This window comes from Micromys minutus (assembly GCF_963924665.1).
Source record: "Micromys minutus genome assembly, chromosome: 5".
NCBI lineage: Eukaryota > Metazoa > Chordata > Mammalia > Rodentia > Muridae > Micromys > Micromys minutus.
Window position 1 is genome coordinate 10181311 of NC_137974.1, and position 72089 is coordinate 10253399.

Genomic DNA, 72089 nt, shown 5'->3' on the forward strand with positions numbered 1-72089 from the left:
CACAGGATTGGTCCTCAGTTCTACAGCTTCAGTCACATTAACTCCTGATTCTCACCCAGGGACAGTGCCCACAGGGGTGACCACAGGGACAGTGGGGATTTAGGACAGAAGCTGTACCACTCTCCAAGGGATACATGTAATTCCAGGAGTTAGTGATTCGGACTGCACAGGAGAAATAAAGACCGTATTGCAGCTGCCCACAGAAACAGTACAGATTTATGCGGGACAGAGGTTTCTGCAAATGTTGTTACCAATATGTGTTAGGGTTCAGTCAATACAAAATCAGGCCTTATGTTTTCAGTGGTAGAAGTAAGGAAAATCCAGCCCATTAAGGTGATAATGATAAATGGTGAAGTTATCAAGGGTCTTTTGGATACCGGAGCAGATGTTTCTTCCATTGCTGCTAAAGATGGGCCTACAAATTGGCCCACTAAATCTTCTCTCTCCACACTCAATGATGTGGGACATGCCCCCAGTGTGGCTCAAGGCATGGTCATTTGTACACTGGGAGAAACTTTCCATCCTTATGTGATACCTCCCTACTCTTCACATTATGGGGAAGAGACATGCTCAGTTAAATCGGAACTTTTCTGCTGACTCCTTCAGATCCTGTCTTGCAGCAGATGTTAAAGATGGGCTTGGAATCTCACAGAGGCTTTTGCAAAAGGCAACAGGTGTGCTAATGCCTGTTGAGCCATAACAAAGAAAAGACAGGAAACGACCTAAGGCCCAGCCAAGCAATGTGCCACTAAGCACTTCTACCTTCTTTCTTCCTGTCCGCAGGAGCCATCTCAAGCAGAGCATGGGTAGCTGTCAGCATGGATCCACGGTTTAACTTCCTGTCGTTGGTTTAACTGCTTGCAAACATTGCTTTTCTCAGAACTCCTCTCCAAGTCGAGGCTGCTCCTTTGCAAAATAGCCCTCATCATATTCCTTAAGCTGTCACACTCATAATTAATTGTATATGAAAATATTAATTATGAACAATTGGCTTGGGCTGGAGAGATTGCTCAATGGCTGGTCTTTCAGAGGTCATGAGTTCAAATCCCAGAACCACATGATGGCTCACAACCATCTGTAATGAGATCCGATGCCCTCTTCTAGTGTGTCTGAAGACAGCTACAGTATACTCATATATAATAAGTAACTCTTTTAAAAAGAGAACAGTCGACTTACATTCCATATGCTTTGAGATGATCACAGACCTCTACAGATGATTGAACCATTTATGATACGGTTCCTTATTCCATTGCTATTAAAAGACTCACACTTACATTTGGTGTGTTTTGACTTAGTGATCACTTGTTGGAGTTAGAAAGCAAAATTGTTTTCATCAGTTTTACATTTCACTTCTTGAGCCTTCAAATGATTTCAAGAAGAATCTTGTAATAGGATTTGGGTTCAGAAATAGTGAAGGCCTGAAATCATTACAGTTCAGAGAGAGACCTCTATTTTCCAGAAGGTGGAGTCACATTGATGAAGCATAAGGAACCAGGTATATCATTTACATACAGGTTGTACAGTTTTCTAAAAATATAATATATAATGTATTATGTGGAGCCACTCATGAAACCAGCCAAATTCTATCCATAAAAAACCTTTTAAACATTGCAGGATATGCCAGCGTAAGCTGCTCTAAACTGATAGTCCCCCTCACCTTTACCTGAAGTAGAAACAGCCAATCTTAGTATCCCCATCACAAACTTACGAGACACGTCTGTGTCTGTGCAGTTACCCAATGTCCCTATGGTATTAAGAAAAGAGATATTGTTTCATTTTGTTTATTGTGTTAGGATTAGCAAACAGATTAAAAACCTTTTTAAAGAGTTTAGAAACATTTTATGAATTTTGACCCAATTTCAGATTTATGTTACATTTTATTGTTATTTAACTTAGTATAAAATATGATATTCCCCCATTGGTACATATTATTTTTAAACATTTAATGTAAAATGAAAACCACTTCAGACTTTAGAAAATTATGACAAGGATAAGATAGGGAAACAGAAAGAAATAATTAATATGCAATTATTTCACAATCTGGAATATCAGATAACCTTCCAAAATGCCCCTCAGATGTCTCATGCTTGCAAATAAAATGACTATCAAGCATGCTTTATTGATTGACTACACGGCATACAGAACAAGTAAGTATATAAACCTCAACACATGTCTAAAATTTCCTCGCTGTTAAACAAAGAATATCAACTGCAAAAGTTCTTACCTGCAAATCAGTGTAAACAGAGAAATTCTGTAGAAATACTTACTGTATAGAGGGCCTAGGGGAGCAGAAGCTATAGAATATATATTCAACTGAAATTCGTTAGAGAGGCTGACATGATGAGATGCAGTTCGTTCAGGAGTGGTTACCAAGTGTCCGGGGGCTGCTCTGTCCAGGAAGCTGTATATCTCTATATTCCTAATATGGTGCTGAAGACCTACAGGATCACTGGCAATTTTATGGTCAGTAGTAGATGTGGAATGTTTGAATAGACCACCTCTAACAGCAGTGGAAAAAAGCAGCAGCAGGAGGGGATTCTCTCTTTAAGGACATTCTGGCTTACACAGAAATACCCGGACTAGCCTGCCTTATGTATGAAAACCTTGTTTAAAGGCATACTAAATTTTCAATTTTATTTCATTTATTTTTTCATCCCACAATCCTAATCTTATTATGTAGGAACTATTTTATGCTCATTTAAATGTAAAGAATGTCCTTTATACTTTTCATCCTTAATTGAAAAGAGATGCATGGCCATTAGTTTTGTCTTGATCGTAGGAAGGACTCATCAAGCTTCTGGTATCCTGTCAGCCATTACAGGCTCATATGTCATCCATCTTTGTCCTGGTTGCCAGGAAGGCTTAGAATATCTGGCAATTTCAGCCTGAGCAGTCTGAGCAGGCCATAAAAGTAAATTACCAAGCAGCTTTACCTGCATGATGCCTGCCTCGAAATTCATGCCCTGACTATCCTCACTTGTGAACTGTGATCGGTACATGAAAGTCAAATGAGGGTTTTTCTCCAAATGCTGGTTTTAGTCATAGTGTTTTTTTGTAGAACATCAAAGTGGCTCTGAACATAGCAAATATTGGTAAGCTAATAAAATAAAATAAGCTAAGCCAAACACACAGTTGATTTTAAAAGATAATAAAGCATTATGAAATAAAGGCAGGGTAAAATTCCTAGTCCAAAGTTTTCACAGTTCACTCGAGGTCACCTTCCTTAAAGCACTGTAGAAATTTATGAGATATTAATTGTATTTGGTTGCAGTTTTATCTTTACTCATAAAAAAGTAGTTAAAATAAAAGTTTATGTAATTCATTTTAATATATAGATATTTAAGCATCTTCTACAAGGAAAAGGAAACAAATTATAAGATTCCCTCCACCCTATTAAATTTAACCTAAAGGCATAAACTCTCCATTTAGATAATTTTGCGTACCAACCTCAGGCACATTCTTGGGATTTCAAATTTCTACCCAGGCCTTAATATTATGAAATTAATTGCAAAGTTGGATTTAGCATGAAGAAAATAAATCATACAGGTTTGGGTCTCTGCTTGAACCTTCTCTAGGGATTTTAAATTCTGCTCCTTGGGGATTTATCTATTTGGTTCTTCAAAATCTAGGCTCTCCACTGAGGACAGTAGGTATGTGATGTTATGACTTCAGAACAAAGATTGGACTGTTAATTAATGCAGCTGTGTCCAAACCTCACTGGTCTCCATATATGTTTGGTTCATCTGGTCTGAAATACACTGACTGTGGCTTAGGTCATTTTTCTAAGCTCTCTCTTTAGAGACAGAAGAAGGAATGATATGAATCTATACTGATCATTTACTTTTAGTCTCCAAGGAGCTCTGCTCAGACATGCTAGCTTTTAACCCATTCCTTTTGATTGTTTTCACTATTATTCTTCCTCTGTCCAGTGGAGGTAATTTGTATGTCAAAGCAGGCCTTGAGGAAACATGATGAAAGTGACTTTAGACTCAGTCACAACTCCAGCTCACTCAAGTTCAATCATTCCTGCTGGATCAGAAATGAATGCACTCGGAAGATGAGTAGCACTGTTCATTGTTCCCCAGTATGCCCTTTGAAGTGTGCTGGCAAGGTTTTCAAAGGGATCTCCTTCCAACATTCTAAATCTGAAGAGGCGCTGAAGTCCTTCTGCATGACTGTCTTCTCTTCTCTCCTCTTGCAACCTGTCACTCAAAAGAATGAACTTGGACCACTACTCATCACCTGTGATTCCATCAATCCCAATGTTCTCCAGTGCTTTAACCTACAGGCATTGTCTCTCATTCCATTAGAACTTTCAACCATTTCTACAGGAATGTCCATAAAATGCATGCATGTGTGGATCAATATGAATATTGGTGAAGTAAGCAGTCTTGTTGTAATTTATGTTTAAACCCATATTATTATTCTTTGCCACAGTGCCTTGTAAAAATGTTAGTTTTAATCTGAGAACAAGTCTGGTCTGCTGATGTCTTCCACACAGAGGCTGGAAGAACAAGTCTGGTTTGCTGATGTCTTCCACACAGAGGCTGGAATTTCTCCTACTAGAGTAAGATGTCAAGTTTATAAAATGGTCAGTTACAAGAAACTGCATGAGATCAATGACATGAGGCTTGCACATTATGTAAGGCCTAAGCATAATTTTTAGTACTTTTTTTTAACTGTCATTTGGTTGCCTCCTCCCAGTCATCCTTCCCATAGTTCCTCATCCCATCCTTCTTCCCCACAACCCCCATCTCCAAGAAGATGTTCCTTCACCTCTCCACTCTCTGGGGCCTCAAGTCTCTCAAGGGTTAGGCACCTCTTCTCCTACTGAGGCTAGACCAGGCAGTTCTCAGTTATGAGCTCCTTTGTGCTTCCTGGTTGGTGGCTCAGTGTCTGAGAGATCTCAGGAGTCCTGTTAATTGAGACTGCTAGTCTTCCCTTGGGGTTGCCCTTCTTGGTTTCTTCCAGCCTTTCCCTAATTCAACACAGACCAATACTTGGGTGTAAGTATCTGTATCTGTCTCAGACAGCTGCTTGTTGGGCCTCTCAGAGGCCAGCCACAGTAGTCTCCCATCTCTGAACATACCATATCATCAGTAATAGTGTTAGGCCTTGGAGCCCCCCTTGAGCTGGATCCCACTTAGGGCCTGTCACTGAACTGCCTTTCCCTCAGGCTCTTCTCGACTTTCATTCTTGAAGTTCTTTTAGACAGGAACAATTCTGGGTCAGAACTTTTATTATGGGAATCAATATAGACAATAAGGATTAAGCATATTTTTAAAAAGCAATGTTTTGAAAAAAACTAAATATTTACCTTTGATAGAAATCAACTAATGAGAAACAATTGTGACCCCAACATTGAGACTTAATGTTTACCCTGTCTGAGGGGCTACAGGCTTTTACATTAAGATTCAGAGAGTAAATATTTTGATTTAACCTGTAATAACAATTTTGTTGTAAATCCACATCCCTTCCTCTGTTGTCCATAGACAATATAAGCAATAATGACTGTGACCCTCCTCTAATATTAATTATAGTTTATGAAAACTGAAAATAGTTTATCATCCTTGTCTCATATTAAAAATACTTCTTGTTTTTTTTATAACACATATTTTAGGAGAGTTTACATATTCACACATGTATCTATTTAATGACAATATAGTCCTTACTGTGTTTCTGTTTGTTTTGGTTTGTTTTCATTCCAACCACAGTGCCTTCAACACAATGAATGCCTGTTATTAACTTTCTAAACAACAAAAAGAATAACATGTTGGTAATCAAGGCAAGTTTATTGATTTTCTACAATAGAGCAAACCCTCTACACAGAACTGTACCAGGGATTCTGATCAAGAATCAGAGAAAGAGGTGACCTGGAATGGGTAGCTTTTTTTTTTTCTTTCATTGGTTTTTATTTTACATTAGTTACAGTGTCACCAAATTTTGTAAGAATAATAAATAAAATGCCTACCAATCATTGACCCTACCTATGTAACTGTGTCAACTTGTGTTCCTGTAGAACAATATTAAAACTATAAATTGATATTGAAAACATCTACATATTTATCTCATTTTTACAGTATAGGTTCATTTATATACAGTATAGGTTTCCTCATATATAGACCTCATGTGAACCCAATAATAATAAAGATACAAGTAGTTTTATTACCGCATATATCTACCATTGCCCTACAGTCACTCTTCTCAATCACTTATAATTTGTTCTCCATCTCCACTTGGAGATTTTTTTATCATACAGTATAGTACAGCACAGACTTTTTTCAGAACAGTTTTCTTTGTGCCTGAAATGAGTCAGGTAACCCAATCACAAGAGGTCAGACATAAAGAACATACAAACAAAGATACAATTCATAGGCCACGTGAAGCTCAAGAAGAAGGAAGATCAAAGTGTGGGTGCTTCAGTCCTTCTTAGAAGAGGAATAAAATACTCACAGGGGGAAATACGGAGACAAAGTGTGCTTCAGAGATCGAAGGAAAGGACATCCAGGGACTGTACCAACTGGGGACCCATCTCATATACAGTCACAAACTTAGACAATATTGAGGATGCCAAAAAGTGCTTGCTGGCAGGAGCCTGATATAGTTGTCTGCTGAAAGGCTCTGCCAGAGCTTGACAAATACAGAGGCAGATGCTTGCAGCCAACCATTGGACTGAGAATAGGGTCCCCAATGGAGGAGTTAGAGAAGGGACTGAAGGAGCTGAAAGTGTTTATAACCCCTTAGGAAGAACAATAGCACACAAACAGACCCCTCCTGACAGAGCTCTCAGAGACTAAACTGCAGCACGCTCCTCGACCAGCAAGGAAACACAACCACCACCAGAGGATTCTTCTCAAATCATGCTTTATTGTGGGAGCCTCTTGATTGAAGGGGAGAGCAGGAAGCGAGAGGGGCCTGAACTACCCTAGCTGTCCGCTTATATAGGGAGAAGCGCATACGGGCTTGCCATGATTGGTTGTCACCAGTCTGCTGACACCAGAGGCCTCGGGATTGGCCGGAGACAGGTTATGTACTGCGCATGTGCAGGGTGCAGCGCCTTAGCTGACAAGAGCATTACTATATATAGAGATGTTTACCTCAAACCGTGTGGGAGCCATCGCCATCTTGTAATCGTGTCTGCATTCGGCTCCCCACACTAAACCACCAACCAAAGTGTGTACATGGCTCTAGCTGCATAGGTAGCAGAGAATGGCCTTATCTGTCATCAACTGGAGGAGAGGCCCTTGGTTTTGTAAAGGCTTTATTCTCTAATGTAGTGTAATGCCAAGGCATGGAGGCAGGAGGGAGTAGGTGGGTGGTTGGGGGAGCGCTCTCATAGAGGCATTGGGAGGGGGTATGGGATAGTAGGATTCTGAAGGGAAAACCAGTAATAAGGATAACATTTGAAATGTAAATAAAAATATATATACAATAAAAAATTAAATTAAAAAAAAAGAAATACCCTTAAAATTCATTTGGGCCTTTTGGTAAACTAATAGCTCATTTTATTGTTTTTAGTAAGTGACCATTTTATGTAACATTAGTCCATGAAACATTTTTTTAATAATAAAAAAGATGTACACCAACACAGTGATTTTCAGGAGGCAAAATGTAGTATACGCTGAGTTAAATGGATATGTTTTTCCATTTCTGAGTGATAACATGTTTTAGAGAAAATTTCTAAGTTGTTTTCATTATTGACTGAATCAATCCTGTGGTCATTTGTAAGAGATCCCAGTTTACCACTTTCTAACTGGCATTTGCTCTTATAATTATTTCCTATTGTAACAAATTGAATGGACACATCATAGGATCTTAGCACTGCTTCTCTTTCATGTACAAAGTGATTAACAATGCTGAGTATCTTCACTGAAGTATTAGGAGATGCCATTATATTAATTGAATATAATTGCCGTTATTTTGACAAATTTCTAACGTTGGACTGGAAATTTTGGGACATAGATTAGAATATTGATAAGGAAAATAGTTAACAGTTCTGAATTTCAGGGAAAAGACGTTTTTAGAACAAATGGTTATTAATGATGCCTTCGGTATAATGAAGAAGGTACACTACTTTCTTTTAATGCAATAAAAATTTGATTCCAAAAGGTTCGAAATAGAGACACATTACTATGTTTATAACAGCTAGCAATTGAATAAATGGATAACTAATTGCCAATTATTTTGAAGTTTCAATTATTCTCTGTACACAATAATCTGGCATGATGTTAGTATTCTAAAATTGCTTGCAAATCACCCGAATTCAAAACTAAAATAGTAAATAATGTAGATGCATCCTCAGAATATCTTTATAGAGCCAAAAATAAATCAGCAACTGAGTCTTTCTACTTTGAATCAGCAAAATTTAGGAAACCGTTGTTGTTACCATTATCTGTGCAAATTTAAATGATCTCAGACCAAAGAATAGGGAACCATGAAATGGTTCCAAGTCATAATGGTGTCCTTTCAAATACTTACTTTGCCATTTAGTAGCTGTTTAGTCATGGGTACTTTTTTAAGCAGCAGTACTATTATACTTCTGCATAATAAACTGAAAATTCATTCCATCGACATAATAAATATTAAATGGCATAATATAAAGATATTATTTTTTTGAAAGTGCTGTAACTTTATAAATGTATTGGCCCTAACAGCCTTCAGCCTGACTACAAGCTAAGGGAAATGCAACAGTTAATGTGCTTGGTGTACTTGAAGTATTGCATTTTAAATAGAGTTTTCTGGAATTTGGGGTGAAGAACAGGGCTCGGCCCATCTGCCACCTGGACCAGCAGTTCCCAAAGGCTTAAAGACTGGCAAGTAGGAGATCTGGGCAGCCAGGGAGCAGAGAGATCTCGGTGGAGTGCCCACAGAAAGCGCAACCCTGCCCTGCCTGATCCAGGGACCAGGAAGACAGCATTGGAACTTCTGCTTCCACCCGGCGACTTTGGGGCACAGAATAGGGCTCAGCCCATCTGCTACCTGGACCAGCAGTTCCTAATGTTTTAGAGACTGGTGAGTAGGAGATCTGGGCAGCCAGGGAGGAGAGAGATCTCTGCTGAGTGCGCAGAAAAAGAACACCCCAGGCCTGCCTGATCCAGGGACCAGGAACACAGCATTGGAACCTCTGTTTCTACCCAGCGAATTTGGGGCACAGAACAAGGCTCAGCCGATCTCCCACCTGAACCAGTGGAGATCCAGTGACACAGACCAGATACAGGAGAAAGGCAAAAACATATCACTGACAACAAGATGGCCAAAAGAAAGAAAAAGAGTATATCCCAAGAAAACCAGGACAACCTGGTAACACCAGAAGCCAGCTCTCCCATAAGAGCAAACATTGGAATGACAAACACTCCAGAAAAAGAAACTGGCAGACCTGAAATCATACCTCAAGAGGCTGATAGAGATACTTAAACAAGAACGGGAGGAAAAGCAAAAAGAATCAGAACCTTTTAAAGAGGAAACAAGAAAAAACTCAAAGAACTCAAAAAACTACAGAAAAACAGAACCAATGAGATGAAGAAATGGAAGAGGGAATTTAAAACAGAAATTGACACAATAAAGAAAACATTAAAGAGATAAACCAGGAGGTAGAACACCTAAAAAAGAAATCAGAAGTCAAAGAAGCAAGCATTTCCAATAGACTACAAGAGATGGAAGAGAGAATCTCTGGGGCAGAAGACAACATTGTAAACATAGACAAAACAGCCAGAGAAGATGCAAAAAACAAAAAGCTCCTAACCCAAATGTCCATGAGATCCAGTACACAATGTGAAGACCAAACCTAAGTATAATAGGCATAGAAGAGGGAGAAGAGTATCAACTAAGGGGCACAGTAAATATCTTCAACAAAATCGTAGAAGAAAACTTCCCTACCCTCAAGAATGAGATGACCACGAGCATAAAAGAAGCCTTCAGAACTCCAAATACATTGGAACAGAAAAGAAATATCTCCCGACACATAATAGTCAAAATACTAAGTGCCCAAAGCAAAGAAAGAATACTAAAAGGGGTAAGGAAGAAAGGTCAGGCAACATATAAAGACAGACCAATCAGAATCACACCCAATTTCTCAACAGAGACTATGAAAGCTAGAAGAGCCTGGAAAGACATCATGCACAACCTAAAAGAACACAAGTGCCAGCCCAAGCTGCTATACCCAGCAAAACTATCAATCACCAAAGATGGAGATATGAAGATATTTCAAGACAAATCAAAATTTACACAATATCTGACCACAAACCCAGCACTACAACAAATTATAGGTGGAAAACAAAACACAAAAAGGGGAAATATCTCCTAGTAAAAATAAGAAAACTCCTAAGCAAAAAAACCAAAAGAAGAAAAAGACACAGACACAACTAAACCCACAAAAGCAATAATAGCGGGAAACAGAGACAACTATTCCTTGATATCAATTAACATAAATGGACTCAACTCCCCAATAAAGAGACCTAGGCTATCAGACTCAATACATAAACAAAATCCAGCATTTTGCTGCATACAGAAAACTCATCTCAGAGACAAAGACAGACACTATCTCAGAGTAAAAGGGTGGGAAAAAAAACTTCCAAGCAAACAGCCCCAAGAAGCAAGCTGGAGTGGCTATTCTAATATCGAATAAAGTAAATTTCCAACCAAAAGTTATCAAAAAGATAAGGAGGGACACTTTTTACTCATTACCAGGGAAATCTGTCAGGAGGAACTCATAGTCCTTAACATATATGCTCCAAATAAAAAAGCACCCACATTTATAAAAGAAACCCTACTAAAGCTCAAAAAATACAATTCAACCCACAGAATAATAGTGGGAGACTTTAATACCCCACTCTCTCCAATGGACACATCATGGAAACAGAAACTGAACAAAGACACTGCAAAACTAGCAGAGACTTGCCCAAATACACATAAAAACTAAACAACGCTCTGTTAAACGATAGCAGGGTCAAAGAAGAAATAAAGAAAGAAATTAAAGATTATCTAGAAATCAACGAAAACGAAAACACAACATACCCAATCCAATGGGATGCAATGAAAGCAGTACTGAGAGAAAAACTCATAGCCCTAAGTGCCTCCAAAAAGAAACTGGAGAGAGCATACATAAGCAACTTGACAGCACAGCTAAAAGCCCTAGAACAAAAGGAAGCAGATACACCCAAGAAGAGTAGATGGCAAGAAATAATGAAAATTAGGGCAGAAATAGACCAAATAGAATCAAAAAGAACCATTTAAAAAATCAACAAAACCAAGAGCTGTTTCTTCGAGATAATCAACAAGATTGATAAAGTCCTAGCCAGACTAACTAGAGGGCAAAGAGAGAGTATACAAATTAAAAAATCAGAAAGGAAAGTGGAGACATGACAACTGAAACTGAGGAATTCAAGAAATTATCAGATCCTACTACAAAAATCTATACTCCACAAAGTTGAAAAATCTGGAGGAAATGAACAAATTCCTAGCCAGATACTAAATCCTAAAGTTAAACCAGGACCAAGTAAACCATCTAAATGATCCCATAGCACCTAAACAAAAAGAAGAAATCATAAAAACTCTCCCAACCAAAAGAAGCCCAGGTCCAGATGGGTTCAGTGCAGAATTTTATCAGACATTTATTGCAGACATAACACCAATACTCTCTAAACTATTCCACAAGATAAAATCAGATGGAATACTACCTAACTCATTTTTTGAGGCTGCAATAACCCTCATTTCTAAACCACACAAAGACCCTACAAGGAAAGAGAACTTCAGATCAATCTCACTTATGAACATTGAGGCAAAAATACTCGACAAAATCCTTGCAAACCGAATCCAGGAACACATCAAAATAATCATTCACCATGACCAAGTAGGCTTCATCCCAGGGATTCAGGGAAGCTTTAATATAAGGAAATCCATCAATGTAATCCAAAATATAAACAAACTCAAAGAAGAAAATCACATGGTCATCTCATTTGATGCTGAGAAAGCATTTGACAAAATTCAATATCCCTTCAGGTTAAAAGTCCTGGAAAGAACAGGAATCCAAGGTCCATAGCTAAACTTAATAAAAGCAATATACAGTAAACCAACAGTCAACATCAAACTTAAGGGTAGAAAACTTAAAGCAATCCCACTAAAATCAGAGACTCGACAAGGCTGCCCACTCTCCCCCTACCTATTCAACATAGTACTGGAAATTCTGGCTGGAGCAATTAGACAGCAAAAGAGATAAATGTGATATAAATCGGAAAGGAGGAGGTAAAAACATCATTCTTTGCAGATGACATGATTGTGTACTTAAGTGACCCCTAAAATTTACCAGAGAATTCTTACAGCTGATAAACAAGTTCAGCAAAGTGGCTGGATACAAAATTAACACAAACAAATCTGTAGCATTCCTATATTCAAAGGACAAACATGTGGAGAAAGAAATTAGGGAAAAGATACCCTTCACAATCGTCACAAAAACTATGAAATACCTTGGTGTGACTCTAACTAAGCAAGTGAAGGACCTGTATTACAAGAACTTCAAACCTCTAAAGAAGGAAATTCAGGAAGATCTCAGAAAATGAAAAGATCTCTTATGCTCATGGATTGGAAGGATCAACATTTGAAAAATGGCCATCCTACCAAAAGCAATCTACAGATTCAATGCAATCCCCATCAAAATTCCAACCCAGTTCTTCATCGAGTTGGAAAGATCAATGTGCAATTTCATATGGAATAACAAAAGACCTAGAATAGCAAAATCCATCCTCAACAACAAAAAAAATCTGCGGGAATCACTATGCCGGACCTCAAGCTATATTACAAGGCAATTGTGCTGAAAACTGCATGGTACTGGTACAGAAATAGGCAGGTGGATCAATGGAATAGAATAGAAGATCCAGAAATGAGCCCTCATGTATATTGTCACCTGATTTTTGACAATGTAGCCGTAAACTTTCAATGGAAAAAAGGGCAGCCTATTCAACAAATGGTGCTGGACCAACTGGCACTCAGCATGCAAAAGAATGAAAATAGACCCTTTCTTATCGCCTTGTACAAAGCTCAAGTGTAAGTGGATCAAAGATCTCCACATTAAACCAGATACATTTAGACTATTAGATGAGAAAGTAGGGAAAACCTTAGAACACATAGGCACAGAAGAAAATTTTCTGAACAAAACACCAATGGCTCAAGCTTTAAGGTCAAAGATTAATATATGGGACTTAATGAGATTGCAAAGCTTCTGTAAGGCTAAGGACATTGTCAAGAAAACAAAACGGCAGCCAACAGAATGGGAAAAGATCTTTACCAACTCCACATCAGATAGAGTCCTAATATCCAAGGTATACAAAGAATTCAAAAAGCTAGACACCAGAGAATCAAACAACCCTATTAAATAATGGGGTACAAAGTTAAACTAAATGGTCTCAATTGAGGAATATCGAATGGATGAGAAACATCTGAGGAAGTGCTGGACATCCTTAGCCATCAGGGAAATGCAAATCAAAACAACCCTGAGATTCCACCTTGCACCAGTCAGATTGGCCAAGATCCAAAACTCAGATGACAGCAGATGCTGGCGAGGCTGCTGAGAAAGAGGAACACTTCTCCACTGTTGGTGGGGTTGCAAACTAATACAACCACTCTAGAATTCAGTCTGGCGATACCTCAGAAAATTGGACATAATACTACCTGAAGACTATTCCACTTCTGGGCATATACCCCAGAGACACCTTAGTACACAACAAAGATATATGCACCACAATGTTCACAGCAGCTCTATTTATAATAGTCAGAAGCCGGAAAAACCCAGATGTCCTTCAGTAGATGAATGGATACAAAAATTGTGGTACATTTACACAATGGAATACTACTCAGCCACCAGAAACAATGACTTAACCAAATTCTTAAGAAAATGGCTGCATCTAGAGAATATCATCCTGAGTGAGTTAACCCAGTCACAAAAGAACAGACATAATCTGTAGTCACTGATTGTGGGATGCTTACCCCAGAGGCTCGCACTGCCCCAGAAATAACTCACAGACTGTGTGAAGTCCAAGAAAAAAAGGAAACCACAAAAAAGAAAAAAAAAGTTGAATTAGTAAACCTATAATAATTTTGGTAATATGTAAAAAAATAAAATAAAATAAAATAAAATGTTTGAATCTTGCCACTTTCCTTAGACTAGGCCAATAGAAACATACATTCACACATACAATTTAGATGTATATGATTACTATATTTATTGTACTAAAATAGAAGGGAAGTGTCCAACCATCCTGATGCTAAAGGGTGCTCCCACTCCATTTGCCCAGCCTTGGATTTCAGCCAATTTCATAACCAATGTTATGAGTAACACAGTCAATAACTCAGAATTCTAGGGATGTGGGTGAGCAGTAGAGTACAGGTCGGACATTGCTGCAATATCCAGGACCACTGAGGGAGCCAGGGGAGATGGTTAATATTGAAGATAAATTCAAATAAATTTGAGTAGACTTTAAGAAATCCTTATTGCTCAGAATCATAGAAAATTGTTTAAGGGAAGAGATGGAGGCTTGAGGGACACCTTCAGTTTTAGAGCTGACATACAGAAGACAAGCCTAAGTTCCCATGTTTCAATGATGATCATACCGTCCTCCAGCGTTGCTCTCTGGAAGTGTCCAGCAAGCTAACCAAAAGGGACCGGATCACAGTTTTTTGAGGTTGTTTCCTAACATTACATTTATACAAGACATTTTAGCCTAAAGAGAATATATAACAAAAATACATATTAAAAATGATCTTCTAAAATTTTAAATGTGATCATTTGAATAAAAGGACTGGACTTGTTCTGCTGGACACTAAGGGGCATAAAAGAGTTTAAAATATAATAGTCAAGAATAGAGATTTCAGAGAAAGGTAGTAGAAACATGCTAATAGAACAGTGGTTCTCAACCTTTTCTAATGCCGAGACCCTTTAATACAGCTCTTCATGGGTAGTGGTCCCCAACAATAAAATTACTTTTCTTGCTACTTCATACCTGTAATTTTGCTACTGTAAAATTACAGGTAATTAATTGCAATGTAAATATTTTTAGAGATAAAAGGCAAAAAAAAAAAAGGCTGCCAAACAGATTGTGACCTATAGGTTGAGAACTACTGCAATAGACTAATCCAAAGAGAAAATGGCTGTTCTCACAGTGAGCCATTCATCACTGGGAGTCTCCAAGAATAGATTAATGGCCAGTTGTCATGTTGAATAAGAGACTCGGTCTGATTGAGGTTTACATGATTGCTGCATATAAAATCACTTGAAGAAGTAAATAAATAAATAAATAAATAAATAAATAAATAAATAGAGTTTTCCTGAAGATTGTTCAAGACTTTCAGCAGGTATCTTCAGCTGTGAAACTTTAAATTCCATAATGCAATTACGGACAGTAACATACTCCCTCATCAAGCTAAATTCAAAAATGAAAAGACACCTAAAATGATGCAAACAACTCTATGCACGCAGCGAACATGCTGTCATTTTTAACTTAGTCCATTTGTCAGAAAGATCTCTAAAATTAATAAAGTTGATTTTAGTTAGTGCATTGCCCTTATGAGATGGGGACTCACACAGTCAAGGCTGACTCCAAGGTAGCTGTGTGAACGAAGACAACTCTAAACTTGTGATCCTCGTGTGTTCGCCTATCAGTGTTAGCTTCACAGGTATGTTCTTAACAGCTTAATGAATAGCATTGCTATTTTTATTGGTGTATTGCTAGAAACAACTGGTAGTTCTCTGGTTTCACTCCTTTTTCTTAATTAATTACTTTTTCACACAACCACACATATGCTTTTTACAAATGGCTAAGTACAGAGATTTTTGAAAGTAATAAAGTAAGGTAAGGAGAACTTCCCTATGACCTCAAAAAAGCAGTCTTTTAATCCATGATTTTAAAGTAAGCATATAAAAAGAAAGAAAAAGCAGAACTCAAACCATCACAAGAAAAACATTGTTCTTTCATTTTTTGTTGTCTCATGTTAGAGCTAAGACCAAGACTCCAGAAATAAAGTTTGAGTGTACTCTTGAATATACCTAGAAAGTAATATTGTACTAGATACATTTCTTTTATTAGGTTAAAATAAATTTCACTCCTTTTCTTTCCTTAAATCATTTTCTTTTTTTTGTATGTACACTTGTAATAATGAGTGTTATCCCAAAATCAGTGATTTTATTTTATTAGAGTTTTGAATATTTACTCATGAAATGACCTAAAACAAAAATGAGGTGATCAATTGAAAAGAAATATCTTTCTGTGATTAGTGTTAAAATTTTAAATTGGCGTATTGTGAAGTAATAAAGAGCAGTGATCATCTAAGATGACTAATTTGCATTTTTTACACCTTCAATGATAATTTTTGATCAGATTACCCAGTAGCAGGGAGAATATAATTACTTAAATATATCATCCTGTATTTTTCTTCAGTCATTAATCCAGCTCTCCCAAAAAGAATACTAAAATAAACTAATATCATTTTGCTTTTGATTATTTGCTTTTGATATGAGCAAATAAGAACACAAACCTAAGTGATACACCCACCTGTGTCAACTTTATTATTACTTATTTAATATATTGGGCAATTGTGGACACAAAGGTTGAATAAATATTTGTATATTTTATTAAATGACATTTTGTCTGTGCGTGTGTGTGTGTGTGTGTTGTGTGTGTGTGTGTGTGTGTGTGTGTGTGTGTGCATGCAGGTGCGCGCACATATATACATGTGCAATAAAGCACATATGTGGAGGTCAAAGAAAAACTAGTTCAAGTAGATTCTCTTCAACCATAACATGGGTCCTCAAGCTAAAATCCAGGCTTAGCGGGAAACACTATTATCCACTTGCTAATCTCACATACCATGTTGTATATTGTTAATTACATATAATCAGAAAATAATATCATAAAACAAGCAAAGAATTTATTTAATAAACTTTTTCATTCCTTATATAACCTCTGTTTGCTTTAAAAATGACTGTAATGAAATTTTGCTTGAATGATACAGCAGGATAGCATTTTCTTCTGTCTCTCTGTCTCTCTTTCATACACCTACACATACACACACAACACACATCATATGCCTATACATATAGTTTACCATAGTTTCACTGTAGTATACTAGACTAAATCGTAGATTAAAACTAAAGCTAAGGACATTACATTTGGATTATCATGTTGACAAATGCATGTCCATTCTCTTCACTTGGGTAAGAAGCTTTTCTATCATATCATTTGACATAAAATTTTATAAGACTAAAAATAATTTAAATTTTTGTTTCAAGATGTACTTGTATTTGAAAGAACTTAAAGGTTGAAACACTTTAGCATTTGTAATATTTCCCAATTTTTAATCATAGTGTTCTTCAGTGATTTATTTTTTTGGGACACTAAAGAAATAAAAAGATAATGTATTGTCTTTTTAATTACTAAAAGTTGATTTATAAATTTATTTTAATTTATTAAAAATGTAGCTAGATATACACAAGCATGATTTCTACTGGTTCATCTTTTGAAGGCATCTGGATAAAACTTACCCCTTATTAGAATAAAATTTCCATATTCATAAAGCTTGTCTCACATATAACTATGCTCTACAAATAGTCAAAATCTACAGCAAAACTCAAGACTCTAAGCCATATGAATTGCTCTTTACAAAAAGTGTGAATATTATCAAAACCTGAAATATCAGATAATTTTTCTATTTAATTCTATTATTGACTCTATTGTTGAAATCTAATAAATCCATACCTGTTCATTCTTTAATGTATCATAGCTTATTATTTTTCAGAAACAAACACAAGAAACATTGGGTTATGTAAGTATCAAGTATAAAATAGAACACTATCAATATTATGTCTAAAACAATTCAATATATGGTATGTAAATGGACGCAGATTTAACTAGAGTAATAGATCTTTTATTCCCTGTCTGTGTCATTAGATTTTAATATTTCAAAACAAGTAATGATGTTGTTGAGTGAGACACTGATTAATCTTGTAGTTTATGGTGAAGGCTTCTTGTTAATTGCAAATTGTTAGAATCAATTGCAATGACTGTTCCTAGTTGCCTACTTGACTATATCTAGAATGAACTACAATCCAGAAGAGCAACCTTTTTTAAAATGAATCTGATACCATCTTTCCAAGAACCATTTTAAAAATCTTTATTGATCAAATATAGCTTCCCATTTTGAGTCCCTAGTGATTAGACATACCTTGCCAACTTTAAGTCTCTGTTGATCTGTTCCTCAGAACAATAATATAAGCAAGACACTGCTTTACAAAACTGGCACAAGCTTATTCACTGTGGCTGAAGCTATTGCAGTAGCAGTATGCTTAACGTCCAAAAACCACCAGGATTAATGGTCACATCTGGAGGATCAATAGAGGCAGAAAGAGGAGAGGAGGGTTTTATACCTCAAATTAGTATTAAGAAAAACATGTAGCTTTCAGACTACAAAATCCTGGCCTTGCCTGGGACTAGCACAGTGAAACTAAATTTTCTTTGAGTATAGACAAAAGCAAAACCAAAAACAGTTTGTAGCAAACATGATCTCAGTAATAAGCACACAGCCTCCCAAATTTATCACAGGCCCTTACCAAGTGAGAAGGGCTCTCCATGGGCCTTAACACAGTAAGTAGATCCCATCAGTGAAGCATCCATATGCCATTCCTAGAGATGCTACATGACCACAGACATGCATTTGATTCTTCTTGTTCTAGAGCTTTCAGAAGTGCTATGAAGTTGCTAGTCTATGTTCTCTCCAGTTTCTTTTTGGAGGCACTCAGAGCTATGAGTTTTCCTCTTAGTACTGCTTTCATTGTGTCCCATAAGTTTGGGTATGTTATGCCTTTGTGGTGTTTTGTTTGTTAGTTTTTATTTGTTTGTTTGTTTTTACATTCTAAAATGCTTTCAATTTTTCTTTCTTTCTTTCTTTCTTTCTTTTTTTTCTTTCTTTCTTTCTTTCTTCACTGATCAAATAACCATTGAGTATATTGTTGTTTAGCATTCTCTCTCTCTCTCTCTCTCTCTCTCTCTCTCTCTCTCTCTCTCTCTCTCTCTCTCTCTCTCTCTCTCATTTGTTTTGTTATGGAAGACCTGCCTTAGCTCACTGTGATCTGATAGGATGCATGAATTTATTCTATTCTTCTTATACCTGTGGAAACCTATTTTGTGATTGATTATATGGCCAATTTTGGAGAAGGTATCATGAGGTGCTAAGAAGTAAGTATATTATTTTGTTTTAGGATGAAATGTTCTATAGGTATCTGTTATATTTATTTGGTTCATGATTTTTGTAATTTTTACTGTGTCTTTGTGTCTTTATTTTGTTTCTGTTTCCATGATCTGTCCATTAGTGAGTATAGGGTGTTGAAGTTTCCCACTATAATCGTGTGAGGTACAATGTGTGCTTTGAGCTTTAGTAATGTTTTATGCTGTGAGTGTCATATTTGGAGCACAGATGTACAGAATTGAGAGTTCAACTTGGTAGACTTTTTCCTTTGATGAGTATGAGTTTCTTGGAACCATTTGTTTGGAAAAAAATATTCCACCCTTTTACTCTGAGGTAGTGTCTGTCATTGTCCTGTATGCAGCAAAATGTTGGGTCCTGTTTACATATCCAGTCAATTATTCTATGTCTTTTTGTTGGGGAATTGAGTCCACTGATGTTTAGAGACATTAAGAAAATTTGATTATTGCTTCCTGTTATTTTTGTTGTTTGAGGTAGAATTATGTTTGTGTTGCTATCTTCTTTAAATTTGTTGAAAAAATATTAATTTATTGTTTTTTCTAGGGTTTAGTTTTCCTCCTAATTTTGGAGTTATTATCCTTTATAGAACTGGATTTGTGAAAGATATTGTATAGATTTGTTTTTGTCACAGAACATTGTAGTGGCTGGTTTTGTGTCAACTTGAAACAAGCTGGAGGTATCACAGAAAGAGGAGCCTCAGTTAAGGAAATGCCTCCATGAGATTTAGCTGTAAGGCACTTTCTCAACTAGTGATCAAGGAGGAAGGGCCCAGCCCATTGTGGATGGTATCATCTCTGGACTGGTAGACCTGGGTTCTATAAGAAAGCAGGCTGAGCAAGCCAAGAGGAGCAAGCCAGCAAGTAACATTCCTCAATGACCTCTGAATGAGCTCCGGCTTCCTGACCTGCTTGAGTTCCAATCCTGACTTCTTGGTGAAAAAAAAAAAAAAACGTGGAAAGTGTAAGCTGAATAAACCCTTTCCTCCCCAACTTGCTTCTTGGTCATGATGTTTTGTGCAGGAATAGAAACCCTGACTAAGACAAATATCTTGGTTTCTCTATCTATAGCAACTGTGAGTTTTGCTAGGTATAGTAGCCCAGGCTAGCATCTGTGTTCTCCTTGGACTGTATGAGATCTGCCCATGATCTTCTGGCTTTTAGAGTCTCTGATGAGAAGTCTGGTGTAAGTTTTATAGGTCTGCCTTTATATGTTACTTAACCCTAAAGGCATGTGCATTCTGACATTGGACTCCTTAGGCTACTAAATGCCACAGAGAAATCTATGAGGGAGTCTCATTTCTGTTTTTTGCTCATAGATTATGACTCCCATGTCTGAGAACATCAAAATACAGAGCCCAGAATTTGCCAGTTTTTCTGTTTGCCATATAATTTTCCAAAATTCCAGACTTCTTCAGATAACACAACTAATAATAAAAATTATTGCATACAAAAACTTATAAAATTCTGCTTCATATACTGATGTTTTTTATTCAATCAATCACTTTTCCTTTACTGGTTATTTTCTTTACTTACATTAGGAATGTTATTCCCTTTACTTGTTTTTCCTCTAAAATCTCTCTATCTACCCCCTTCCTGCCTCTGTGAGAGTGTTCTCTCACCCACCCACCTACTGTCTCCCAACTCTCTAGCCTGGCAATGCCCTACACTGAGGAATCAAGAGTTATTGATGGGCCACCAGAACAGCAGAGATCCAGGGATGTAAGCTTGGTGAGACTGCACTGCAAAAAGCCAGGGCGCAGAGAGGTCTGGGCCAAGCGTGTGGAAAGAGCACCTCACCCCCCCAATTGGTTCAGGGGAGCAGGCACTCTGCTGTAGGGACTCAGTTTCCACCCAGAAGGCACTTGTGTGCAGAACAAACGCTCAGGCTATTTGCCACAGGGAACTGCAGAGATCCAGAAACGCAGGCCTGGTGAACTGTGCCACAAGTAGACAGGGAGCTGAGAGGGCTAGACCTGGCGTGCAGAAAGAGCGGCCCCTCATTAGTTCAGGGAAGCAGGAACTCAGCCATAGAGACTCCGGTCCACCGGGAAGGCCCTTGCTTGCAGACCAAATGCTGAAACCATTTGCCACCTAAAAGAGCAGAGATCCAAGAACACAGGCTAGGTACACTGGAGAAACGGGAACCAATCACTGACAACAAGACCACATATAATCATAGAAAACATGATGGCAAGAAGAAAGCAAAAGAACTTACCCAGTGGAAACCAAGACAACCTGGGAATATTAGAACCCAGATCTTCCATCACAGCAAACAGTGGAATGCCAAACACTCCAGAAAAAGAAGACTCAGACCTGAAACCATAGCTCAAGATGATGATTGAGATCTTTAAACAAAAATGAGAGGAAAAGCATAAAGAAGTAGAAGCTTTTAAAAAGGAAACACAAAAATCACTGAAAAAAATCAAAGAACTAGAGGAAAACAGAACCAAAAAGATAAAGGAATTGAAGAAAGTATTTTAAATGGAAATGGAAACAATAAAGAAAACACGAAAAGAGACAACCCAGGAGCTAGAAAACCTAAAAAAGAAATCAGGAGTCACAGATGCAAGCATCTCCAACAGACTACAAGAGATGGAAGAGATCTCAGGGGCTAAATAAAACATTGAAAACATAGGCAAAACAGTCAGAGAAGATGCAAAAGCCAAAAAGCTCATTACCCAATATGTCCAGGAGATCCAGGACAAAATGAGAAAACTAAACCTAAGGATAATTAGGAATAGAAGAGGGCGAAGAATATTAACTAAGAGACACAGTAAATATCTTCAACAAAATTGTAGAAGAAAACTTCCCTACCAAGAACAAGATGACCATGAGCATAAAAGAAGCCTACAGAAGTCCAAATAGAGGGGACCAGAAAAGAAATTCTTTCCGACTCATAATAGACAAACTGAAAAGTACCCAAAGCAAAGAAAGAATACTAAAAGCAGTAAGGGAAAAAGATCATATAACATATAAAGGCAGACCAATCAGAATCACACCTGACTTCTCAACAAAGACAATGAAAGCTGGAAGACCCTGGACAGACATCATGCAGATCCTAAGAGAACACAAGTGTCAACCCAAGCTGCTGTACCCAGCAAAACTCTCAATCACCATTAATGGAGAGACCAAAATATTCCAGGACAAAACTAAATTTACACAATATCTGACAACAAAGACAGCACTACAGCAAATTATAGGTGGAAAACCCAACGAAAGGAGGGAAACTATATTCTAGTAAAAACAAGAAAATACCTAAGCTAGAAAACCAAAAGAAGATAGACACACAGGCATAAATCAACCTCTAAAAGCAAAAATTGCAGGAAACAGCAACAACTATTCCTTAATATCTGTTATCATAAATGGACTCAATTCTCCAATAAAAAGATATAGGCTATCAGACTGGATACATAAACAAAACCCAGCATTTTGCTGCATTGAGAAAACTCGTCTCAGAGACAAAGACAGACAACTATTACAGAGTAAAAGGTTGGAAAAATACATTCAAGCAAACAACCCAAAACAAGCTGGAGTAGCTATTCTAATGTCAAATAAAGTAGATTTTCAACCAAAAATTAGCAAAAACGATAAGGAAGGACAGCTTTTACTCATTACACAGAAATTTCAGGAGGAACTCTGAATCTTTAAGATATATGCTTCAAATACAAGAGCACCCATATTCATAAAAGAAACCTTACTAAGGCTCAAAAAATACATTGCACCCCAAACAATAATAGTTAGAGACCTCAACACCACACTCTCATCAATGGACAGATCATGGAAACAGAAACTGTACAAGGACACACTGAAACTAGCAGAGGTTATGAAGGAAATGAAGTTAATAGACATCTACAAAACATTTCATCCTAAAATAAAAGAATACACCTTCTTCTCATCACCTCATGGTACCTTCTCCAAAACTGACCATATAATTGATCAAAGAACAAGCCTCAATATGTATAAGAAGATTTAAATACACCCATGCATCCTATCATATAGCCATGGACTAAGGCTGGTCTTTAATAACAACAAACACAACATAAAGCTCATATGAACATGGAAACTAAACAGTGTTGTATTAAACAATAGCAGGAACAAAGAAAAAATAAAGAAAGAAATTAAAGATTTTCTAGAATTTAATGAAAATGAAAACACATCATACCCAACCTATAGGATGCAATGAAAGAAGTACTAAGTGGAGAACTCATAGGTCTGAATGCTTCTAAAAAGAAACTGGAGAAAGCAAACACTAGCAACTTGACAGAACAGTTGAAATCTCTAGAACAAAAGGAACCAGATACACCCAAGAGGAGTAGATGGCAAGAAATAATCAAACTCAGAGCAGAAGGTAACCAAATAGAAACAAAAAAAACCATTGAAAGAATCAACAAAACAAAGAGCTCATACTTTGAGAAAATTAACAAGATTAATAAACCCTTAGCCATACTAAATAGAGGGCAAAGAGAGAGTATCCAAATTAACAAAATCAGAAATGAAAGTGGAGATATAACAACTGAAACTGAGGAAATTCAAGAAATCATTATATCCTATTATAAAAGCCTATACTCAACAAAGCTGGAAAATCTGGAGGAAATGGATGAATTCCTAGACAGATTCCAGATACAATAGTAAAACCAAGACCAGGTAAACCATCTAAATAAACTCATAACACCTAAACAAATAGAAGCAGTCATCAAAAGCCTCCAACCAAAAAAATGTCCAGGTCCAGATGTGTTCAGTACAGATTTCTATCAGACATTTATTGATGAAATAATATCAATACTCTCCAAAGTATTCAACAAAATAGAGTCAGATGGACCACTACATAACTCATTTTTTCAGGCCACAATAACCTTCATTCCTAAAGCACACAAAGACCCTACAAGGGAAGAAAACTTCAGACTAATCTCACTTATGAACATTGGTTCAAAAATACTCAACAAAATCCTTGCAAACCGAATCCAAGAACACATCAAAACAATCATTCACCATGATCAAGTAGGCTTCATCCCTGGGATGCAGGGATGGTTTAATATTCAGAAATCCATCAACGTTATCCACAATATAAACAAACTCATATAAACAAACCATATGGTCATCTCACTAGATGCTAAGAAATCATTTGACAAAATTCAACACCCCTTCATTTAAAAGTCTTGGAAAGAACAGGAACCCAAGGCCCATACCTAAACATAATAAAAGCAATATACAGCAAACCAACAGCCAACATCAAACTTAATGGTGGGAAACTTGAAGCAATCCAACTAAAATCAGGGACTTGACAAGGCTGCCCACTCTCCCCCTACCTATTCAACATAGTACTGGAAGTCCTGGCTGGAGCAATTAGATAGTAAAAAAAAAAATCAAAGGGAAACAAATTGGAATGGAAGAAGTAAAAACATCACTGTTTGCAGATGACATGATAGTATAGGGAAGTGACCTCAAAAATTCTACCAGAGAACTTGTACTGATGATAAACAAGTTCAGCAAAGTGGATGGATATAAAATTAACTCAAACAAATCAGTAGTCTTTCTCTACTCAAAGGACAATCATGCGGAGAAAGAAATTAGGGAAAAGGTACCCTTCACAATCGTCACAAACAATATGAAATACCTTGGTGTGACTCTAACTAAGCAAGTGAAAGACCTGTATCATAAGAACTTCAAGTCTCTGAAGAATAAAATCAAGAAAGATCTCAGAAAATGGAAGATCTCCCATGCTCCTGGATTGGAAGGATCAACATTTTAAAAATGGTCATCTTACCAAAAGCAATCTACAGATTCAAAGTAATCCCCATCAAAATTTCAACCCAATTCTTCATAGAGTTGGAAAGAGCAATTTGCAATTTCATTTGGAATAACAATTAACAATAGACCTAGAATAGTGAAATCTATCCTCAACAACAAGAAACCATCTGTGGGACTCACCATCCCTGACCTCAAGGTATATTACAAGGCAATTGTGCTGAAAATTGCATGGTACTGGTACAGAAATAGGCATGTGAATCAATGAAATAGAATAGAAGATCCAGAAATGACGCTTCACATATATGGTCACTTGATTTTTGACAAAGGTACTGTAAGCATTCAATTGAAAAAGGACAGCCTCTTCAACAAATGGTGTTGGTCCAACTGGCACTCAGCATGCAGAAGAATGAAAATAAACCCTTTCTTATCTCCTTTTACAAAGCTCAAGTGTAAGTGGATCAAAGATCTCCACATTAAACCAGGTACACTGAAACTATTAGAAGAGAAAATAGGGAAAACTTTAGAACACATAGGCATAAGAGAAAATTTCTTGAACAGAACACTAATGGCTCAAACTCTAAGGTCAAATATTGACAAATTGGACTTAATGAGATTGTAAAGTTTCTGTAAGACTAAGGACACACTCAAGAATACAACCTAGAAGCCAACAAATTGGGAAAAGATCTTTACCAACCCCACATCTGATAGAGGCCTAATATTTAAGGTATACAAAGAACTCAAGAAGCTAGACTCAAGAGAATCAAACATTCCTATTAAATAATGGGTTACAGAGCTAAACAAAAAGTTCTCAATTGAGGAATATCGAATGGCTGAGAAGTATATAAGAAACTGCTTGACATCCTTAGCCAACAGGGAAATGCAAATCAAAACAATCCTGGGATTTCACCTCACACCAGTCAAAATGGCTAATATCAAAAATTCGGATGACAGCAGATGCTGGTGAGGATGCGGAGAAAGAGGAACACTTCTCTCCTGTTGGTGGGGTTGTAAACTGGTACAACCACTCTGGAAATCAGTCTTGTGATTCCTCAGAAAATTGGACATAATCCTACCTGAAGACCCAGTTATTCCACTTCTGGGCATTTACCCCAGAGATGCTCCAACATACAACAAAGACACATGCACCACAATGTTCATAGCAGCCCTATTCATAATTACCAGAAGCTGGAAAGAACCCAGATGTACTTCAGTAGATGAATAAATACAAAAATTGTGGTTTATTTACACAATGGATTACTACACAGCTATCAGAAACAATGACTTAACGAAATTCTTAAGAAAATGGATGCATCTAGAGAATATCATCCTGAGTGAGATAACCCAGTCACAAAAGAACAGACGTAATATGCATTCACTGATAATTGGATACTAACCCCAGAAAGCTCTGAACACCCCAGAAACAACTCACAGAATATATGAAGTTCAAGAAAATCAAAGGCCAAAACAAAAAAAAAAAAAAAAAATCACTGTTTAATCTTTACATACCAATAAAACTTTGACTATTTCCAGGTTACATCTTGTTTTACATGTACTTTGTGCTCATTGTAACTCATAATATTTTAATGCTTACTATCAAACATTTAAAAAAGTGAAGTACTGACAAAAATGCATTTGTATACTTTTATGCAAAAATGCTTTTAAAATCTGTACATTCTTCTTTGTTTTTAAAATAAATTTGTTCAATTAAAAAAAAATGAGTTTTTGATCTCCAATACAGGATGAAAATAACTGACAACAGGAATGAGTTTTTCTGTCAGAAGAGTTTTTGGTTCTCTCAGTATGGGAATGAGATTTGGCCATCAGCTTATGTAAGTCTTTATAATCCATAGGCATTTTTCAAATCCTTCTGGCTCCTTTGCAGGCATTCAAGAGCCAGGTGTTTAATAACTTTTGGATGGGTAAATATTGTCTACCTCTTATTATTTTTTTATGTTTCTGAAATTTGTAGTAGCATCTAAAGGAGTTCATATACTATGAAATTCATAATTCTACTTTGAGTGATCAAATTTACATGCTTATGCCTCGCCCACTCAGGAGTGATTGCCTTCATAGTTTATGTTCTCAAATAAAACTATCAAACAGTACTGTGCAACATTCTACTAAAAGTATGATATCTTGAAGGGAACCATCACTAATATCCATGATTAATTATCTATTCTCCTAATACTCCTGTGAACACAGTTTTATAGACAATGATTTGGACTTGAAGTACCATTTTTGTATGTCCCATTCCATCAATAATTCCTGTCTGTTGTCTAGTGTTGTGTAGTACCTTATATTAACACGGGCCTTCATTTGTAAAACTCATGGACCTCTTAATCTTGAAGCCAGTCCACTACAGTGTTATTTTTATCAAAATGTCCCATACTCTATAGTCCTTTTTCTAAAGAATGGTTGAGCAATTAGACTACACAGTTCTGTAACATACATGACAGTTGGATTAATCTCACCCAACAATATGTTGCACAGTCACTGTTTAATTTTTTGTCAATACAAGAAGTTCAGACACAACTGATTTTATTCATACATTCCCATCATTGAGTTTTTACTAAGGTGCATATAGATAGATGATAGATAGATAGATAGATAGATAGATAGATAGATAGATAGATAGATAGATAGATAGATATTTCCTTCTACTAAATTAAAGATTCAACCTGAAAGAGTTCCTTCTATTATTTGTGCCTTAGTCCCTAATCACAGTTTGTCTACTCATATGGATTCCAAAAATTTATGTGGCAGTAAAGTCTCTTTAGCACTGATCTAATTTATACTCTCTTTTTCTATGGCTTGCAAGCCTTAAGGAATGGGAAGACAACATCTCTGTCTCATCTTCCCATGTGTCCACCTATCAAATCTAAGGTTAATGAAGCAGATAGAACCCTCATATTTTTTTCATCATACTTTTCCCTATGAGGCTGTAATTGTCCTTCAGTCTGTAAGAAATAGATACTGGCTGAAGTCTTCTTGTTTGCCTGCTGTTGACTGGACTATCCTTGTTGGTGATAGTTTCAAAGTGACTCTGGCAGCTCCTTGACAGGTGAATTCTGCAGTGTAGCTGCTCCTTCTTCTAACCCACAAGAATCCAGAGATTCGTTCTGCAAAAGCAGTGTCTTTCTGCAATATAATCTGAGTGACATTTTGTCACTTTGTCACACAATTTAAAATAATCAAAAAGGTTATCCCGTCACCTTTGCCATATTCTATTTGTAAAAGAACAAAAGAAAACCCTCAAATGTGAGGGGAAGGTATTATGAAATTCATAAAGCATAGGTATACATCACTGTGAGGGTCAAAGGTATGACAAGTGTGTATGGGAAACTGATACAAATGCCAATCATCCCCTACTTAAGTAGCCTTCCTACTATAGCCTCACTGTTTAAACCACTCTGTCTGTACTATACTTACATTGCCAGTTTACTTAAATGGAAGTCTTACAGAGCCTCAGAGTATGACCAAATTAATGTGGGAAAGGCAATACACCAGAACTCAGCCATGACATTTATGGTTGGTGACCTAAAAGGAACATAATCAATTTTTTTTCTTGACTTGACAGATTCTCATACCATCTTTTCAAACTTTAACAATGTATAATATCCTACTAGAACGAATAAAAACACTATCAGGATGGTTTTGAGATGCAGATTACTTTTTAAAATGTTCTAAAATGGCTTGTTTTTCCACAGACCACTTAGCAATATGAGTTCAAAGATCACTAGTTGAATAGCCCATAAAAGATCCATTATGTCATTTTACATGCATCTCACTGCCAAGCACTCAAGATCATAATAAGAAATTAAATAGTTCAAAAGAAGATAAAGTTATGAAAGTTAAGTGGCAAGAAATGCAATGGTCTGGTGATAAGGAAGTTATTCTTCCAGTTTATAAAAAGTTGATATCTCTATTCTTCTTGACATTAGCTTAGCTCTGTCTTATTGACACAATACTATGCTGGGTAGATCACCAGAATAGATTTTTTACCAATAGCTTAGAAATCTTCCATTATTCCCTTTCAAATTACCATTCCATTTGTGTTGTCATCTTTGATGAGAATAGCCCTTCAGTTCCAACTTAGCCCAAAAAAGAAAGGCTGGAGATATGGTTCAGCAGTTCAGATCCTTTGCATGTATATACATGTGATCTGGGATTTAAATCACAGCACCAAGTGAACAAACCAAGATGTTCTAAGTTTGTAAATCCAATTCAGCAGGATCTGACACCCTCTTCTATAAGAACATAAACACATGTCCTTATCTACATACTCATGGATATATAAACAAATAAATATTAAAAATGAAAACATTATTTTTATCCATTTTTGAGAGCTTTGTAAGGGAAAAGATAAATCTTATCTTCTGTAAACCTTTCCTTGTTTATAAACTTTTCCAGTTTTGGAATTCTTCCTGAGAAATCATAGACAATGTACCAGATTCAAAGGTATTCCTCCTGTTTGAAAAACTAGGAAAATAAATATAAAGCTATATGAGAAAGAAAAAATCCATTTTTGTTTCTTTATCATGGAAAGTAACCCACTTGCTGATGGCCAGTTTCATCTCCCTCATAGCTGTTTTTCAACAGTGAGCTTTCCCTTAGCTACCATTTCTCTCATCAGAGTTGTTAGAAAATAAAATAAATTTAACTTGACCCAAATAATGAGTCCTTCAATTTCTTACGAATATACTGGTAAGTTATAGTTTTCCACCTCTATTGACCTACACTCATAAACTCAACTCCACTGCATTGAACTCTCAAACAACTCAACTTCCAACCAACTCTCACACTGGGCTGCTTTCCCTACCAGAGTTGTCAAGTTGTTGGATTAAAGTCCTATACAATACAAGGAACAAAAATCAAGGGTAGGTTTGGTTGGGTTTGGTTTGGTTTGCTTTGGTTAGGCTTGGTTTACTATCCAGAAGCTTAAGTCTATGGTCACTTGAATCTCTTATTTATGAGCAGGGATGGAAACAATGGAAGAATTTTCTCCATAATATTGGCCTGTGGAGGGAATTTTTTTGATTGCTAATTGATGTAATAGCATCCAGCCATTGTAGACAATGAATGAATAGAAGCAAGCAAGTATCCCGCTAAGTTCTATTTCTCTATAGTTTCTGTTTCAATTCTCTGGATTCATGTCTTGAGTTCCTGACTGGCTGGATTCCTTGAATAAACTGTAATTCCTTTCAAAAAGATGTAATTATTTTTTAAAATATGTGTGTGTGTGTGTGAGTGTGTGTGTGTGTGTGTGTGTGTGTGTGTGTGTGTGTGTGTGAATGTGTAAATTTGCAAGCTGAAAAAACCCTTTACTCCTCAAATTATATTTGGTCATTCTATGTATCATAGCAACAAAAAGCAAAGAAGAACAGCAGTTTTTTCCTGAAGAGCCAGATGTTGTTCTGATGGGCCTGTTTGTTTCGTTTATATGAAGACCATGGAAAAAGCCATTGAATACTTAGAGCTTAATAGATTTTTCTATAACAGCTTCAAAATTGAGAATACTTTGAGATATACAGATGATAAATGCCTGACTTGTGAAGAATAATATTGGAAAAACCCTACCAAGGTTGTTCTTGTGGGTTGTGATAATTTTTTCACAAGCATATAAACAGCCACCAAAAAACAAATGATTTTTCTTTTTCCATCTCCTATGGAATTCAAATGCTGAACTGTGAATAACAGGTACTGTTTTTTATGAAATCTGTGCTAGTAGGTAGCAGATTATGATAACCTCAACAACTATTGTCTAGTTTATTTTACTTTATTTGAGGAATATAAATAGAATTTACATTACAACATTCTGGGAAATTGGGCATGGATATCAACATCATGTCAAGAATAGGATAGCTGATATTGTCTTCCTATCAAACCCTTTTCTAGAATGATGACATTGTTTTACCATCAGAAAATTTGTAGACTGTGCCATGATTAATATGTAAACATCTTTGGATTTGATACTGATAGTTCTGAGCTTTTTACTTAGAAGTGACTGTTAAGGATAATATTTTCCATTTTAGGTTTCTTAAATTCTACCTCTAATTACACATAAAACCCTATACTAAAACATTACCAAAGGAATAACTCTTATTGTTAAAATCCAGTAATTTAGCTAGACTTTACATTAATGTTGGATAAAATGCTGTTAATTTGTCATGTAAACTGAAATTGCTTTCTACATTTTCAAAGAACTTACTCATTTTAATTTATCACAATTTGTTTCCTTAAGAAAAAAATGTTCATTTCTTTTTGCCACAAATTTGTCATTCATATCCAGAGATTTAAAATAATTCCTGAAGGTAGCCTTATAGGGGCTTAGCTGTTAATTTCAAATGGATTAAAATATGTGCACTTTTAAAGTAGCAAATTGTGCTTTCTCTTCTCAAATCTGTCCTTTCTAGAAAAGATTAAACTATGTAGAGTTGATAAGCATTCTCATGATAAACTTTTCTTTTAGTTTTCTGCTATTCATAAAGTAGACACGTTGCAAAGAAGAATAACAACATTTAACAAATTATATAAGTATGATATGTTTATTTTATTTTCTACTGGTTTTTATAAGTTGAACAGGAAAAAAAATAAAATTAAAAAGAAATTATCCCATAGAAGAACAAGTCTTTTAGAATGCCATTTAATTTAATATATCGTTATAAAATACAAGTCAACACTGTGGATTGAACAGTACAATGGGCAATTTGCACTGTGTGCTTATTAACTTGCCTACAGTTATCTAACAGTAAAATAAGTCAGAAGCAAAGCAAATAATGATATTTAGACATTTGCTTAAATAGAAGTTTAAGTAGAAGTCAGAAAATTTACTTGCCATGATAAACAAAATACATCTGTAATGCTGGTAAGGACATTATCGGATTTTGTATTAGTTTTCTATTGTATGAACAAAGTGAAATATTGGTCCTTTCAGAATCTCAGTGATAAGGCAAGGTGGAACTCTGAGCTAAAAGAAAAAATACTGCTGAGTGTTGTAATAAAATAAAGCAATTGAAATTCTTCATGACATATAGAAAATGGGAAAAAACATCAATTTAAAAAATCTATTAAATTTCAATAAGAACAGTGTGATTCCACAACACTTGAGTCATAGCCATTCCAACCCTCTTGTTCAGAACAGCATGGTAGAAACTCTATTTTGAGTAGATGCTGTGAAGGAAATAGTGCTCTTCTTCACCAAATACAAGGTTTCATTCTCAATTTCCTTCAAGGTATGGCCGATGGGGATCTATCTCATACCCTTATCTGTTTCATATAGTGAAAGTTAGATTCCGAGGAAGTACAACAAAGCAGAATAGATTACCCTCACCTACACAGTCCTCAGCAAGATAGACAAAGTTCTGAAGATATAAACAAGCAGAAGTATGAGGAATAGCCCTATCGGCAAAATCTGAAGAGAGAAATTCAACTAACTACACAGGGTTGTTTCGGGGTATGCTCTATAAACAACAAAAGGACAAATAGGAGGCTGGAGAAATAGCTCAAAAAGAAAAGTACTGCAACTGTCATGATGATCTGAGTCTCAATACCCAGCACCAGTGTGAGAAGCCATTTGGGTGATACACCAGTATAATGGCAGTGCTGAGGATCGGAGACAGCAGATCCCCCAAGCCTCCTGGAAAGTTAGTGCTGCACAGTTATCCAGTTCCAAGCAGCAAGTTCAGCTACAGATCCCATCGGAGAATATAAGGTGGAGAACAATAAAGAAACTACAAGCTTCCCCATATAAATAAAAACATATGTATGTGTGTGTGCATGCACACATTTCTGCATGCACATGAACAAAACTACACACTTGTACCACACACATGGGACCAACAGGGTGATAATGACTAATATCAACAGTTGTAAGAAAGCAATGGAACATTTTACATTTTTTAATCCAAAATATATGCAAAACAAGAAGACTGCAATGCTTAGTAGTTCTTATTACTATAGCTCTTTGGTACAGCTTGAAATCAAGGATGCTGATACCTCTGGAAATTCTTGTACTAGACAGAATTGTTTAGCTATCCTGACATTTTGTTTTTGCTTCATTCCATATAAAGCTAAGTATTTTCCTTTCAAGATCTGTATAGAACTTTTGTTGGAAATTTGATGGGGATCGTAATGAATCTTTAGATAACTTTTGGTAAGATAATCACTCATACTATCTTAATCCTACTAATCCGTGAGTATGAGAAATCTTTAAAAACATGGACATTAGTTCACACATATATGGACACCTGAAGATTTTGTTATATAAACCAGTAATACACACTGGAAAAAAGGGACATCTTCAACAAATGGTGCTAGTCTATCTAGATGTCTGGATGTAGAAAATTATGAATACATTGTATCAATCACCCTGCACTCAAGTCCTAGTGTGTGAAAGCCCTCAGCATAAAATTAGATGCATTCAACCTAGTAGAAGACAAAGTAGGAAATAACCTTGAACTCAATGACACAGGAGGCAATGTGCTGAACAGAATACCACTAGAACAGGCACTAAGGTAGTTAATAAATGGGAACTAATAAGACTAAAATGCGTATGTAAGCCAAAGGAGACCTCCAGTGACCTACAGAATGGGAAAAGATTTTAACTAGGTCCACGACTGACAGAGGGATCATATCCGAAATATATAAAAAACGCAAGAATCTAGACGTCAATAACGTTAAATAAATAAATCAAACAAATTATAGGGTACAGATGTAAATAGAGAATTCTCAACATAGCAAACTCACACCACTGATAATTACGTTCAAAACTGTTCACCATCCTTAGCCGTCAGGGAAAGGCATCTCAAAACTGCTTTAATATTACATGTTATACCTATCAGAATGGCAAAGATCAAACACACAAGTGGCAGCTCATGGTAATGAGAATGTGGAGCAAGGGGAACTCCATTGCTTGTGGTAGAGCAAACTGGTACAGACACTATAGAAATCAATGTGGCAGTTCCTAAATAAATAAATAAATAAATAAATAAATAAATAAATAAATAAATAAATAAACCTGGAAGTCAATCTACTTAAAAACCCAGCGTGGCAGCCATCAAGCAAGCCAAGATCGGTGCATACAACTACATCCAGGAGCTATGGAGGGAGAAGCAGTCCGACGTGATGCGCTTTCTCCTGAGGGTCCCCTGCTGGCAATACCACCAGCTCTCTGTGCTGCACAGAACCCCCCCCCCCTCCACGGCCCCACCCGGCCTGATAAAGCTCGAAGGCTAGGGTACAAGGCTACAAGGCTAAGCAAGATTATGTCCTTTACACGATTCGTGTCCGACGTGATGGTCACAAACGCCCAGTTCCTAAGGGTGCAACTTATGGCAAGCCTGTCCACCATGGTGTTAACCAGCTGAAATTTACCCGAAGCCTTCAGTCTATTGCTGAGGAGAGAGCTGGGCGCCATTGTGAGGTTTTGAGAATCCTGAATTCCTACTGGGTTGGTGAAGATTCCACATAAAATTTTTTGGGGGTTATCCTCATTGATCCATTCCATAAAGCTATCAGAAGAAATCCTGACACCCAGCGGATCACCTAATCAGTCCACAAGCACGGAGAGATGCGTGGGTTGACATCTGCTGGCCGCAAGAGCCATGTCCCTGGAAAGGGTCCCAAGTCCCACCACACTATTGGTGGATCTCGCCGTGCAGCCTGGAGAAAGCGCAGTACCCTCCAGTTCCACCGTTACCGCTAATACACGTATTATTTGTAAAATTCATATCCAATAAACAATTTAGGACAGTCAAAAAAAAAAAAAAAAAAACCACTTCATCCTATCACAGGGACAGTTGCTCAACGATACTCATAGCAGTTTTATTTGTAATAGCCAGAAACAACCAATGTTCCCCATAGCCAGTATACCAAAAATGTAATACATTTACACACTGGATTATTATTTGATTATTTAAAAATGGCTTTAAATTTGAAAGAAAGGGGGTTGAAATAGAATGGATTTTGCAGCCAGAATGGGAATAGATATGAATGGAGACAGTAGGAATCAGATGACAGGGGAAGGGGTCAAAGGAACTTTGGAGTGACGTGGTAACCTAGTATAGTGGAAACATTCTGGAATCTATGAGGATGGCTCTAGATAAGACTCCAAGTAATGGGGGTGATATGGAGCTCGTATTGAACAATACATGTAACCAGGCAAAGCATTCAGTGATGAAATTGAAACATCAACCCAGTCACAAAGCCTTTGGCTCAGTTTGTCCTGATTACAAGATATGTTGGAGTAAAGGCTGCACAACTTGTGGGAGTGGCCAATCAATATCTCTTCCAACTTGAGGTCAACTCTATAAGAGTAGACTGGAGACTGGAAAGTCTTCAGATCTAAGATTAAAATTAAACATCACTGATCCCCCCCCCCAGAAAAACAAGTCAGTGAATCAATGTCTAATGATATTCTGCTCCACTCATAGATCCGTGACTACCCAATCATCATCGGAGTGGCTTCATCCAGTAATGATGGAATCTGGTGCAGAGACTCAAAACAAAAAAAAAAAAAAAAAAACAAACAAACAAAAAAAAAAAAAAAAAAAAAAAACGTGACTTACAGATTAAATTAAGCAAGTCTCATACGGGATCACAGAGTCTGAACTTGGAATCACCAAATCTGTGTAGATCTACACTAGGTCTCCAGCATATATTGATATGGTATGACAGCTTGGTGTTCTTGTGAGACTCCTAGCAAAGGGAGTGAGGAGTGTTGCTGATCTTTTCACCTACTCTTGAGACCCTTATCCTCCTACTGGATTTCTTTGTTCAACCTTAACATGAGGATTTGTTCCTAGTTGTATTGTAACTTGTTATACAGTGTTTGACTGATGTATCTGATAGGCTTGTTCTTTTTTGAAAAGGAAGTGAGAAGGAGCAGACCTGGCTGAGACACTATGGGAATGAGGGGTTGCTAGAAGAAATGGAGGGAGGGGAGCATGTAGTTTTGACATAATGTATAAACGAAAATTAACTTAAAAATAATGAAAAGATTCTGTAAACTGCATCTATGCTGAAGAACAAAAGAGCTTAAAATGCTATTTACTTGATAATGACTTAAAAATCACACATATATCTTATTTACATTATCAATTTATAAATACCATGCTAAGTATTAAAATTATTATTTCTCTTCCAAAAAATAATTATGACAAGGAAAAGAGTGGAATGGGCTGGAGAGATGGCTCAGCAGTTAAGGAAAAGAGTGAAAAATCTGGAATTGAAGAATATAGTGATTTAAATAAAGATTTGATTAAGCCTATTCTTTTGTGAACAAAAATAACAAAGAATCTTGGGAATCAAGATTTCTGTAGGTTGGCTATCCACTTATTTCAGTCCAGTGAGACTAAACACAGTCACAAGCAGTTATAGTAAATTCCCTAGAGTCAGGCAGCAATGGGAACAAACATTAAATGTCTATACAAATTTTAGTCTAAGGCTCAAGAACACTTGCCAGAGTAGATGGAGTCTTGACTGTCCATGGCCAACTAGCATGAATGCTGAAAAGCTTGACAGGTAATTGAGGTATATTAACTCAAAAACCCTGTGATTCACTAAGCGAATCTTTGAAGTACTTCCTGTTGCTAAGAGTGGAAAATGACTAGGTTGCTCAATCAGCTTTCACTGTACTTCTTCAGGTAACATTTCTTATAGACAGAGGAGCTGCTGTCTCAGACTTCTCAGAAGTTGTATTGATTCACCTGCAGACTTCCCAGCGGGGAACAAAAACAAACAAATGAATAAACAAAATGCAAGCAAGCAAGCAAACACATACCAACAATCAAGGTGACATAAAAATGAAACTCAGCCCGGCCTGATTTTATTGTAACCAGCACTGGACCAAATTCTCTAAGAGTCTGGCCCAGATTATTTTACTTTAGCCATATTTGAGCACAGTAAATTTGGGGGGGGGGGATATTTTAATAACAATACAGTCCCAAGTGCAAAACAATTTAAGACATATTTACACTGAGATTCTTTACAAAGTCTATCTGACTTCTTTCATAGTGGGTAATGTTGGCTTTCAGATAGTGCCCATGATGTAGGGTCTAGGGAGCTTGACTGAGGTAAATATTACACTAGTGGGTATTAGGATTTTCTGGACACAAAGTGGCATAGAAGTTAATCACTTAGGTTGTTATAAAGCGTAAGTGACATCACACATAAGTATTAGGGTTTTGGGTGGACTCCTAAAAATGCTAGGGCAGTTGTCTTCCACTCTTTTGCCTGTCCTTCATGCAGTGTTCCTGATACTGGGTTGTCTCATCCATCCTTGATAGGAGGTTTATTAAACCTTGTTATGATGAGTCTGACTGATATTACCAGGGGCTGCTTTTCTTTTGAAGGGAAATGGAGGGGAAGAGTGGAAGGCTGCTATGGTTGGGATGTATTGTAAGACCATATAATAAAAAAATAAAATAAACTTTAAATAAACGGGTTGATATTGTTCTTCATCCATGGGATTGCAAACCCTTTCGGCTCCATCAGTCCTTTCTCTAGCTCCTCCACTTGGGTTTTTGTGCTCGGTCTGATGGTTAGCTGCAAGCATCCTCCTCAGTATCAGTATGGTTCTAGCAGGCCAAATAACCACTCCACCAGAGTTCCCAGGGAGTAAAACCCCACTCAATGAGCACACATGGAGAGACCTATGGCTCCAGGCACTTATGTAGCACAGGACAGCATTGTCTGGCATTAGTGGGAGGAGTGGCCTTTGGTCCAGAGAAGGCTCATTTCCCCAGTGTAGGGGAATGACAAGGTGATGAGGTGGAAGTGGATGATTGGGAGAGGGAGCATCTTCATGGAAGCAAGAGGAGAGGTGAGGGGAAATAAGAGAGGGACAGAAAGGGGATAACATATGAAATGTAAATACATAGACTGTCCAATAAAAGTGATAAAGAAAGAATGAATTTTATTTATTTTTATTTATTTATTTTATTTATTCATTCACCAGACAGCAAAAGGTCAAATAATGTAGCTAAAATTTCATCATCTCAGGCCTTCCAGGAAAAGCAACTTCACAACCCTTGTTTTTTTTTTTTTTTTTTTTTTTTTTTTTTTTTTTTTTGAGAGGTAAGCTGTGTGTTTAACTTTCCAGGCTTCTCTGGTGTTTATCTGTGTGCACAAGGCCTTTTCTGCCCTCTGAAGAGTGCTTCTCTTTGACTCAGGATATTGCATCCCTTGGACATTATATAATTCTGTGTGGTAGCTGTAATGGAAATGTGTGAAGAAAAAGGTAAACCAAGTCTATACCAAGCAGTCCTCTGGAAATTTGTAATCCATAAATAAATTCATAATCATCCTGAATCAACTGACAAATTTTAAAATGAAAGAAAAATATTTACTACAAAATGATGGAAGCTATTGAACTCATGGATATACTTAGATGATTTCCAGAAGAGAATGATAAAAAGAGATAAACTACTAGAGAATTAACCTGATTGTTCTTGAAATATATGAATATGACTAAATGATGTACCATATGCTCAATTAATAACAGAGAATAGATGAAGAAATAAACATAGTGTTAGTAAACTTTATGTCACCAGAGTAAAATACTTGAAATTATCAAATTAAAAGAATTTAAAAAAAAGGACCATTTTGTTTTATAGTTTTAGTACTTTTAGTTCAAGGATGCCTCTATCCATTGCATTTAGAAATGTCCAAAGATAATGATATGATGTCAAATAATATCAGAAGCTACTTCCATAAATTCTCATCAGCATTACTACATAATCATGAGTTGAACAAGGGTGACACCAAACAGAACAGAAAAATGTTCATGAAACCTCAACCCACCAAAAGAAAACCCTATATTTAACGAAGGGAAAGTGAAAATGAGAGAGATCTTTCCTAGGTAAGAGCATCTAAATTGTTGTCCACAGCCAAATAGCCCTAAAAATACACACATAAGTAACACTATTTGAAGTTAGCAGGTTATATTAAGAAATGTATATGTTAATATATTAATATATACATATTCAGAAAATATATAAAGGAATACATATATGCAGTCAACAATTGACTGCAGTATAACAAATGTGAATTTGAAAGAGTGGGCAAGTAGATATTACAAGTACTGGAGAGAAGGGAGGAAAAAAGAAATGTAATTATTTATAATCTTAGAAATAAAAAATAAGTGTAAGTTAAAGATAAAATAAAAACACATTCAAAGAAAAAATGAAGTAAATTCATTTAATTCATCACAATAACATTCTCCTTGAAAAAAACATGGAAGATGAGTCTTCATGGTAAATATGAATGCTCAGAATTTCAGATGTGCATATGATAAAAGTCATTCAAGTATATTACATGTCACTACGAGAAATTGAGAAACTATAACTTAGTATCACTTACAAAGTGTAAGTGTAATGTTGGGCTTATAACATATAGGTAAAAATATATTTCTTTCAATGGAATTATGGAGGAATAAATCAATTTGGAGTGAGGAAATGATAAAAATTAAGAAAGAAAGAAAGAAAGAAACAAACAACAAAACAAGGAAAGAACGTGAGAAAAAAAAGAAAAGAAAAAAGTATTGAGAAAGAAAGAAAAAATAAAGGAAAAAGAGAAAAAGATAGATAAATGATAGATAGATAGATAGATAGATAGATAGATAGATAGATAGATAGATAGATGGATGGATGGATGGATAGATGCATGGATGGATAGATAGAGAGAGATAGATAGATGGAGATGGGGGGATGGATGGAAGGATGGAGAGATAGATAGATAGATAGATAGATAGATAGATAGATAGATAGATAGATAGATAGATAGATGATAGATGAAAAGTATAAAAGTCACTATGAAGAATATAAACTTGCATTCCATTTCCTTGTCTTAATTTAAAAGATAAAAACTTTTAAAATTGATAATGGAATAAGACTATTAGGATGGAGAAAGTAATTGTAGATGGAAGAAGAGACCCTAAGCAAAAGAGAAATAGAAAAAAAAATAAGTATGACATAAAAAAAGAAGGATAGGTAATTTGTATAAAGGATCAGAGAGAATTCAAAAGAAGATATGGGGAGAGGAAACAGAACAGATAAAACAAAGTGGAGAGAGAGAGAGAGAGAGAGAGAGAGAGAGAGAGAGAAACAGTCACACACACACACACACACACACACACACACACACACACACATTCACGAATTCCCTTTCTCTTGTTATAAAACCTAATATACCTCAAGAATTTGTCAGCAAGAGGATGAGTCATGGCTCAGACATAAAATAAAGATTTTATGCTGACATGCTTGATAAGATATTCAAAATGCAGTGCTTATTTTTTATAGATGACAATGTCCAACAAAGAGCATACCCTTTAATCCTCAAGCAGAGTTAGGGCAGAAGGGGTAAGAAGTATGGCAATCAATAATAAGGAAAAGAGGTCACAGAGTGTCAGAGAAGAGATGTCAAAGAGATCCAAGGGAGGAAAGTTGGGAGGAGTTAGAAAGGGAAGAAAGTTTGAATTTCTATTTCAATTAAAATGAAATAAAAGCATCAGCAGAAATACAGGCAATCCAAGAAATTGGTGGAAAATATCATGTATTAATCCTGTAAACAAACTAGCAAATTTCTCACTCAATTTAACAGGCAGCTGATCCTGGTCTTGCCGTCCTATAATCTTAGCAGTTTAAGACATGAAGCAGGAGAATGTCAATTTTAAGGTCTAGTATGAGAACAAGAAAGCAAAAAGACCAACCTTAGTAACTTTTTGGAACCTGTTGTAAAAGTAAAACTAAAACACATATGTTGAGGCTAAAGACCTACCTACTGAACAGCTACCACTAATGAGGCCATGGATTCAATCCCTGGAATCACTATAAAGAAATAAACTGTAAATACAGAAATTCATGTTAATGAATCACTAAAATGAACTATGTGCTAACCTCTTAAAAAAGCAATGAAACCCTTCATAGCTTCCAGGGACTGAAACACGAACCAATGAGCAGACATGCAGAGACACTTGGCTCCAGTTGCATAGGTAGCAGAGGATAATATTGTTTGGCATTAGTGGGAGAAAAGCCCTTTGGTCCAGTGAAGGTGTGTTTCCCCAGTATAGGAGAGTGCTAAGGCAGTGAAGTGGAGATGGTGGTTAGGAAAGAGAGCACCTTCATGAAAATGAGGAGAAGAGGTGGGGGGGGGAGGGGAGTAAGCGGGAAGGGGATAACATTTGAAATGTAAGTACAGACACTATCCAATAGCAATAAAAAGAAAAGGAAAAAGAAAAAAAATTGCTTTCGAATATCTCCATTAGAAGAAACATTTATATCTGTACCAAAATCCTTAGCTAGTACACCTAGTTGTACTAAAAACAATAGAAGAACATTTAACATATGCAGAATGCAAGAATGTAAAAGCATGACATTTATAAATTGGTGCCGATTGCTTTTAGTGTAAGATATTCTGGGAATACAACAAATATTAATGTATATGTCAAAACTGTGCAGATGATTCCAAATGATTTCAATAGAAAAGTAATAAGTGTTTGAAGTACAGGCATATTAGTTTAACAAATGTTAAAACTGTGTTCCATAAATACATAAAGCTATAATTTGTCAATTTATAATTCAAAAGCAAAACTTCAAATATCAGCAGTAGTTCTATACATTGAGAATGAAGTTAACATGAAATTGAGGGAATGACTTATCTACAATAAATGTAAAATATTAATATTAAGATATTTCAACATATTTAACAAGGAAATTTTGTGTACACTAATGTGTATAAAAATGTAAAGAGTGCAGGTAAAAACAGATAATAAAATCTGAAATTTTCTTTTTATGCACAAAAGAATTCCTAACTTTATTAAGACTGCATATGCCTCCTACCAATAAACGTGCTTACTAAAGTAATAAGAAATTTTAAGGGAATCTGAAATTCATGTGGCATTTCAAAGGAACCTCATTATCAAGGCTCATGTTCAAATAGAAAGACCGAGGTAGAAGTCTCACACTTCCTATTTTGAAAATTTTACACTACATAGCGCAAACTGAGAAAAATGTTGTCCTCTTGTTTGAAGAAGTCTCTGTGTCAGTGAGACAGACACTAAAATTAATAATATGTATGGTTATAAATGTGGTTAGTGGATTCTTTAAAAGAATGCCAACAGCTTTATATTTATAATAAACAGTACTGCTGCAATAATATATATGTATATACAAACGGTAATTTCAGAAAAGAAATGACACTGTGCACTTAGATTAGCAACAAAAAACTGGATTGTAGATGTAATTATAAAAGAAAAACTATTAAGACCCAGGAGAATACAGCAATAAATGTTTGTAACTTTGAGGTAGGCAATGGTTTCTTGGTACATTACCTTACAAAACAACCAAAAAAACAAACAAACAAACAAACAAAACAGATAGATAAATTGCACTTCAACACATGTTCATATGCCTCTGCTTCAAGTCATATTCCCAAGAAACTAAAGGCAAAACATTTAGAATCAAAGAAAACATTTCCAAACGACAGTTCAGATAAAAGGACGTGCATTTACAATATATAAAGTTTTATAGCTTAATAATTGAAAGAAAGTAACCCGATCTACAATAATCTGCAGATATGGATATTTGCTAAGTAAAAAAAGAATTGTACAAATAGTAAAAAACAAAACAAAAAAACAACAATGACAAAAAGAAAAACAAATCATGAAAGGATATTAAACATAACTAGCTGACAAGAAAATGCAAATCAAAAAAAAAAAGCCTCAAGACTCAACTAACAATCAACTTTCCAACAAGTAAAGTTTAACAGCAACAAAGTAAAACAAAAAGAATAAAAGAGTAAAAATAATCTATTCCTTCATGGATCAGGTTGTTATGAGGATTAAGAGGCAGAAAGATTCTAGGAGCAAAAGTGAATGGAAGACACCAACAAAATACATCAACTGCCCTTATCAATAACATATGAATTCATAGAAACTATGGCAGTACGAACAGAATCTGCACAAAGTCAAGACAGACAAGGTTCTGGTCCAGAGAGGGTATATTCCTCACTTACAAGCTCTCTTCCAACTGACATTTAATTGAAAAAAAAATTGAAGTTAATTTTCTCATGTTGAGCCATACTTGATACGTGTAGTACACTTAACTGGTAAGTCCCATGCCCAATAATAGAGCCAAGACAAAATAAACTCAGGGGCACCTTTGTAGAATTTTTGTCTCACATTATTTTGTTTGGGCATTTTTCACTTTTTGTCTTACTGAACATTTGTTTATATTTTATGATTTTCAACTGCTTGGCATCATGGTTTTATATGTGTATGAAGTTTTGTGTGTGTGTGTGTGTGTGTGTGTGTGTGTGTGTGTGTATGTTTATTCTGATTTCTTTTTGTACTTTTCTTTCTTCTTAGTTTGTTTGTTGTTGTTGTTAACCTGCTTCTTTTCCAAGAGCAAGAAAGAAAGTATGAAATACAGTGAATGTGAAGGTAGTTCAGATCTAAGAGTATTTAGAAGAGGGGAAATTTTATTTTGGAAAAGATAGTACAAAAGAATGCAAGGATATAAAGGGACTAGAAGTTCTGCATATTTCTGGTGACTGCTGAGATAATAAATCTCTACTTTAAAAGACCCTTCAAATAATGCAAATGTCCCTTGGAAAGCAGTCATCCTTCAATCTGTGGCCTTTACCACATCAGATTCTAATTTTCTTGGAAGAATGTTTCTTTGTTGTGCAGTTTGAAGTTAATTTCTAATATTGGAAACTGTCCTTCTGAGAATATTTTATTGTGAGTTTCTGTTGTCTGACAAAGTTGAAACATCTTTCCGAGGACCTGTTGGGAGCTCTCTTAGATTATACTGATCAGTTTTGGGAGTTTTGGTGACACTTAAATTAAGAGCAGTTCTGGTGCTGTACTTTGTATAGTCATTATATTCACTTCAAATATGAAATAAAATTGATTTTTTGTTAATTTATAAATAAATAAAGGAAAATACTTCCTATGAGTGCAACTTTTTAAATTGTTAAATAAGAAACTAACAAATAAAAAATTAAAAATCAACTTTATATCACATAAAGATTTTCTAAAAAGAAAAAAATTACTATGGTACATTAAAAATAAGTAACTTAATTGCTGTGCTTTGTTCTTGCCCCAGAGTCACTAACTTCTTGGCATATCTTGAGTGACAGGGGTATATTTTGTTCTAATGACATGATTCTTAGAAGACACTAAATAGTTTTTGATAAGGGCTTCTGGTGAGAAAAAAATAATATTTTGAAGGTGATATGGCAGTATTAAGTAATTTTCATGATGGTGGGGTGAAAGTATTGGGGACACTATCATTCGTTCTCTCTATGTAGGTCCAAGTATCTAATTCAGTACATCAGGCTTAGCAGCCAGAGCGTTTACATTCTGACCCTTCTCTCTGGCCCTGTTTATAGTTTGTGACAAGCACAGCATTGGTGAAGCCCCTGGAACTCAATGTTCTCCTCGTATATAGTTGTGGAGGTTGCTTTCCCACTTTCTAGTATTGACATTTCCATTGTTATATGGTGTCAAAGCTCCTCTCAGCAAATGGGAAATGTATGTTTCCATTTTTTAAAGCTAGACTTCTGTATTTAGATTTGTGCAGAAGGATATGAGAGAGGCGCTCTGTGCTCAGGTCTCTGGAGGCTGAGCTCCCAGGGCATCTGCACAGGCACTTTTCCACCTGGACTAGGGGAGAGCCTGGGATACAGACCCAGGGAGGTCACACCAGGAGTTCTCAGAGCACAGGGAGTGTGGTGCACTCTGGAAAACGGTCCTTTCCAGCCCACAGATAGGGCCGGATCTCTGACATCAGGACTCAGGACCTCCAGCAGGAGACTGAGCTCTGAGATCAGCTACACAGGAGCTTTTCCACCTCCACAAAGATTGAGCATGACGCATAGGCCTGCTACCTGTTCAGCAAGGAAACACAGGGAGTTCTTGGGGCACAGAAAGTGTGGTGCTCTCTAAAACAGATTTCTTTTGGGCCAGGAGAAAGAGCCAGGTCTTTGCCATTAGGACTCAGAACCTGTGGGCAGAGGGCTGGGCTTCCAGAACAGCCCAACAAGAACTCTTACACCTGAGCCCACAAAACAAATCTGAGTCACTGCCTTCAGAACTCACTGCTTGCACACAAAAAGACAAACACCCAGGAGCAATTTCCCTGCTGAGACAATGGGCCTTTGGACCCACAGGAAAGACAAGAGAGAGAGAGAGAGAGAGAGAGAGAGAGAGAGAGAGAGAGAGAGATCACCTATGGAAAGAGGAAAGCACAAGAACCCAAGCAAAGGAAAACAAGAAAGCCTGGAACCTCAGAACCCAGTTCTCCCACCACACCAAGTAGTAAATTTCCCAACACTCCAGAAAAACAAGATTTAGACTTAAAATCATACTTCATATTGATGTGATGGAGATCTTCCAGAAGCACATAAATAACTTCCTTAAACAATTACAAGAGAACCAGGAGAAATCATTCAAAGAATACAGGAAAACACAAACAAACAGGGGAAGGAATAAGAAATGAAAATAGATACAATAAAGAAATCACAAAAAGACATAACCCTGGAGAAATAAAACCTAAGAAAGAAATAAGAAGTCATGATTACAAGCGTCACCAACACTACAAGAGATGGAAAAGAGGATCTCAGGGACCAAAACAACATAGAAAACATAGACAAAGCAATCAGAGAAGATGCAAAAACCAAAAACTCCTAACCCAGAATGTCCAGGAGATCAAGGACACAATGAGAAGACCAAACCTAAGAATAACAGGTGTAGAAGAAGGCAAAGAATATCAACTAAAAGGCACAGTAAATATCTTCAACAAAATCATAGAAGTAAACTTCCCTGCCCTTAAAAATGAGATGACCATGAACATACAAGAAACCTACAGAACTCCAAAATACAAGAAGCCTACAGACTAGACCAGAAAAGTAATTCTTCATGACACATGATAGTCAAAACACCAAATGCTCAAAACAAAGAAAGAATCCTAAAAAATTTAAGAGAAAAAAGGACATGTAACATAAAAAGGCAGACAAATCAGAATTACACCAGACTTCTCAACAGAGACTTTGAAAGCGAGAAGATCCATGACAGATCTCATATAGACTCTAAGAGAACACAAATCCCAGCCCAGGTTACTATATGCAGCAATACTCTCAGTTACCATAGATAGAGAGACCAAGATATTCCAAGAAAAAAACCTAATTTACACAATATCAGACCACAAATCCAGCCCTACAAAAAATAATAGAAAATCCAATACAAGGAGAGAAACTGGATTCTAGGAAAAGCAAGAAAATAACTAAACAAGAAAACCAAAAGAAGAAAGGCACAAAAAGCATAATTCTACCTCTAACAAAACATAACAGGTAACAATCACTATTCCTTAATATCTGTAAACATCAATGGACTCAATTCCCGAATAAAGAGACATACTATCAAAATGGATATGCGATCAGGAACCAGCATTTTGCTGCCTACAGAAAACTCATCACTGAAACAAAGACAGATACTACCTCAGAGTAAAAGGCTGGGAAAAATATCTTTCAGGCAAATGTTCCTAAGAAGCAACATGGAGTAGCCATTCTAATATCTAATAAAACACATTTTCGACCAAAAGGTATCAAAAAAGTTAAGGAAAGACAATTTTTACTCATCACAAGAAAAATCTAGTAAGTTGAACTCTCAATCCTGAACATCTATGCTCTAAATACAAGGGTAACCACATTCATAAAAGAAACCCTACTAAATCTCAAAGCATAAATTGTACCACACACAATAATAGTGTGAGACTTCAATACCCCACTCTCATCTATGGACAGAACATAGAAGCAGAAACTGAACAGAGACATGGCAAAACTAGCAGATATTATGAACCAATTGGAATTAAAAGATATCTACAGAACATTTCATCCTCAAACAGAAGAATATACCTTTTTCTTATCACCTCAAGGCACCTTCTCCAAAATTGACTATATAGTCAATCACGAAACAAGCCTCAACAGATGAAAGAAGATTGAAATACTCCCATGCATCCTATCAGATCACCATGGACTAAGGCTGGTCTTTAATACCAACAAAGACCACAAAAAGCCCACATACACATGGAAGCTGAACAATGAGCTACTCAACAATAGCATGATCAAAGAAGAAATAAAGAAATAAATTAAATATTGTTTAGAATTTAATGAAAATGAAAGCATAACATACCCAGACCTATGGGATGTAATGAAAGCAGTACTAAAAGGAAAATTCAAAGCACTGAGTGCCTCCAAAAATAAACTGGAGTGAGCACACACTAATAACTTTAAAGCACAGCTGAAAGTTCTAGAACAAAAGGAAGCAGATACACCCAAGAGGAGTAGACAGCAGAAAATACTTAAACTTAGAGGAGAAACCAACCAAGTAGAAACAAAAAGAAACATACAAAAAATCAACAAAACCAAGAGCTGGCTCTTTTAGAAAATTAACAAGATTCATAAATCCTTAGCCAGACTAAATAGAAGGCACAGTTATCCAAATTAACAAAATCAAAAATGAAAGGGGAGACATACAATAAAAAAATGAGTAAATTGAAGAAATCACAAGATTCTTCTACAAAAGCTTATACTCACTAAAACTGAAATATCTGAAGGAAATGGACAAATTTCTAGACAGATACCAGATACCAAAGTTAAATGAGGATCAGATAAACCATCTAATCAGTCCCATAATTGCTAAAGAAGTCATCAGAGAAGCAGTTATCAAAAGCCTCCCAAAAAAAAAAAAAAAAAAAAAAAAGCCCAGGACCAGATGAGTTTAGTGGATAATTCTATCACACATTCAAAGAAGACCTAATAATACTCTCCAAACTATTCCACAAAATAGACAGAGGGAACACTACACAATTCATTCCAATTCATTCTTTGAATCTACAGTGACTCTCATTCCTAAACCACACAAAGACCCTACAAGGAAAGAGAACTTCAGACTAGTCTCACTCATGAACATTGCTGCAAAAATACTCAATAAAATTTTTGCAAACCGAATCCAAGAACATATGAGAACAAGCATTCAATATGATCAAGTAAGCTTCATCCCTGGGATGCAGGGGTGGTTCAATATACAGAAATCCATCAACATGATCCACCATACAAACAAGCTCAAAGAAAAAAAAAAAAAAAAAACACATGTTCATCTCATTAGATGCAGAAAAAGCATTTCAGAAAATTCAACATCCCTTCATATTAAAAGTATTAGATCCAAGGACCATACCTAAACATAGTAAAAGCAATATACAGCAAACCAGTAGCCAACATCAAATTAACAATGAAAAATTTGAAGCAATTCCACTAAAATCAAGGACGAAACAAGGTTTCTCACTTGCCACTTACCTATTTAATATAGTACTGAAAGTCCTGGCCAAAGCAATTAGACAACAAAAGGAAGTCAAAAAGATACAAATCTTAAAGGAAAAATTCAAAATGTCACTATTTGCCAGTGACATAATAGTATACTTAAGTGACCCCAAAAATTCCACCAGATAAATTTTACATCTGATAAATAAATACAATGGATATAATATAATAAAATAATAAATATAATGGATATAAAATTAACTCAAACAAAAGTAGCCTTCCTCTACTCAAAGGAAATAAATGCTGGGAAAGAAATTAGGGAAAAGATCCCCTTCACAATAGTATTAAACAAAATAGAATAATTGGTGTGACCCTAATTAAGCAAGTAAAAGATCTGTATGACAAGAACTTCAAATCTCTGAAGAAAAAAATTGAAAAAGATCCCAGAAGATAGAAGATCTCCCAAGCTCATAGATTGGCAGCATCAACATTATGAAAATGACCATCTTACCAAAAGATACCTACAGATACAATGCAATCCCCATCAAAATTCCAACTTAATTCTTTATGAGTTGGAAAGAGCAATTTGTAAATTCATCTGAAATAACAAAAACAAACAAACAAACAAAAATAAACCTAGGATAGCAAAATCCATTCTCAACAACAAGAAAACTCCTGCAGGAATTACCATCTCTGACCTCGTTATATTACAAAGCAAATGTGTTAAAAACTGCATGGTATTGGTACAAAGATAGGCAGGTAGATCAATAGAACAGAATAGAAGATTCAGAAATAAACCCTCACACATATGGTCACTTGATCTTTGACAAAGGACCTGAAAACATTCAATAGAAAACGAACAACCTGAGAAGATCCTTTCACGAACCCACACACTGAGGCCTCTGAGTGAAAAGTGTAGCACCCTGTCTTCTGTGTTGTCCTACGAAAGTCTCATACACGCCGTGGCCGGAGCCGTGGGAAGTGTGACTGCCTTGTCAGTGTTCTTCCCTTTGGATACTGCTAGACTTCGTCTTCAGGTAGACGAGAAAAGAAAGTCAAAAACAACACATGCAGTGCTCCTGGAGATAATTAAGGAAGAAGGCCTCCTGGCACCTTACCGAGGATGGTTTTCAGTTATTTCCAGTCTCTGCTGCTCCAATATTTTGTCTATTTTTACACTTTTAATAGCCTCAAGCAGTGTGGGTCAAAGGTCAACGTTCTTCTACAGGAAAAGATCTGGTGGTTGGATTTGTAACAGGAGTGGTGAATGTGTTGCTGACTACTCCGCTCTGGGTGGTAAACACCAGACTGAAGCTGCAGGGGGCTAAATTCCGGAATGAAGACATTATACCAACTAACTACAAAGGCGTTATCGATGCATTCCGCCAGATTATTCGAGATGAAGGGATCTTGGCTCTGTGGAATGGCACCTTTCCCTCCTTGCTGTTAGTCTTCAACCCTGCCATCCAATACATGTTCTATGAAGGCTTCAAACGGCAGCTTTTAAAGAAGCAGACGCAGCTCTCTTCTCTGCATGTGTTCATCATTGGTGCAATAGCCAAAGTGACTGCCACCGCAGTCACCTATCCCATGCAGACCGTACGGTCAGTTCTGCGGTTTGGACGTCATAGACTAAACCCAGAAAACAGGACACTGGGGAGTCTTCGGAACGTTCTCTCTCTTCTTCACCGAGTCAAGCGCTTTGGAATAATTGGCCTCGCAGCCAAGCTGCTCCAGACAGTGCTCGCAGCTACACTCATGTTCCTTGTGTACGGGAAACTGACAGCTGCTGCCTTCACCGTGTGGGCCTTGAAGAGCACACACAAGCGCTGAGACCCGTCCACAGGACAGAGTGGAGGCAAAGGTGCTGCACAGAGAGAAGAGGCACAGTCCTTCCCACCCGGTCATCCACACCACAGACATTCCTGTCATCGACTGTAAAGGCATCAAAGGCTAAGCAGGGAGTATAGCTGACTAAGCCTGTCGTCAACTTAGTTTTGATGGTGTTTGGTTGGATTTAGGGGTAGAGGTTAAACTGATATGAAAATATTGAAACCCTGAAAATGGAAGTTTGTGGGTGCTCATAAATTTCCTCAAGGGGAATAAGACTTTCCATCAAGGCTTTTCTCTGCTTTGCCACTTGTTATCTCTCTCTAAATGCTCTCCATTGTTCCAGATGACTCAGTGACATAAACCTCCGCAGATACTTTTCTGTGTCTTGATCTTGGTAAAGAGTTCCTCACCAAGGATAACATCATGATTGTGCCGTGGGCAGGACTTTATTTTTGTCTCACTCTCTCCCTCCTGCTTAGAGAGAGCTATTTATTTTGTGGGGGAAATGAAAATTATTGACCTAAATGATTTTCTTAAAATTTGTAGATGTCGATAATTCATTGGTGTTTGACATAGTTTTTTTAAAATACATATTTATTTTGAATTGTCTTTTATTACAAAAGCCTTAATGTTGTATGTCCTTCCATGCAAGCTCCAATAAGCTAAGCCTCAATAAATTTTCAACACACACAAAAGAAAAAAAAAAGAAAAAAAAACGGACAACATCTTCAACAAGTAGTGTTGGTTCAACTGGCAGTCCACATGCAGAAGAATGCAAATTAATCCTTTCTTGTATCCTTGTACAAAGCTCAAGTTCAAGTGGATCAAAGATCCCCACATAAATCCAGGTACACTGAAACTATTAGAACAGAAATTGGGGGAAAACTTAGAACACTTAAGCATAGGAGAAATTTTTCTAAACAGAACATCAATGGCCTATGCTTTAAGATCAAAAATAGATAAACAGAACCTTATGAGATTGCAAAGTTTCTATAAGGCTAAAGACACTGTCAAGAAAACAAAACACCAGCCAACAGACTAGGAAAGGACCTTTACCAATCTAACATCTGATAGAGGTCTAATATCCAATATATACAAAGAACTTAAGAAGGTAGCCTCCAAAGAATCAAACAATCCTATTTAAAAAATGGGATACAAAGCTAAACAAATAATTCTCAACTAAGGAATACTGAATGGCCAAGGCTTTCAGTATTGTCCAGTTTCTATTGAATGTTTTCAGGTCCTTTGTCCAAGATCAAGTGACCATATGTGTGAGGTTATATTTCTGAATCTTCTATTCTGTTCTATTTTCATCAGGGAAATGCAAATCAAAAGTACCCTGAGATTCTACCTCAGACCAATAATAATGGCTAAGATCAAAAATTCAGATGACAGGCAATACTTGGTAAGATAAGGAGAAAGATGAACACTCCTTCACTGTTGGTATGATTGTAAGCTGGTACAACCACTCTGGAAATCAGTCTGGCAGTTCCTCAGAAAATTGAACATAGTACTTACTACTTGCAGACCCAGCTATTCCACTTCTGGACACAAAGTTGTTCCCACATATGATAAGCATACATGCGGCACCATGTTCATAGTAGCTGGAAAGAACCCAGATACCCTTCAATAGAGGAATGGGTTCTGAAATTGTAGTTTATTTACATAATGAAGTACTACTCAGCTATTAGAAACAAGGACTTTAAGAAATTCCTAGGCAAATGGATGGAACTAGAGAATATCATCCTGAGTGAGATAACCCAGTCACAAAAGAACCCACATGATATGTAGTTACTGATAATTGGATACTAGCTTAAGAAAGCTGTGAACACCCAAGAAACAACTCACAGATTAAGCTCAAAATTAAGGAAGGACAAAATGTGGAAGCCTCAGTCCTCCTTAGAAAAAAAAGCGAAATTAAAAAAAATGTGTATTTATCATATATTATTATGTAACAAGTTTTGGGAGCTATACTAATACTTTATAAAATAATTAAGTTAATAAAAAAAGATTTGAGATTGTCTTAGTGCTGACTGATCTATAGTTCAAGGATCTCTTGACAGTCCACTTGGAACTGAAGCCTCATGCCTACCATGTGACAAAGCTCTGCAGACACTGCTGGATAATGAAGCAAAGCTGTCCCTCTGGATGTGACCACAAAGCCAACTGATCAGTAGACTCACAAAGAAAATGCTTCTCAGAAGTCTACTCTCAGCCTACCCAGTACGTTACTTTAGCCTAGCTAAAACGAGAGGCATACATCTTGATTAAGTAGGTGTACTAGCTAGTTTTGTGTCAACTTGACACAAGCTGGAGTTATCACAGAGAAAGGAGCCTCAGGTGAGGAAATGCCTCCATAAGATCCAGTTGTAAGGCGTCTTCTCAACTAGTGATCAAGGGGGGAGGGCCCAGCCCATTGTGGGTGGTGCCATCCCTGGGCTGGTAGACCTGGGTTCTATAAGAAAGTAAACTGAGCAAGCCAGGAGAAACAAGCCAGTAAGCAAAATCCCTCCATGGCCTCTGCATCTGCTCCTGCTTCCTGACCTGTTTGAGTTCCTGTCCTGAATGCCTTTGGTAATAAACAATAATGTGGAATGTAAGCTGAATAAATTCTTTCCTCCCTAATTTGAACATGGTCATGATGTTTTGTGCAGACGTAGAAACCCTGACTAAGACAGTAAGTATTAAATGACAACATTTAATTTATTCTGATGTTTCATAAAAGGATAAACTTTGTTTCCTACTTTTTTTCATTTTTATTAGATATTCTCTGCATTTAGATTTCAGATGTTTTCCGCTTCCCCTAATCTCATCCACCCCACCCACCCCACCCCTGGCTCGTCCCATTGCCTCCAAGAGGGTGCTTTCTCTCCCAACCACACTCTCTACCTCAGCACACTGGCATTCCCCTACACTGGAAAAAATAGCCTTCAGCCTTCGTGGGACCAAAGGCCTCTCTTCCCATTGATGCCAGAGAATGTTATCCTCTGCTGCATATGCTCCAGGGACCATGGTTGTCTCTGTGCAAAATGATTGGTTGGTGTTTTAGTCCCTGGGAGGGACTGGCTGGGTTTGGTTAGTTGGGTGGCTTTAGTTAGTTGATAATTTTGTTTTTTCCATGGGATTGCATACCCTGTCAGCTCCATCAGTCCTTTCTCTAGCTCCTTCATAATATATATATGTTTCTAAGAATCTTTTTATCTGAATTATTCCTTTATACTTACAAATGTGTACAAAGCTTTTAAATGACAAGCACATCACTTGTTTTCAAACACAGGAATGAATTTTTTAAGGATTTAGGAGTCATATATTTGAAATACAATAAAGAAGAAGAAGAAGAAGAAGAAGAAGAAGAAGAAGAAGAAGAAGAAGAAGAAGAAGAAGAAGAAGAAGAAGAAGAAGAAGAAGAAGAAGAAGAAGGTACATTTATCTCTTTGTCCCTATATGACTTTGAAGGGTTTCTACCTTCTAAAAGTTCCTCCTCAATACAACTTATAAAGTATTTTTCATAATATCAAAACAAGAAAAGTCTGTTTTTCTTTGGTGATAAGAAGTTGGCTAACACACACACACACACACACACACACACACACACACACCCGTGAGGTGAATTGAAACCCCAGTGTGATGAGAATAGCTGGTGCTCTGCTCTGTTCCTGGAGGAGCTGTGTTTGAGAAATTGTCCAATGATCTGTTTCTTATCAGCCTGTGGAACAAAACAGGGAGATGTAATTTCATTCTTACAAATTTTCAGCAGTGGAAATTACAGTTTTTCTGGTTTTGGTTTTTGATTTTTATTTTTGTTTTTTTTTTGTTTGTTTGTTTGTTTTGGTTTGGTCTTTTGTTTTGTTTGTTTGTTTGCTTGTTTTTTGGTTGGGGGTTATTTTTTTGGTTTTCTGGGGTATTGCATTTTGGTTTTTGTTGTTTTTTGCTTTGTTCTTTTGTTTTTTGTTGTTGTTAACTTTGTGATGGGAAATGTTTGCACTAGCAGAGTAGGTAGAATCCCCCCCCCCCCAGTAATTAGCAGTTATTTCTATGAGTCTAAACTCAAAATAAGCAATAGTGTGTTTTCTAATTATGGATATCTTATTTTTATTTTTTGTACAGAATAAGCTTTAAGTTGAAATTTTTGTTAAAACATTTCAGTGCTCTAAAGCAGAATCCCCTATACCTACTCTCACATGCACTTTTCCTCTCCCTTCTATTTCAGTTATTTATTTTTATTTCTATTTATATCCTAATTGCAGGCCCCGTGCCTCCTACTACCCATTTCCACCCTTATTATCCCTCCCCCATTACACTCTCCACATGTCTAAGGAGAAAGGGTACACACCTTGGGAACTACTCCACTTGGGGACATCTACTCTCAGTAGAACTAAGCTCATCCCTCCCACCCAGACCCAACCAGGCAGTTCAGTTAGGGAAAGAGGATCCACTGGCAGGTAACAGAGTCAGAGACTTGGGAATCCACATGAAGACTTCTTATTGATCTGGAAACATCATGTACCCTAATGTGCCAAGCATCGAGGTTAAATATGAAAAAGTTATAACTTCTGTTTTATCAATACTTCAAACAAATTCTTCATGTAAATTTTCAAACAAATCCAAGAGAATTTATTTTACTCCACTGTGTACACATTTGGATAAACACACTTTTAAAATACACAGCAAAAAAAAAAAAAAAAACTCCCTAAAATTTTAACTGGTAACAATATAGGTTCAAAATAAAGGTGATTGTCTAAATAAATATTCTTATTCAAAAAATCTTAGTATTATAATCATTTCTCTTTTTATATTTTATAACTGTCCTTCAGTATTAACAGACACTGGAATGTAATTCAAAATTGCATGCATTATTAAATATAAAAAATAGGAAACATTTTCAAATTGCCTTTACAACATTTATCACTGTGAGATCTAAATTTTAAAATGACATGCTGATTTCAATTTCCTTTCCTGTGTCATTTTTCATTTCTTAATTATTTTAAACCAAGTGAAGTAATTGAATAAAATTAATTCTATATTAAGTTCATTATGCAAAAATGTACTTTATCAGATTGGGAAAATATACCATATTCCTTTAATAGAGTTTCATACTATATATTTATATAATCATAGCATTTGTGAACACATTACTAATTCTTCCATATACAAAAATGGAATGAGTTCTGTGGACTATATCCTGAGTATTCTGTCCTTTTTTTTTTTTTTTTTTTTTTTTTTTTTGCTAATATCCACTTATTAGTGAGTACATACCATGCATGCCCTTTTGGGTCTGAGTTACATCACTCAAGATATTTTCTAGTTCCATCCATTTGCCTGCAAATCCCATGATGTCCTTGTTCTTAAAAGCTGAGAAATATTTCATTATGTAAATGAACCACAATTTCTGTATCCATTCTTCCACTTTGAGAGTGTGGGATATTTTGGGTTTATTTTTTTCCAGATTCTGGATACTACAATTAAGGCCTCTATGAATATAGTGGAACATGTGCCCCTATGGCATGATGGGCCATCTTGAGTGGTATAGTGGTCTTCAGGTATATCTATTTCCAATTTTCTGATGAACCTTCAGGTTGATTTTCAAAGTCTTTGTACCAATTTGCAATGACACCGGCAATGGAGGAGAGTTTCTCTTTCTCCAAATCTTCGCAAGCATTTGCTGTCACCAGAGTATTTGATATTACCCATTTTGATTTCTGTAAGGTGAAATCTCAAGGTTGCTTTGATTTTCATTTTCCTGATCACTAAGAACATTGAACATTTTTAAAGTGTTTCTTCTCAGCCATTTGAGATTCCTCTGTTGTGCATTCTCTGTATAGCTACATACACCATTTTTGATCAAAATTTTAAAAATGGGGTGTACTGGCAGGTTTTGTGTTAACTTGTCACAAGCTGTAGTTATCACAGAGAAAGGAGCTTTAGTTGAGGAAATGCCTCCATGAGATCCAGCTATAAGTCATTTTCTCAACTAGAGATCAAGAGGGAAGGGCCCAGCCCATTTTGGATGGTGCCATCCCTGGGCTGTTACTCTTGGGTTCTATAAGAAAGCAAACTGAGCAAGCCAGGGGAAGCAAGCCAGTAAGTGACATCCTTCCGTGTCCTCTGCACCACATCCTGCTTCCTGACGTTCTTGAGTTCCAGCCCTGACTTCCTTAAGTGATGAACAGCAGTGTGAACAGTGTAATTAGAATAAACCCTTTGTTGCCCAACTTGCTTCTTGGTCATAATGTTTTGTTCAAGAATAGAATCCCTGACTAAGTCATGGTGTATAGAACTAAACAGAGATTTCACAACAGAGGAATATTGAATGATTTTACATGGGGTTATATTTGAGAAATTTTCTTGCGCCTACGAAGAGACTTTGAATTTAAAAGTGTGTTGAAACTGAAAGTGTCTGGAAGTTTAACTAAACTCATCTTTGTAATATGCAATGGCTAAAAATCGGTGGAGTCCAGTTAGTAAAACATGCTCCTTTGAATAAAAACGGCTTTTATAAACTTATGTATTCCAATACTTGGTCCTCAGTTTTAGAATGATTGGGAGGTATGTCCTTATTTTAGGAGAAATCCACTGGGAACAAGCTTTGAGATTTTAAAAGACTTTGTCATTCTACATGTCTTTTTCCCTGACTGCAGTGTATAAAAGAAAATGTTGGGTCCCAGCTGTTTCTGCTGCCATATCTTTGCTCCAGTAACATGAACTCAAGCCTTGCTTGCTTTTAGAAGTTGATTTGTTAATGGTATTTGTCACAGCCATAGGAAAGTAACTAATACAACTACAATTACTTAGGAGGTGATGCCAAACAAACGTTTGTATATGTTCAGCAGAAGAACATGTTGCTTCGACTATTCTCTGTTATTTTGGGGGTTGTGTTGAGCAGAAAGACGCAGAATTAGAAAATACAGAAAACCTGTTGTACCCAAAGCACAATATTCATAAGAAAAGAATTACTAGGTCACTTTAAATATAATTAGTAAGGAAGAGCAGAGACCCAGAAACACAGGACTGGCAAAAACAGGGTGAGAACCTGTTGGGATTAGCCAGGGGGCAGAGAGATCTCAGCGGAGCATGCAAAAAGTGCATGCCTGCCCGGCTTGATCAAAGACCAGGAACCCAGCATCTGGCCCTCTGTTCCCAGCCCGCGGCTTCTGGGGCACACAGCAGGCACTCAGAACATCCACCACCAGAAACAGCTGAGATCCAGGGATACAGGCCAGGTACAAGGGAAAGGGGAGAACCAATCACTGACAACAAGATGGCAAGAGGAAAGCAAAAGAACATATCCCAGGAAAACAAAGACAAGCTGGCAACACTAGAACCCAGCTCTCCCATCACAACAAACAGCAGAATGCCAAGCACTCCAGAAAAAGGAGACTCAGACCCGAAATCATACCTTAAGATGATGATAGAGATCCTTAAACAAGAACAGGATAAAAAGCATAAAGATTTAGAAGCTTTTAAAGAAGAAACAAGAAAAACACTTAAAGAACTCAAAAAACTAGAAGAAAGCAGAACTAAAGAAATGAAGGAGTGGAGAAAAAAAATTTAAAAAAATGGACACAATAAAGAAAACACTAAAAGAGACAATGCTAGAGGTAGAAATCCTAAAAAAGAAATCAGGAGTCACAGATACAAGCATTTCCAACAGACTACAAGAGATGGAAGAGAGAATCTCGGGGGCCGAACACAACATTAAAAACATAGACAAAACAGTCAGAGAAGATGCAAAAACCAAAAAGCTCCTAACACAAAATGTGCAGAAGATCCAGGACACAATGAGAAGACCAAACCTAAGGATAATAGGAATAGAAGAGGGAGAAGAATATCAACTAAGAGGTACAGTAAATATCTTCAACACAATCCTGGAAGAAAACATCCCTACCCTTAATAATGAGATGACCACGAGCATAAAAGAAGCCTTCAGGACCCCAAATAGGTTGGACCAGAAAAGAAATTCTTCCCAACACATAACAGTCAAAACACCAAGTGCCCAAAGCAAAGAAAGAATACTAAAAGCAGTAAGGGAAAAAGTTCATGTAACATATAAAGGCAGACCAATCAGAATCACACCCGATTTCTCAACAGAGACTATGAAAGCTAGAAGAGTCTGGACAGACATCATGCAGACCCTAAGAGAACACAAGTGCCAGCCCAAGCTGCTATACCCAGCAAAACTATCAATCACCATAGATGGCGAGACGAAGATATTCCAAGACAAAATTAAATTCACACAATATATGACCACAAGCTCAGCACTACAATGAATTATAGGTGGAAAATCCATTGCAATGAGGGGAACCACATCATAGTAAAAACAAAAAAATGCTTCTAAGCAAGAAAACCAAACGAAGAAAGACACACAAGCACAATTCAAACTAATAAAGCAATAATAGCAGGAAACAGCAACCATTATTCCTTGATATCTATTAACATAAATGGACTCAACTCCCAAATAAAAAAAAACATAGGCTATCAGACTGGACACATAAACAAAACTCAGCATTTTGCTGCATATAAGAAACTCATCTCAGAGACAAAAACAGATACTATCTCAGAGTAAAAGGTTGGAAAAAACCATTCAAGCAAATGCCCCCAAGAAGCAAGCTGGAGTGGCCATTCTAATATCGAGTATAGTAGATTTTCAACCAAAAGTTATCAAAAAAGATAAGGAAGGACACTTTTTACTCATTACAAGGGAAATCTGTCAGGAGGAACTCTCAATATTTAACATATATGCTCCAAATACAAGAGCACCCACATTCATAAAAGAAACCCCACTAAAGTTCAAAACATACATTTTATCCCACAGAATATTAGTGGGAGTCTTTAATACCCCACTCTCACCAATGGACATATGATGGAAACAGAAACTGAAAAAGGACACTGTAAAACTAGCAGAGAATATGAACCAACTGGAATTAATAGATATCTACAGAAAATATCATCCTAAAACAAAAGAATACCTTTCAAAAATCAACAAAACCAACAGCTGGTTCTTTGAAAAAATTAACAAGATTGATAAACCCTTAGCCATACTAACCAAAGGGCAAAGAGAGAGTATCCAAATTAACAAAATCAGAAAGGAAAGTGTAGAAATATCGACTGAAACTGAGGAAATTCAAGAAATCATCAGATCCTACTACAAAAGCCTATACTAAACAAAGATGGAAAATCTGGAGAAAATGGATGAATTCCTAGACAGATACAAGATCCCAAAGTTAAAAACAGGACCAGGTAAACCATCTAAATAATCCCATAACACCTAAAAAATAGAAGCAGTCGTCAAAAGCCTCCCAACCAACAAAAGCCCAGGTCCAGATGAGTTTAGTGAAGAGTTTTGTCAAACATTTATTGATGACATAATACCAATACTCTTGAAACTATGCCACAAAATAGAATCAGATGGAACACTACCTAACTCATTTTATGAGGCTACAATAACCCTCATTCCTAAACCCCACTAAGACCCTACAAGGAAAGAGAACTTCAGACCAATCTCACTTATGAACATTGATGCAAAAATACTCAAATAAATCCTTGCAAACCGAATCCAAGAACACATCAAAACAATCATTCACCATGATCAAGTAGGCTTCAACCCTGAGATGCAGGGATGGTTTAATATAAGGAAATCCATTAATGTAATCCACCATATAAACAAACACATAGAAAAAAACTACATGGTCATTTCACTAGAAGCTGAGAAAGCATTTGACAAAATCCAACATCCCTTAATGTTAAAAGTCCTGGAAAGAACAGGAATCCAAGGCCCATCTCTAAACTTAATAAAAGCAATATACAGCAAACCAACAGACATCATCAAACTTAAGGGTAGAAAACTTGAAGCAATCACACTAAAATCAGGGACTCGACAAGGCTGCCCACTCTCCCCCTACCTATTCAACACAGTACTGGAAGTCCTGGCTGGAGCAATTAGACAGCAAAAGGAAATCAAAGGGATATAAACTGGAAAGGAAGAAGTAAAAACATCACTATTTACAGATGACATGATAGTGTACTTAAGCGACCCCAAAAATTCCATCACAAACCTACTACAGCTGATAAACAAGTTCAGCAAAGTGGCTGGATATAAAATTAACTCAAAAAAATCAGTAGCCTTCCTATATTCAAAAGACAAACACGTGGAGAAAAAAATTAGGGAAAAGAAACCCTTCACAATAGTCACAAAAACTATGAAATACCTTGTGGTGACTCTAACTAAGCAAGTGAATGACCTGTATGACAAAAACTTCAAACCTCTAAGGAAGGAAATTGAGGAAGATCACAGAAAATGGAAAGATCTCCCATGCTCATGGATTGGAAGGATTAAAAGTTTAAAAATGGCCATCTTACCAAAAGCAATCTACAGATTCAATGCAATCCCCATCAAAATTCCAACCCAGTTCTTCACTGAGTTGGAAAGAGCAATGTGCAATTTCATCTGGAATAACAAAAGACCTAGAATAATAAAATCCATCCAAAACAACTAGAAAACATCTGAGGGAATCACTATCCCTGACCTCAAGCTATATTACAAGGCAATTGTGCTGAAAACTGCATAGTACTGGTACAGAAATAGGCATGTGGATCAATGGAATAGAATAGAAGATCCAGAAATGAGCCCTCACGCATATGGTCACCTGATTTTTGACAAAGGAGCTGTAAACATTCATTGGAAAAAGGACAGCCTATTCAACAAATGGTGTTAGTCCAACTGGCACTCAGCACTAAGAAGAATGAAAATGGACCCTTTCTTATCTCCTTGTACAAAGCTCAAGTGCAAGTAGATCAAAGATCTCCACATTAAACCAGATACACTGAAACTATTAGATGAGAAAGTAGAGAAAACCTTAGAACACATAGGCACAGGAGAAAATTTCCTGAACAGAACACCAATGACTCGAGCTCTAATGTCAAACTTTGACAAATGGGACTTAATGAGATTGCAAAGTTTCTGTAAGGCTAAGGACACTGGCAAGAATATAAAATGGCAGCCAACAGAGTGAGAAAAGATCTTTCCCAACCCAATATCAGATAGAGGCCTAATATCCAAGATATACAAAGAACTCAAAAAGCGAGACACCAGAGAATCAAACAACCCTATTTTAAAAATGGGGTACTGACTTAAACAAAAAGTTCTCAATTGAGGAATATTGAATGGCTGAGAAACATCTAAGGAAGTGCTCAACATCCTTAGCCATCAGGGAAATGCAAATCAAAACAACCCTGAGATTCCACCTCACACCAGTCAGATTGGCCAAGATCAAAGCTTAGATGACAACAGATGCTGGCAAGGATGTGGAGAAGGAGGAATACTTTTCCACTGTTGGTGGGGTTGTAAACTGATACAACCACTCTGGAAATCAGTCTGTCGGTTCCTCAGAAAAATGGACATAGTACTAACTGAAGACCCAGTTATTTCACTTCTGGGCATTTACCCCAGAGACGCTCCAACATACAACAAAGATACATGCACCACAATGTTCATAGCAGCTCTATTTATAATAGCCAGAAGCTGGAAAGAACCCAGATGTCTTTCAGTGGATGAATGAATACAAAAATTGTGGTACATTTACACAATGGAGTACTACTCAGCTATCAGAAACAATGACTTATTGTTAAGAACGAAATTATTAAGAAAATGGATGCATCTAGAGAATATCATCCTGAGTGAGATAACCCAGGCACAATAGAACAGACAAAATATGCAGTCACTGATAATGAGATACTAACCCCAGAAAACTCTGAACACCCCAGAAACAACTCACAGACTATGTGAAGTTCAACAACAACAACAAAAGTGTATATTTATTTAAAGTAGAACTGTATCACATCCCCCTTTCATCCCTACAGCCCTTCCCAGTTTCTCTCCTATCCCCTCAAATTAATAGCCTCTTTTCCTTTATTATTGTTACATATATACATATGTGTATGTATATGTACCCACAAATAATTAATTACAACCTTAAAATTTTTTTCATATATTTTAGTGCAAAAATGCTGAAAATTTGTACAGTTTTCTTTGTTTTTTAAATAAAATTTTTCAATAATAAAAATAAATAAGTAAATAAATACAATTAGTTCAAGTGTACACTTGTCAAAACAAGCCATAGAAATGCCCAACAAACTTAAGAAATAATTATCATTACTGACCATCAGGTATTCAAATACACACAACCATATATTATTTATGCTTGTTAGCATAGCTATTATCAAAAATCAAATGAAATAAAATCATTGGTGAAGATGTTGAAAAGGAAATATTTTAATGCTTCTAGCAGGCTTGCAAATTATCATAGCCAATATGGAAAATTTAAGGGATACTAAAAGAATTTTTATTACAGTGACGATTAAAGCCTATTTTTTCTGTAGCATATATAGCCAGTGTAAATTATGCATAAGAAATACTTGCTGACATATTTATTAATAGCTACCAACATATATAAGCAACTTAAGTATCTATTTGCAGATTAATACATAAAGAAGTTATAATATGAAGTAGAAACTTCTGGATTCTTACCAACATAGTTGTGTCACATAATTTTTTTCTGGAACCTATCTTGTATGCAGCCATGTGATATTTGATGAAACCAGACACATGAGAGGATGTGTGATATTTGGAAGGATTATGAATAGAACCCCCTAAAACAATGGGAAGCTATTTTATTGCTGTATCTGGCAATGCTTTGATACTTCTTTGGTCTTCCTTAGCCTTGTTTATTCACTTGCCTTCTCTTTATAGAGAGATGTATAATTTATAATATGAATCAGTTAGGATAATGTAAACTTACAAGTAGTAGACATTAGAATGGTAGGTTGCAAAAGGTTGAAGATGGATAAAACAAAACTGTCACCACAAAGAAGCCAAGTCAGAGGTAAGCATTTTAAAACTTACTAAATATACTCTCTCTCTCTCTCTCTCTCTCTCTCTCTCTCTCTCTCTCTCTCTCTCTCTCTTGCTCTCTCTTTCTCTCTTTCATGTGTGTGTGTGTGTTTAAGAAAGGCATAATCAAGTAAATTTGTATAAGTGTCAAAACTAACAGAGAGATTTGATTATTCTTCCATAAAATATTGTTTTACATGCTCACTAGAGAAATAAAATGTACTGTATGGCTGGTAAGTTATCTTCTGTTATAGATGCAAATGGAGCTATGGGTCTCTCCATGTATGATAATTGGTCGGTGTTTTAGTCCCTGGGAGCTACTCTGAGGCAGGGGGTTGATATTGTTGTTCTTCCCATGGATTGCAAACCCTTTCAGCTCCTTCATTCCCTTTTCTAGCTCATCCATTGGGAATCCCCATGCTCAGTCCAATGGTTAGCTGCAAGCACCTTTAATTGTATCTGTTTGACTCTGGCAGATGGATGGCATTGTATGACATCAATAGGAGGAGAGGCCTTTGGTCCAGCGAAGGCTTGTTTTTTCCAGCGTAAGGGAGTGCCAAGGTAGTGAGGTGGGAGTAGAGGGTAGGGAGTGAAAGCATCTTCATGGAAGAAAAGGGAGGGGGAGGGGGTATGGGAGAGGAGGAAAAGGAAATAATATTTAGAGTGTAAATAAAGAGAATATCCAATAACAAAAGAAAGTTTTTTTACTTAAATGTCCAATTTACAAATTATTATAAAGCTCACTAGTTTGATATGTCTGTATTGGCAATTATACATAATAAACAAAGAAAGCATGAAACCATAGAAAAAAGAAATAATTAAAAACAAGGAATTCTAAAGAAATCTGAAAGACTGAAACCAGAGGCTCTACAAAGACATAGGCAAAGGTAAGTAGTTTCAGGAACTATATTCTTAAACCAAGAAATTAAGGCAAAAGAGCATAAGATTTTTAAATGATGGTTATTTGTTTTAAAACTACTTAATATTACACCCTCTCCCTCGCTCTAAAACTGTGTGTGCTGTAAGTTCTAGACGGCACATCATGTTGGAATATACAGCATCTCACTGAAATTGTAAAGTACATTAACTTTTTTCCCTTTTTTGTGCTGTTGTTTAGTATTTTTCATTCTTGTGAGTCTTTTTATACATATAAATATACACCTGATATAACAGAAAAATGAGGGAATAAATTTGAAGGAGAGCAGGAAGAATTTGAAAAAGGGGAAGACGTAAATATTGTAATTATAACCTCAAGAAGAAAAATATGACAAATCCGTAAAGCTTTACTTTAGTATGATTATTGAAAATAATTATTTTCCAACAAATGTTTACATAATTCTCATTTTGCCGTCATGTAGATTTCTCTATTTTCATAAAATAATATTCCAAGAGGAAGCTTTTCTCTAGATAAATGATCATGTCCGTGATTATTTAACTACAAACATGATGCTTCCTATGGACATGAGTACCGTGACTGCAAACAGGGCTCCCTTGTGAAGTATCTCAGGCACTGTTCTATTTCTGAGAAAAGACAACATGACCAAGCCAACTCTTATAAAAGAAAACACTTACTTGGGGTCTTGTTGACAGATTCAGAGGCTTAATCCAGTATCATCATGGTGAGAATCACGCTCTGGAGAAGAAGGTCCAGTCTTTATACACTGACCTTCAGGCCAGAGAATGAGAGAGCAATGCACAGGACAGGATTAATAAAATGGACAACAAAGTTCTAGGGACTAAGAAATAAAAAACGCAAAGAAGGAGCCTAGTATGGCTCTTCTCTGGGAGGTTCTGCTCACACTTAAGATACAGTTACCCACAGCCAACAAGTGGACTGAGTCCTAAGATCCCAATTAAAGAGCTAGGGGAAGGACTTGAAGAAGCAAAAAGGGATTTTGCAACCCCATAGGAAGAACAATATCAACTAAGTAGACCACCCAAAGGTCCCAGAGACTAAACCACCAACCAAAGAGTATACATGAAGGGATCCATGGCCATATTTAACATCAGCGGGAGTTGAGGCCTTTTGTCCTGTAGAGGTTTGATGTTCTGGCATAGGGGAATGCTGGAGCAGTGAGGTAGGAGTCGATGAGTGGGTGGAGAAGCACCCTTATAGAGACAAAGGAGAGGTGGGAGAGGAGGAAAGGGATGGGGGGGTTTTGGAGGAGTAACTGGAAAGGGGATTATCACTTGAAATATAATCAAAATGATTAATAAAAAAGGTGCTTTTCTACTTTTTTCTACTTTTCCCCAATAATATATTATATGTGTGTGTAGTGTAGTGTAATTATATATATTATTGCACTTTAGGTCCCGACCAAAGCCCTCCATTTTCTTTCCTGCCCAGTCTATGCTGCCTATGCCCTGGACCACCCACTGCTCTACCCTACCCTACGTGCTCTTGTGTGTTGGAGGTGAAGACGTGTGGAATCAGTGGCATAGAATACAGGAGTAGGTGACAAACATGGCACAAACTCTTCCGAATGCTGCAGTTAAGTTCCTTTAATACCCTCCACCTGTGCCCCATTGGTCCCAAAAAGTTCCCGATTGTCTGGCATTGTCTGTGTGGGCATGCTCAATCTCTCAGACAGTCCTCAGTTCTGTGGCTACAAGGCCCAGGGCCCTCCAACAAGTCCCCTTCTCACATTGCCCTTACCCCTATTCCCCTCCCCTCCTCTAAGAAAATAGACACCCCCACCGATCACCAACCCACTAGGGCACATCAAGTCACTTCAAGACTAGGCACATGGTCTTCTACTAGGCCAGGAAGAAAAACAGCCCATTTGGGGGAGTAGGATTCACAGAGAAACAGCAGAGATGCCCCCTTCAATTGCTAGAGGACTCACAGACTAAGCTGCGTGCGATAGATCAAGCCTTTGGTTGGTCGTTCAGGTTCTTGGAACCCTCAAGGGTCCAAGTTATCTGACTAAATTGTTCCTCTTCTGGATTACCTATCCTCTCTGGGTTCCTCAATCCTTTCCCCATCTTTTCCACAAGACTTCCTAAACTCCACCTAATGTTTAGCTACGAGTCTACTCATCTGTTTCAGTCATTTGCTGGGTGGAGCCTCTCAAGGGACAGTTCTGCTAGGATTCTGTCTGGAAGAGTAACAGATTATCATTAACAGTGTCAAGGATTGGTCTTTCCCATGGGATGGTTCTCAATCTGGAACAGTCATTGGTTAGCCATTCTCTCAATCTCTGCTCCATGTTTATCCCCACTCACATGGTAGGCAGGGCAAATCTTGGATCGAAGGATTTGTGGGTGAGTTAACCCTCCCTTGGTATCACTGCCTTGCTACAGAGGTAATCAGTTCAAGCTCCATTTCCTCAACTGCTAGGAGTCTCAGCTAGTCACCCTCATATTGTTTCTCGAGCATCTCCCATCTCAAGTCATCTCCTAGAAATCCCACATACATACACAACCTATTACTGTTCATACCCTAAGCCCTCTCTCCGTGGTTAACCTTATGCCTGATCCCCAAAACATACAACATTTCTCTCTCTCACCTCTCCTACCCAGTTCCCTCCCTTCTTCCACCGACTATGATTATTTTATTTCCCTTTCTGAAAGAGAATCAAGGATCCTCCCTTGAGTCCTTCTTGTTATTTAGTCGCTTTGGGTCTCTGGGATGTAATGTGGGTATCCTGTACTTTACGGCTAATATACACTTATAAGTGAGTAGATACCACAATGTCCTTTTGTGTCCATATTTTCTAATTCTAGTAGGCGGCAAATACCATAGTGTCCTTGTTTATAATAACTGAGCATTTTTCCATTGTGTAAATGAACCACGTTTTCTTTAACCATTCCTCTGCTATGGAACAGCTGGGTTGTTTCCTAGTTTTTTGTTATTAGGAATAAAATTGCTATGGGCAAAGCTGAGCAAGTATCCGTGAGGTGTATCTTTTGGATATATGCTCTGGAGCAGTATAACTGGGTCGGAGGTAAAATTCTTCCTAATATTCTATAAGCCCCCAAAGTGATTTCCAGAGTAGTTATATGAGTTTGCACTTCTACCAGTTTCTCTTGCTCCACATGTTCAGCAGCCTATTCTGTTGAGATTTTTATCTTAGCCATTTTGATGTACATAAAGTGGAATCTCAGAGTCAAATATGTGCATTTCTCTGGTGACTAAGGACTTTGAACGTTTCTGTAAGAGCTTCTTAATCATTTGCTACCTCTGTCGAGAGTTTTACTATTTAATTCTGTCTGTTCGGACAATCAATAATGCTTAGGACAATCTGTACTCCATATTGATGCCACCTGCTATGTATTTTCTCTAATCAAAGGACTCTTTTGCTCCTATTGGGTTGCCTTATCCAGTGCAGATATAAGAGCTTTTGCCTTGTCTTATTACATTTTGTTTTGTCATGTCTGATTGTTGCTTCTTAGAGACTTGGAGGCCTGCTCTTTTCTGAAAGAAAACCAAGAAGAGAGATCAAGTGGGAGAGTTAGGAGGAATGGAGAGATGGGTAAACAGTTGTCTAGATGTATTGTTTGAGAGAGGAATCATTTTCAATAAAAAGAAAAGAAGCTTTTCTTGAACTCTGCCACTTTATCCCATTACATACATGTGCTTTTGAGTCTCCATATTCATGTGCTTTTGCAAGTGAGTGCAAAAGGCTTATTACCTCTATTTATCATCTGTGTAAGTATATGTAGATATGCCCTGCTGTTTGTGTGGAGGTCAAAAGAAACTGTGGAAATTAGTTCTCTTCTACTACTACATAGGTTTCAGGGGCAGTGAGAAGCAAGTGCAGCAATTGTTTGTCCAGTGAGACATCTCACTCTCCACAGTGTATTTTTCAGACAAAGATATCTTAAAATGGTCTTGTTTTTCAGCGAGGCACACGGAGAAGTCAGTGCTCTCAGGGAGGTGGTCTGGAGGACAATCACTCTGGACCAGAGGCAGCATTTCACAATCGCAAATCCTTCAGACATACAACTGAGTTTACAAAGATGAGATAGGAAGGATAGCTCACCTGCAGTAGATGTACGGTTACACCCATACATTTTAAAAATTATTTATTTTTCAGGGACAATGCCCTCCAAAGTTTACCTCATGTCATTTGTTCCCCTAACTACTCTCTTCAGACTGAATGGCCTCTGAGGAGGCCAAATTTATGTGGGTTCATGCAAGGCCTTTTCAAAATAAATCTAAGGAGTAGAGAGGTATATAAATTGCATAGGAAATGTCAGCTGTGAAGAGCAATCAGGGCCAGGAGGATGAAATACCATAGGGTATGAAGGCTAAATTTTGATAGAGACTTGGTGTCATTACCTACTTCCAACTTTCATCCATCAAATATGTCTCTTCCATGCTGAATTATAGATAATGAAATAGTATATGAAATAATAATGACCAATGATCATTATTAATGCTCAAGAATATTAATAGCTCACATCACTAGAAAATATGTTTTTTACTCCATAACATGGTTAAATCTCTCTGTAATTAATCCAGAATTACTAACTATTTAATATTACAGTTGAGGCAACACCATTTTTTTATTTTACATTAAAGTACAAGTCATTCAGTGTTATTTACAAAGATTTTGATCATTTTATAAGCTTCTTGTATCTTCTGTATTACAATGATGTTGAAAAAACTTCATATATTTAAACACAATTAATAAATTCAAAGCATAAATTCAAGCTTTATTTATTATATGTTCATCATATTTTTACCAACTATATGAATTAAACATTAAATTATACCTTTAATACAGAAAACAAAACTATATGAATAAAACATCTGCAATAAGCGCATGCTTGCACAGGTGATCATTAACCTGTGATAAACGTGGTTTCTAGAAACCCATACATTGAGAAATATTACACATTAAACTGGCTTTAACACATATAGCCTACTGAACAGTGTAGTTTATCAGCATAGTGCTATCTATTGATTGTTTACCCACGTGTTCCAGTGGCGAGTAGAGGAAGCAACTTTTAATTATTATCTTCAGGTTGTGGAAGGCCTATCATAACATACATTCCTAAACAACGAAAACGCAAAAATTAAAACCGAATGTCTAACTTTTAATAAGTCAAACTGGAAACTGTAAGTCAAATTATCCATAGCCCAGTTCCAACTTTATATGTATATAAGCATACAAGTGCACATATTCACACTGATTTTCACGATCAGGAAAATAAATCTGAGAGGTTATGTCATTCCCTATTGAAAACTGCAGCATTAATGAGACCGAGCTGCCAAAGGTTAGGTATTTCGTCCAGACTCCTTAATTCACTAGTGAGTTCTATATCTGTGCGGTTTTGACCACTCCATTCTAATCTCTTACACACATATCATACCCCTAACATACACATTTATTTTCCTCTTAATGACATGGCAAGAGAGCAACAATGGTCTTGCTTGACTTGGACAAATTTTGTGAATTAACTCTGCTTTGTCCTACAGTTGGCAGGGGTTTTGAAACTGAAAACACATAGCAGAGCAATGCATTCATCTGGCTATGACATTAGAGCTCTCTAAGTAATGTTCTTTAAAATTACAAGATTACATACAACTCTTTGACAGTACAGAGGCCATTTCGTCTAGTGTTCACCCTTAAATATTTCCTCTTCCTCTGCACACATTACGGTTGTATAATGTATACCTAAGGGAAAAAGAAGAAATTGAGAATAATTTCTATATGCTGGGAACATATCTTTTTATCATTAACAAAAATATGAGAAACAATGCATTGTTGCTAAAATGCCATAAAGAACTACAGAGTTGCTAATACAACACCTGAAGTTACTTGTAGATATATGAATAAAATGCATAAGTTGTAATATTTAAATTTGGCCTACACTGAATTGTTTTAATATTTTTTAAAAAAAGTGGTAAGGAACTTAACATAATCATTTTTTCAACTTTTTGACAGTGTGAAATGTTAGGTTGTATCCTTAAGCAGGCTTTATTGCTTGGATGTAATGAAAGAGTATCAAAATAAAACTTTCCACTTGCAATTTTCTCACATCAGTGACTGATTTAGTAATTTATTTTGAAATTCTTTTTTATAGCACGGATAATTTATTTAGCCCCTGAAACAAAGATAGAATTGGTTTTGTTTGTAACTGATAAAACAAGATAGTTAGAAATGAATATGTCAGCACTTTTATGAGTTTTAGAGTAATCAGGAATGTAAAAATAGTTCTGTAGAGTTCCAAGAAATAAAACAGTTTTGTTACAACACTGTGTGCAGACTCTTTATAACAAATACTGGATTATATTTTCTCACCAATGCAGTATTTCTATGTGATCTCGACAAAATATACTATTTAAAAAAAACCTCCTAAACTTAAAGGCCCATTTTCTAACCTTTCTTTTCTGACATGCTTTTGAAGCCAGTATCAGAGAGTATATAATTATTTTGTTATATTTTGTTTTCTGGATGCATTTTTCTTAAAGTTATATATACAGGTCTTCAGAGCTGTGGGAAAACTCTTCTGTGCTACTATTAGTGTCTTCTATCAAGTGGCAAGGAAGATGATAGGAAATGCATATTTGCTAGAACAATCACAAAAAATAAAAAATAAAAGCCTTCAGGAAGTCAAGAAGTAATTAATACAAGAAAATGACGATGTTGATTTATATTGCTTTATGTTTGTGTAGGTCTTGAAAGTTATATATATATATATATATATATATATATATATATATATATATGTTCTCAAGAAACTGTATAAAATCAATAGCATTTTAACATTACTTATTTCTGTTAATTCATAGGATAGTTGAATAACACATAAGTCAAATTAGTTGAAGTAAGTCATGAATGGATACTCTTAAATGAATAAAATCAAGCTTATTGTGTACACCATGGCAAACATACATTTCAGTGGCAGAGAGCTTGCCTAACATTTCTAAGATCCTGGAGCTAATCTGAAAGATAGATAGATAGATTAGATAAATAGATAGATAGATAGATAGATAGATAGATAGATAGATAGAATATATACATGCTTGTGAGTTTCTGCAGAATTCAAAAACAGGTTTTAAACCACATTTCTTATCATAATTTACATACCAATACAAATCGGTATCTGTATTTAACATGATTTTAATTAAACTTTATTTAACAACTCACAAATTAGTAATGATGAATCGCTCGCCCTATATGCTGTATCAGATTTGAAGAAAATACTCCAAAGGTGAGTAACTTCTAAATAGCTAGAAAAAGATCAGAGGTAATAAAGTGACAGTCACTCACAGCTTAAGATGCTTGTCCCTGTTTCTGTCCAATTTTGAACTGATATTAATAGTAGAAGTCAAGAGCCAGTTCTCTGCATCCTGTGTTTTAGAGACAGCAGATGAGAAAGAGATTTCTGGACAGTTGTGAATATATATATAAATGTGGTTGCTGTAGTTGAGTAACTACAGTGTGGTGATGCATTTTTTTAAAATATATAAAAATAAAAAAATATATCTCTTATATTCTACAAGATGAAAATTTTTTATTGGACCTTACAGCCAGAGTTAATAGCATCGCTCTAGGCCCTTTCAGTCTTAAAATTGATATCCTAGATTGTATTCAATCTCCTTGTTTAATATGCCTTTAAGGGAACAAGGTAACAGTCAATCTTACTTGCTTAAAGTTTCCCTTGATATGAACTTTTACAACCTAATCTAATGTATAGCTACAATCCTAAACTATATATTCTTCCATTCCCCTGACTCAAGATTAATGAAAGTACTTTTTGCATCTATGTTATGATAATATTTTGCTCCTGAAAACAGGAAATTGAATAACAGTTGTCTTATAAAATAGATATCTGTTATAAATGTTGAATTCACCATTACATATAATGCTTAATAAGATTGGCTTGTTTGCTGTCTGGGTAAGATAGAGTTGATGACTTAACCCTTTGCAAAAATCTCCTAGTTTTCTGCAGAATACTCCTCATTCTTTCCCCATGTCAGATTTTCTGTGCTATCCAGTATAACAAGAACATATCCATTTCTTAGGATACAAACACACACACAGGGACACACACAGAAAGTGAGAGATCTCTGGAAAGACAAATTCATCAGACAGCATTCAGTCAGG

The 72089-nt window shown here is 36.5% G+C and overlaps 2 pseudogenes across 2 annotated transcripts; both read left to right on the forward strand.

Moving 5' to 3' along the window:
• Positions 1 to 32585: 32585 nt before the first annotated feature.
• Positions 32586 to 34695, forward strand: LOC308420880 (large ribosomal subunit protein eL15-like; annotated as a pseudogene). The gene is made up of 2 exons: positions 32586 to 32635; positions 34037 to 34695. The product of its transcript is annotated as a large ribosomal subunit protein eL15-like (transcript).
• Positions 34696 to 35081: 386 nt separating this feature from the next.
• On the forward strand, positions 35082 to 50141 carry LOC308420881 (peroxisomal membrane protein PMP34-like; annotated as a pseudogene). The gene is made up of 2 exons: positions 35082 to 35235; positions 49161 to 50141. The product of its transcript is annotated as a peroxisomal membrane protein PMP34-like (transcript).
• The last annotated feature ends 21948 nt before the right edge of the window (positions 50142 to 72089 follow it).